Here is a 72,089-nt window from a genome sequence, read left to right as displayed (position 1 = left end):
GTCTATTTGGATACAAGTTGTGGAGCATGTAGCAGACAATGATGATCTTATGCACCCTAACATGGCTGTACTTATTTTTAAAGGCATCTAAAGTGACGCTATTATCAGTCTCATTGTATTTGTGTTCATTTTCTCGCAAGGTGTCAATAGCCAGGGTTACAGAGTGTCCCAGTCTGCCTTCTCCTTCAAATAAATCAGACACAGAAGATTAAATTAAAAGTAAGACAATCATGCCTCCTGCCGGGAATTGCGATTTTAACCTGAGCAGAGTCATAGGGGTAGATCTTGACTTTGTGTGATAGTATAAAATGGATGATAGCGAATTGGCAGCCTATTTTACATCTCCCCCGATTTTTATTTCCATTGAAGTCAATTGGACGATGAGCAAAGTTCATGCTGGCAATGTATACTTGGAAAATTGTCCTTAACTTGTCTGGCACCACAGCTTTGGTGTATTTGTTATGGAGCTTGCTGCTTGTTGTTCATTAATGTTACTGGGACAGATTGTCCTCTGCTTTGTGTCCTATTTCCCAGGTGTAAAGAGGAATAAAACGGGTAACAGACCTGTTATGTAGGGTCTCTGACTCATTTTTACTTCATTCGCATTTCTGGGGTATCACTATCCGTGAATGGACAGCTTCCACCTGAAACAGACTGGAAAATTGAAATTAAATATAATGAACGTAAGAGTGATGTCAAAATGTTTCTTATGTCACTTTTCTGGATCTCCGCCTAGCAGAGGCCCAAGAGTGAAAGTGGGTCTCAGTGTTAAGTTAATCTAAGGGTTAAGTCATGACAGGAGAGTTCAGACACGTGTTGTGCTCCTACTGTAATATGTGGGAAGTCAGGGACACTTCCAGTGTCCCTGACGACTACGTATGCGGGAAGCGCATCCGCCTGCAGCACCTGACAGACCACATTGTGGCACTGGAGCTGCGAGTGGATTTACTCTGGAGTATCCACGATGCTGGGGATGACGTGAATAGCACGTTTAGCGAGTTGGTCTTACCGCAGGTAAAGGGTACACAGACAGATAGGGAATGGGTGAGCAACAGGAAGAGTAGTGCAAGGAAGGTAGTGCAGGTGTCCCCTGCGGTCATCCCCCTGCAAAACAGATACACCGCTTTGGGTACTGTTGAGGGGGATGACTCATCAGGGGAGAGCAGCAGCAGCCAAGTTTATGGCACCGTGGGTGGCTCTGCTGCACAGGAGGGCAAGAAAAAGAGTGGGAGAGCTATAGTGATAGGGGATTCGATTGTAAGGGGAATAGATAGGCATTTCTGTGGCCGCAACCGAGACTCCAGGATGGTATGTTGCCTCCCTGGTGCAAGGGTCAAGGATGTCTCGGAGCAGGTGCAGGACATTCTGAAAAGGGAGGGTGAATAGCCAGTTGTCATGGTACATATAGGTACCAACGATATAGGTAAAAAACGAGATGAGGTCCTACGAGACGAATTTAGGGAGCTAGGAGCTAAATTAAAAAGTAGGACCTCAAAAGTAGTAATCTCAGGATTGCTACCAGTGCCATGTGCTAGTCAGAGTAGGAATCGCAGGATAGTTCAGATGAATACGTGGTTTGAGGACTGGTGCAGAAGGGAGGGATTCAAATTCCTGGGACATTGGAACCGGTTCTGGGGGAAGTGGGACCAGTACAAACCGGACGGTCTGTACCTGGGCAGGACCGGAACCAATGTCCTCGGGGGAGTGTTTGCTAGTGCTGCTGGGGAGGAGTTAAACTAACATGGCAGGGGGATGGGACCCTATGCAGGGAGACAGAGGGAAATAAAATGGAGGCAGAAGCAAAAGATAGAAAGGAGAATAGTAAAAGTGGAGGGCAGAGAAACCCAAGGCTTAAAACAAAAAGGGCCACATTACAGCAAAATTCTAATGGGGCAAAGTGTGTTAAAAAGACAAGCCTGAAGGCTCTGTGCCTCAATGCGAGGAGTATTCGGAATAAGGTGGACGAATTAACTGTGCAGATAGCAGTTAACGGATATGATGTAATTGGCATTACGGAGATATGGCTCCAGGTTGACCAAGGCTGGGAACTCAAAATCCAGGGGTATTCAACATTTAGGAAGGGTATACAGAAAGGAAAAGGAGGCGGGGTGGTGTTGCTAGTTGAAGAGGAAATTAATGCAATGGTAAGGAGGGACATTAACTTGGATGATGTAGAATCGGTATGGGTGGAGTTGCAGAATATCAAAGGGCAGAAAACGCTGGTGGGAGTTGTGTACAGACCACCAAACAGTAGTAGTGAGGTTGGGGACAGCATCAAACAAGAAATAAGGGATGTGTGCATTAAAGGTACAGCAGTTATCATGGGCGACTTTAATCTACATATTGATTGGGCTAACCAAACTGATAGCAATGCGGTTGAGGAGGATTTCCTGGAGTGCATTAGGGATGGTTTTCTAAACAATATGTCGAGGAACCAACTAGAGAACTGGCCATCCTAGACCGGATAATGTGTAATGAGAAGGGACTAATTAGCAATCTTGTTGTGCGAGGCCCCTTGGGGAAGAGTGACCATAATATGGTAGAATTCTTTATTAAGGTGGAGAGTGACACAGTTAATTCAGAAACTAGGGTCCTGAACTTAAGGAAAGGTAACTTCGACGGTATGAGGTGTGAATTGTCTAGTATAGACTGGCAAATGATACTTAAAGGGTTGACGGTGGATAGGCAAGGGCAAACATTTAAAGATCACATGGATGAACTTCAACAATTCTACATCCCTGTCTGGAGCAAAAATAAAACAGGGAAGGTGGCTCAACCGTGGCTAACAAGGGAAATTAAGGATAGTGTTAAATCCAAGGACGAGGCATATAAATTGGCCAGAAAAAGCAGCAAACCTGAGGACTGGGAGAAATTTAGAATTCAGCAAAGGAGGACTAAGGCTTTAATTAAAAGGGGGAAAATACAGTACGAGGGGAAGCTTGCCGGGAACATAAAAACTGACTGCAAAAGCTTCTATAGATATGTGAAGAGAAAAAGATTAGTGAAGACAAATGTAGGTCCCTTGCAGTCGGATTCAGGTGAATTTATAATGGGGAATAAAGAATTGGCAGACTAATTGAACAAATACTTTGGTTCTGTCTTCACAAAGGAAGACACAAATAACCATCCGAATGTACTAGGGGACAGTGGGTCTAATGAGAAGGAGGAACTGAAGAATATCCTTATTCGGCGGGAAATTGTGTTGGGGAAATTGATGGGATTGAAGGCCGATAAATCCCCGGGGCCTGATAGTCTGCATCCCAGAGTATTTAAGGAAGCGGCCCTAGAAATAGTGGATGTATTGGTGATCATTTTCCAACAGTCTATCGACTCTGGATCAGTTCCTATGGACTGGAGGGTAGCTAATGTAAAACCACTTTTTAAAAAAGGAGGGAGAGAGAAAACGGGTAATTATAGACCGGTTAGCCTGACCTCAGTAGTGGGGAAATGTTGGAATCAATCATTAAGGATGAAATAGCAGCGCATTTGGAAAGCAGTGACAGGATCGGTCCAAGTCAGCATGGATTTGTGAAACATGGAAACATAGAAAATAGGTGCAGGAGTAGGCCATTCGGACTTCGAGCCTGCACCACCATTCAATAAGATCATGACCGATCTCTCACCTCAGTACCCCTTTCCTGTTTTCTCTCCATACCCATTGATCCCTTTAGCCATAAGAGCCACATCTAACTCCCTCTTGAATATATCCAACGAACTGGCATCAACAACTCTCTGCGTAGGGTATTCCAAAGGTTAACAACTCTCTGAGTGAAGAAGTTTCTCCTCATTTCAGTCCTAAATGGCTTACCCATTATCCATAGACTATGTACCCTGGTTCTGGACTTCCCCAACATCGGGAACATTCTTCCTGCATCTAACCTGTCCAATCCCGTCAGAATTTTATATGTTTCTATGAGATCCCCACTCATCCTTCTAAACTCCAGTGAATAAAGGCCCAGTCGATCCAGTCTCTCCTCATATGTCAGACCAGCCATCCCTGGAATCAGTCTGGTGAACCTTCGCTGCACTCCTTCAATAGCAAGAACGTCCTTCCTCAGATTAGGAGACCAAAACTGAACACAATATTCCAGGTGAGTCTTCACCAAGACCCTATACAAGTGCAGTAAGAGCTCCCTGCTCCTATACTCAAAACCCCTAGCTATGAAGGCCAACATACCATTTGCCTTCTTCACCGCCTGCTGTACCTGCATGCCAACTTTCAATGACTGATGTACCATGACACCCAGGTCTCGTTGCACCTCCCCTTTTCCTAATCTGCCGCCATTCAGATAATATTCTGCCTTCGTGTTTTTGCCTCCAAAGTGGATAACCTCACATTTATCCACATTATACTGCATCTGCCATGCATTATCCCACTCACCTAACCTGTCCAAGTTACTCTGCAGCCTCTTAGCATCCTCCTCGCAGCTCACAACGCCATCCAGTTTAGTGCCATCTGCGAACTTGGAGATATTACACTCAATTCCTTCATCTAAATCATTAATATATATTGTAAAGAACTGGGGTCCCAGCACTGAGTCCTGCAGTACCCCACTAGTCACTGCCTGCCATTCTGAAAAGGACCCATTTATTCTGACTCTCTGCTTCCTATCTGCCAACCAGTTCTCTATCCACGTCAGTACATTACCCCCAATACAATGTGCTTTAATTTTGCACACCAATCTCTTGTGTGGGACCTTGTCAAAAACCTTTTGAAAGTCCAAATACATCACATCCACTGGTTCTCCTTTGTTCACTCTACTAGTTACATCCTCAAAAAATTCCATATTTGTCAAGCATGATTTCCCTTTCATAAATCCATGTTGACTTGGACCGATCCTGTCACTGCTTTCCAAATGCGCTGCTATTTCATCTTTAAAATTGATTCCAACATTTTCCCCACTACTGATGTCAGGCTAACCGGTCTATAATTATCCGTTATCATGCTTGACGAATCTTCTGGAGTTTTTTGAGGATGTAACTAGCAGAGTGGGAGAACCAGTGGATGTGGTGTATTTGGACTTTCAAAAGGCTTTTGACAAGGTCCCACACAAGAGATTGGTGTGCAAAATCAAAGCACATGGTATTGGGGGTAATGTACTGACGTGGATAGAGAACAGGTTGGCAGAGAGGAAGCAGAGAGGCGGGATAAATGGGTCCTTTTCAGAATGACAGGCAGTGACTAGTGGAGTGCCGCAGGGCTCAGTGCTGGGACCCCAGCTCTTTACAATATACATTAATGTTTTAGATGAAGGAATTGAGTGTAATATCTCCAAGTTTGCAGATGACACTAAAGTGGGTGGCAGTGTGAGCTGTGAGGAGGACGCTAAGAGGCTGCAGGGTGACTTGGACAAGTTAGGGGAGTGGACAAATGCATGGCAGATGCAGCATAATGTGGATAAATGTGAGGTTATCCACTTTGGGGGCAAAACAGGAAGGCAGAATATTATCTGAATGGCGGCAGATTAGGAAAAGGGGAGATGCAACGAGACTTGGGTGTCATGGTTTATCAGTCATTGAAAGTTGGCATGCAGGTACAGCAGGCGATGAAGAAGGCAAATGGGATGTTGGCTTTCATAGCTAGGAGATTTGAGTATTGGAGCAGGGAGGTCTTACTGCAGTTGTACAGGACATTGGTGAGACCTCACCTGGAATATTGTGTTCAGTTTTGGTCTCCTAATCTGAGGAAGGACATTCTTGCTATTGAAGGAGTGCAGCGAAGGTTCACCAGACTGATTCCTGGGATGGCTGGACAGACATATGAGGAGAGACTGGATCAACTGGGCCTTTATACACTGGAGTTTAGAAGGATGAGAGGGGATCTCATAGAAACATATAAAATTCTGACTGGACTGGACAGGTTAGATGCAGGAAGAATGTTCCCGATGTTGGGAAGTCCAGGACCAGGGGACACAGGATAAGGAGTAGGCCATTTAGGACTTAGATGAGGAGAAACTTCTTCATTCAGAGAGTTGTTTACCTGTGGAATTCCCTGCCGCAGAGAGTTGTTGATGCCAGTTCATTAGATATATTCGAGAGGGAGTTTGATATGGCCGATACGGCTAAAAGGATCAAGGGGTATGGAGTGAAAGCGGGAAAGGGGTACTGAGGTGAATGATCAGCCATGATCTTATTGAATGATGGTGCAGGCTCGAAGGGCCGAATGGCCTACTCCTGCACCTATTTTGTATGTTTCTATGTTTCTATGTTTGTGCCTTACCTCCCTTAGTTTGGAAGATCTATGGGGGGACTGCCAGAAACTTTCTCCCACCTCCAGGGGGCAGCAATAAAGATCAGCAGGGTCTGGGGCCAGCTGGCTGCTGCTTTCGGACTTCAGCTGGAAGGATCTAAAGCCAGAAGGAAAAGCAGCCATTTTTTCTCCCTCGATTTTGGGCACATGATCAGTCCCGTGCAGGGAACATCCAGAACATGATAATGACTTAATCCTGGAAATATGGGTAGGTTCAGATATGTTTGGTGAAGAGCATTTACACAACGCAATTCCCCTGTTGCACTCAGGTGGAGGGAGGGGAAGAAAGTTTCCACCTCTACCTCACAGATTGGCCTCCAACACTTTTGGAATCATTTTCCAATTTCGCACTCCGCTGAGAAGTCTCACTTGCCTGGAGCGGAAATTTGGGTTTGTGCAACACATAATTTTCCAATCATCTATAATGATCCAGAGACATGAGTTCAAATCCCACCGTGGCAGCTGGGGAATTTAAATTCAGTTCAATGATAAATCTGGAATAAAAAGCTGGTATCAATAATCGAGACCATGAAACTATCTGATTGTCGTAAAAACCCATCTGATTCACTAATGTCCTTTAGGAATGGAAATCTGCCATGCTTACCCGGTCTGGCCAGGTCTGTGACACCAGACCCACACCAGTCCAGTTGACTCTTAACTGCCCTCTGAAATGGCCTAGCAAGTCACTCAGTTGTACAGAAGTATACAAAGAATAAAATCGGACAGATCACCTGGAATTCCCTCCCTAACAGCATCATCATTATAGTCAGTCCCTCGAAGTGAGGATGACTTGCTTCCACGCCAAAAAGGGATGAGTTCACAGGTGTTTCAATGAAGGACCTAATATTCCAGATCCTGAGCTACATCGTGAAGGGTGGAAGATGCCTGAGCTTGGATTTTTTTAACGTGTGGTGACCGTTGCACGCCAGCCACCACATGGGCTTGACAGAGCTAGGCCTTGGTCCAGTGTCAAGGATTACCCAAGACTAACTGGCGACAAGCTCTGCTGCACAGACCGAGCACGCACACATATCGCAGTGTGGACTGGCCCGTGCTGCCCCTGGGCACTCGCCTCTTCTGGGCCCCAGATTCATGCCTCTCCTGGGCCCCGGTCACTTCCCTTTACAGACTCTTGCCATTCCTTCGCCCCTCCTGCTGTGCCTGCCCACACTGCAATCAGCGACCTGGCTTCGCAGCCGTCGCCCTCCTGCAGCACCACGCGCTGCTCCCTGCAGTGGTCTGCCACGACACACTGCTCCCTCCAATGGCCCCGGCCTGATGTGCGTCGAGGCGCCCGATAGCGTGGTGTTAAATCCAAAACCAAACATAGACCGGGTCACAAGCGGCGACGTAACTGTTTCTCGGAGCGCATGCGCGGCTAAGCGCAGGGGCCAGCAGGCTGCTGATGCATGTATAGGGGACGCACGGACAGCACCACACGGACTGTAGCAGTTCAAGAAGGCAGTACACCACCACTTTCTCAAGGGCAATAAATGCTGGCCTTGCCAGCATCGCCCATATCCCATGAACGAATAAAAAAAAAGGATTCTTATCTGTGAAAAATCTGCTTTGCAGTTTAGAAGTGTGATGAAAATGTTCAGCATCTCTAATATTGATCACCTGAAGTGACGTGGACATATTGGGGAAATTCAGAGATGATAAATGGGTCTACTGTTCATCCCAGACTTCGCACAAGGCCGCATTCAGTTCTTTGAAGGTGCAGGTTTACATAGGGAAGTTGATTTTTGTGTTGGACATAGGATATCTGGAGAAGCCCAAATTGTGAGGCCTGATATTGTGTCTTGGAACATTGATGCTCCCTGGACTTTGGAGAATCGTGTCATGCAACAGAATTGTAGTGCCCTGAAATTCCAATGTTATTTTTCCATCAGGAATTTGATGAATATGTGTGCTCTGGTAAGCAAAGCATCAGTAACTTGTATTGCAGATGGTCCCTATGGTAACTTGCAATGAGCCGAGGCATAAAAGTTGAGAACAGTGGTGACCAATGTTCCCTCTAAGTTGCGTGCATGCATGGGCGTGCAGCAATCTTGAACGTACTGCACAGGCTGCTCACAAGATCCCAACTACCACACGTGCATGGCTGTTAAAATTTAAACGTACTGCACATTGAAAAAAACAGCCGTGCACAACAACAACATATAGAGGAAACATTGGTGTTGAACTTGGCTGCCATTGGCTGTGCCTATCCTGTGATCACGATAGTCTGCATATCAAATTACAGCAAATGGCACAATGTCGTCATAACCTCCCTTGTGAACCGGAGCCTGCAAAAAAAGTTCTCCTTGGAAATTTCTTGGTTGCTGTGATTAGGTCTATAAACAGGGCTCTTTGGCCCCCGAAATTGCATTCCGCCCTGTTTGGGGGTGGTAACAGCTGTGAGGCAGGTGTTCCTGCGCCAGGCGCGGAAGTCCCACCCCATGACCTATATTCAGCTTACCGCCCCCAAGAGCAAGTGGAGCGCAAAATATCATGCTCCACTTGCTCAGTGGGACAGGAGTGGGACGGAAAGACTCTGCAAAAGGCACATTGATATGCGTCGTGCTGTTGCGTATATAGGCCCCTCGCCTTTCATTAAAGGGGATGGCCAAGCTGCTGACTCTGCGGGTGGGAAATGGGGCCATCCCTGGACCACCAGGGAGTGTTGTGCCATGGCAGCAGCTTGGCACACAAGCGGAGTGCCAGGCTGCAAGATCGCAGCACGGACCCCGCGATGCAAAGTGAAGAAGGCTGCGTCGGCCATTTTTTTTTTACTTTCCCCACCTTCCCTTTAATTATTGCCCCGCGACAGCTTCAGGGGGCACCACCAAATTTTCACTCCGGGATGAAAGAGGGTTTCTGCGTTACCGGTAGGAGTGGGATGGTACCAGTTACTGCCGCCACTAAACTTCCACGTAATTTTGCGGGAGTCGGTAGCAGCGCCGCACCCAGGCGAAAAGTCGTTAGCACCCCATTAACGCCCTCCAGGGGCGATAACGGGAGGCACAAACACCCCGACTTTCTCTCCCCATGAATATTGATGCTATAAAATTTCCTTTGCATCCCTTCCTTCATTCTCCTTGTCCAGCTTCAAAAAGCTTCTGGAGAGAGAAGCATTCAATGCTGCAAACATTTTAGAAAATGTAATTTGCAACAAAACTATAGCTGCTTACCTTTAAGGAATGACTTCCTCAAAGTTTAGACCATGACTAGCCTTTAAATGCCCATTATATATAGTTGGGGCAGAGTGCATTGCAGGATACCGTTGTTAGGCTGGTTTTCCTGAATGCAGCCAGCAGCAGGGGCCTCAAACAGGAGTGAGACTCCTTATTTGTAATATGCTAGGAGCTTAACATCTATTTTAAGCATGAGCACTGGACGCCTATTGTTTTGTCTATGGCAGGCGGTGCATCTCCGGTTTGTAATTAAGATGCGCTTCCTGCGTGTCATATTGGCGGCTTAGGTACCCATTTATTGTCCAAAAAACGAACACTATGCTGTCAAATTTCTAGGCCATCACCTTTTGTGCACATATCATTCCAGAATCACAGGGACAGTTAATGTGTGAATTTCTAAAGAGGAAAATGGAAGCAGTGAGTGCAAGAGGAAGAAAGAGCTGCACATAACCTAACAACCTCATGCAATGATTCAAAATCAAGAAAATGAATTAAATTGTAGAACAGGCTTGAGATGATTGGATGATCATCATTAAAGCTGCCAACTTCTGGAGAATGTAATTTGAAAAGAACCTCGTGGCATTGAGATCAGATACAAAGAAAGCACACAGCCTTATAACACACATCCTTTTTTAATATGATCAACACTGAAGCACTAATTTCTCAAGTATAACCCAAATCTGACAATTCACGTTATTATCCTTTTGAGAACATGTCACATAGTACTAATTTAAAACAAAAGTAGACTTCTTAGGATGTGAGATTTTATTGGGATTTAGTACCAATCATTATCAATAATATATTACTTTTATAAAGTATCTCCGAATTAAGAAACCATCCACTAATTTGACTTTCTGGTGATATGTAGGTCACAGTTGACAGTTTGATATTTTACTACTGATCACACTATAAAGAACTGATTGTCAGTTAATTATCTTATCTCGGTGCTGTCAGGCTATTTGAGTAAATATTCTGAAAAGACTGACATAGGTACATAATCCCACTCTACAATATCCTCTTTGTTGTGCTGATGTTATCGAAGCAGCGCACTTTTTCTGAGAAATGCTAACAGGTCTTGATGGGTTTTTGCAAACTTACTTGAAAAACTCAAAGAGCCTTCACTGTCATGGTCAACATTTGAGAGCAACCATTAGAATTGACGAATGCTAAGGGTATGGAATTGCTGTAGTGTGAAACTTCCTTCTCGAGACAGAGGAGATAAAATATTGCTCACTCAGCATCTACTTCATTTGCTTTATTGCTATTTTTGACTGATCCGTTTCAATGACATCAATGGTTGTGAGCAATTTGCACCCTATGCCCCTTTTTTCCAGTAATTTGTAATAAATATGAGGCCTGAAATTGGTGGCCTTACCGCCCACTGCCTTTGGCTGCCGGCGAGTTTTTTGGGTGGACTCCCCTCGGTGACAGATTCCTCCAGCTCTGCAGCCGGCGGGAGGGAAGTACCACTGGGAACTGCCCTCTGGCAGCCAAGTCACGTAAGTGTCCTCCTGCCTGCCGAGCTGGCAGATTCCTCCAGGCGGGAGTCGGTGGCAGCAGGGGGAAGGACCGCTGCGTGGAGGCAGGTCTAACCCCAACAGTAAGTAAGAAGACCTGCAAAAAAAGGTTCGTGAACATCTTTTAACTTTTTTTCCCCAGCGATTTATCTGTGTGGGGTCCCCGGAAGGTTTTTTTAAATTTAAATTTTTATTTTTAAGTCGTCCCCCCCTCACTGGGCCCGACTCAATCCTCGGTGGCACTTTGGCGAGGATTGCATTTGCCGGCAAGATTGGGAGCTCCCGTCCGCTGCTGCCCAGATTGACGGCATAAGCCATTATTCTGCCGCCGGGCAGTACTGCCATCTCTTTCAGAGGGATCTTCCAGGCAAAGTACTGCTAGGTCTCTCACTGGCCATCGGGGATCCTTTGGGTGGCACTTGGGCGGGCTGGCTTTGACTAAGTTCGGGCCCATGGAATTAAACTACACTTCACTGGTGTAATGGTTTTCCTCAAAGTTGTCTATTGCTCTGTCTTACTAAAGGTTATTTCGTTTTAGACAAGAGCCAGATTATCTATGTTGCCTATGAATTTTATCAAAGAATCATTGAATGTTGCAGCACCAAAACATTTGGCTCCTTTCAAAGTGATTTATGGAGTCTGCTTCAGGAATGGTTTATGGAAGAGAATTCCATATTCTAATCACCCTTTGTGTAAAGAAGTTTATTTAACCTCCCCTTTAACTCTTGACTAGTCCGTGCTGGTATATATTCTCCATGCATGTAGTAGTTCTAAGCTCATATGCCTGTCATGTTCCCATATCCCTTTATCACTCTTTCTTCAACCATCTATCTAACTTCCTAAAGTTGATATAGTCTCGGCTTCAACCACTAAGTCTGGCAGGGCATTCCACAGCCTCATATCCCTCTGTACAAAAGTTTCTCCTGTTCTTTTGTCCTAAATCTCTTGTGCTTAACCTTATATCTATATGCCCTATTTCTAGAGTCCTCAATCACTAGAAATAGTTTAGTCAGAATTTTGTGCATGTGGCGGGTCGGGTACAGTTGTTGGTTAGCGTGGTGGGTCGCTTCCATCCCGCTACAGAAATCGACTTTGCGATAATGGGGCTTATTAAGCCCGTCCTGCGTGTTACCCGGCCCTATTAAATGGTGCGGGTCTGATGACATCATCCGTGACACATTTTCAGGCAGTTTATTTAAAGGAGCCATGGCCACATTGTGTTTTAAGGTTCATCTAGGATAGTGCAGGCAGCACACTGGGGATTTTCATTGCTCCAAACAGTTGGAGAGATGGCTGCACAGAAGCAGAAGGCTGCACCCAGGTTCTCTGATGACTCCTTCCATATCCTTGTGGAGGGAGTCAGAGCAGGCAGGGAGGTCCACTTCCCTTCCAATGGGCAGTAGAGACCTTCCCAGGAGAAAAATAGAGCCTGACTGCAAATTGCAGAGGAGGTCAACATTAGAGATGTGTTCAGGAGGACCTGGATGCAGTGTTGCAAATGTTTCAATGCTCTCATTAGATTAAGAAACGTTAGTACAAAACCACACTCAACTTCATCCTGCTGTGCCTCTCATCACATCCCCATAACTCTGCCTTCCCAACCCTACTCCTGCACATACTTCCTCACACCAACATATCTTTCGTGTCCACCCATCCTCTCTCTCTATCTATATTATCACATCCTCATCTTGCTAGCCACCCCTCACACTCAGTCTCATCCTAATGCAATCATACCAACAAACAACATGCAAGGAGGCCACTGGACATTGCCACCCCAATCCATCATAGTCTCCCTCTAAAGATGTAACCCATCCATTCCTTGCACTCATTCCATCACTCTCACTCAACCTTCTCTTCTTTCCCTTCTTGCAGGAGAAAACAGCGCACAAAAAGAGGGAGAGGAAGAGAACTGGAGGTGGGCTGCCATCATTTTCGACCCTCATAACAGCAGAGGAGGCTGCGTTGGAAGTCTCGTGAGTGGCTGAGCAGCAGGAGGTGGGAGACGGAGAGAGATGGACATCTCAGCAACCTGGTGACAGAATTACATATCATACAGCTACATGGCATACATCAGTCACTCATATGGGTCTGATGTTGTCAGCCACTGAATGATTATCATGTGCATAATGATATGTATACCCAATCTTCATCTGGAATATCTATCTCTCCCACTGGCCATCAAGAGTCTAGGGGGAAGAGCAAGACGACTCCTTAGAGGAGCCTCCAGCCTCTGAGGGCACAGCATCACCAGACATGAGTGCACCCAGCACCAGCGCAGAGACCCACACCTCGGTGGGTCCAACGTGAGATAGAGTAGTGTTGTCACCGGGTCTGTCACAAGTGAGCAACAGCAGATGGTGGAGACAGGGACAGCAGTGGAAACTCTTCGCCAGCAGGACGCTTCCAACTCTGCTCAGCTGCATGCAGATGACTGAGCCTCGAGGGCCATCCAGAAAGAGGGAGATCCTGGAGGTGCAAGAAGAAGTGCAGGAGGTTCTGACAGGTTTTGCGAACGCGATGTCTGCAAATGTTCAGAGAATGGAGGAGTCTATCTCCAACATGAGCATCACCGTGTCACAGGTGCTGGTGACTGCAGGTTCTTCCATAGATAGAATGGCCACCTGCATGGAGCAGATAATGCACCACTCACAGGAGCACATGGTCTCTATGGAGAATAGATGGCTGTCTATAGAGAATAGATTACTATCTATGGAGCATTGATGGCAGAGGCTCTTAGACCTCCTGTTTAGAAGGCATGTAAGTGTAGATGTGGGTCCTCATGGCCCCACTGATGTACAGTAAGGTGCTCTCCAGCTCTTTGCAAGCAGGGAAGTACGGAAGGCCCATGAGAGGGATGGCAATGGGAGGGGAGAGGGAAACATGGGCTCCTCTCAAAGCGCTTCCACTTCTTTCCCTTTGCAACCCCCTGTGTCAGAGCCCCAGATGGCTCCTCGGATCATGGTGGCTGAGTTTACCCCTGCACAGTCGCAGGAGGAGCAGACTTGGTGGGGCCATCACAGGCTCCAAGGCCCAGAGGACAACCTCCTAGAGTGTCTAAGGAGGGAAGTGAGCAGGCTGCCTCTACCTCTGCTGAAGTCATAGGGGTAGCACTTCATAGAAGCACATGGAAGAGAAAGTTGCCACACAAGTAGATTCACAAGGGTGTTTTAGTCAATGTTAATGGCAAATTTCCATTATTGTCAACCATTAAAATCTTTATTTTCACCACTTTCATGTCTTGGACACATTTGTGTGCACCTTTGGAAGTGGCTTAGTGAGTTGGAGTGAATGGTGAGACATAACAGAATCTACAGCAATGGTGGTCAGTGTGAAAGGAATGGCTTGGTTATTGTAGGGATCTTTTATGTTATTGCTGTGGGGCGATGCCAATCTAGCGCAGTATGTGGCAGCCATATGGGTGTACTGTCTAAGGGTGAATAAATCTGGACATGATGAGGTCATCCCTGGCCTCCCGGGCAGCAATGTGCTCGGGTGCTGATGCCCTCTGTCCTGTGCTGCTGGTGTTGGGGCTTATCGTGGTCAGATTCTGAGGACCAAGATGGGACAGTATAAACAGCATCTATGCTGATGGAATAGATGGCATGTCAAGTAGAGTTGACAGAAGCAATCTGTCAATGGTGAGAGAGGTTCTTACAATGAGGTGACACTGGAAGGAGACTTTGCTGAAAGTTAAATCTGTGTTGGCAATGTAGTCAGCAATAGCTTCTGCCTGAGGAAAGTGATCAGCTGTCAGGTAAGAGCTTTTATAGTACATTTGATGCTATCAAGTAATCAACTGGATCAATGACCACTCTACTGCCGTCTCAGGCTGTCAGATGTGGTTCCTGAGCTGCGCGAATCCTGTGGCCATGCAGGGAAATTTAAGAGGTGGGAGAAAAAGGCTCTTAAGCGTCTGACAAGCTGATAATGATTTCAATTAGTTTGTCCGCCTCTGCTGGTCACGTCTCTGTCGCACCAGGAAACGCACCCGAGGGAAAGGCACATGGGGTGGGATGATGGCGGGTTTCCGACCGGCTCCAACATTTTTCAAATTTCTGACCCGAGCGCGTGCGCACAGACCCCAGAAAATTCCAGCCTTTGTTTCTATCTATCCTGGCCTATTACTTTATAATTTAAACACTTCTACTAAATAAAATAACAATAACTTTTATTTATATAGCACCTTTAACGTAGTAAAACATCCCAAGGCACTTCACAACAGTGTTACGAGACAAAACAAATACATTTGACACAGAGCCACAAAAGAAGAAATTAAGGCAGATGACCAAAAGCTTGTTTAAAAAGGTAGGTTTTAAGGAGTGTCTTAAAGGAGGAAAGAGAGGTAGAGAGACGGAGAGGTTTAGAGAGGGAGTTCTAGAGCTGAAAACACGTCCACCGATGGTTGAGCAGTTATAATGAGGGATGTTCAAGAGGCCAGAATTTGAGGAGCGCAGACATCTTGTGGGGTTGTGAGGCTGAAAAAGATTACAGAGATAGGGAGGGGCAAGGCCATGGAGTGATTTGTAAACAAGGATGAGAATTTTGAAATCGAGGCATTGTTTAACTGGGAGCCAAGGTAGGTCAGAAAGCACGGAGGTGATGGGTGATCTTGACTTGGTGCGAGTTAGTACATGGGCTGCTGAGTTTTGGATGACCTCAAGTTTACGTAGTGTAGAATGTGGGAGGCTGGCCAGGAGTGAGTTGGAGTAGTCAAGTCTAGAGGTAACAAAGGGATGAATGAGAGTTTCAGCAGCAGAAGAGCTGAGGCAGTGGCGGAGGCGGGCAATGTTATGGAGGTGGAAAAAGGCGGTTTTAGTTATGTGGCTGGAAACTCATTTCAGGGTCAAATATGACAACCAGGTTGTGAACAGTCTTGTTCACTCTCAGATTGATGCTAGGGAGAGGGATGGAGTCAGTGGTTAGGGAACGCAGTTTGTGGCGAGGAATATAAAATCCTCACTTCTACACATTCTCTCACCACCCATTAATGTATCTAATCTGCTTCTTCCTGACCAGTCCAGTGTGTGGCATCGGGAATAATCCTTAAATTTCTATCCACCAGATTTTACATTTTAATCCAGAAGTGAACTTCTCAAACTTCCTCTGCCATTCATATGCCATTCATTCTAACGTGAACCATAACTTCTGGGTGTTTTCTCTCTGTTTCTGGAAGTTTTTGCACCTGTTCCTTTACATTCCTTAGTCTGGTATGTGGGAGGCAGGCTATCATTCAGGACCTCTTTTTAACAGTTGTACTGTATTTGCTTTGTGGGTTCTTTGCTTAAGAATTCATAGCAACACATTGCAATTAAGAACTAGTTGGTTTATTAGCAAAGGTTTAACAATCACACTACACATTACCAGTTCCTCCACCAGGCTCACAACCATCTGCCTCATCGTGGAGCCCCTGAACCCAACTGGCTGGAGTTTTAATGAGTCTTGTGAACATCATGTGACTGGCTAAGCCACTCACAACTCAACAACTCCATAACTATTTTGTCGTTGATCTGTAATTTAAGTGCCCCCTGATTAAAGGGGGGCACTAAAACCGACACATTAAACAAATTAAACTTTGGACAGTAAACTTAAATCAAATTAAAATTTGGTTGCCGTGGGTGATGATGCATTCCAGTACCTCTGGTGCCCACCTCTCGCAGAAGGCCGCGAGCGTACCGGTGGACACTGCATCAAATAAATTCATTTGAAGGAATAGTGCTCCATCTCCAGGGACACCCTGGCTCGGATGTAATCGCGGAAGAGAGGCAGGCAGTCGGGCTGAACGACCTCCTCGACCGCCTGCTGCTTGGATCGGTTGATGGCCACCTTGGCCATGCCCAGAAGCAGTCCTATGAGGACCAACAACTCTATAACTATTTTGTTGCATCTGTAAGACAATAAATCATTAAATCACATGCTCCTGATTAAAGGGGGGCACTTAAACCGACAAACTTAAACAAATTAAGACATTGAACGGTCAAATTAAAATTTGGTTGCCGGGGGTGATGATGCACTCCAGTCCCTCCGGCGCCCACCTCTCGCGGAAGGCTGCAAGCATACCAGTGGACACCGCGTGCTCCATCTCCAGGGACACCCTGGACCGGATGTAATCGCGGAAGAGAGGAGGGCAGTCGGGCTGAACAACCCCCTCGACCACCGGCTGCCTGGACCGGTTGATGGCCACCTTGGCCATGCCCACGAGCAGCCCTACGAGGAGCAACAGCTCTATAAACCTGTGAGCATACTCACAGGTGCATACATTACAGCAGTTACTGGTTAGACTTGAACATTAGCAATGGTCGCTGGGTGTGAGATACAAGAAGGATTGGACAAAATTGAAAACAATGAAAATAATTTTTGCACAGACTTGACATGGTATCATCTGTGGCGGCTATAAGTCTGAATTTTTAGAGGAGGCTATGCCAAGAACTAAGCTGCCTAAAAAAGCACTATTCCTTCAAATGAATTTATTTGATATTTGATACAATGTAAAGTACATGGATTGTCTTTCAAAAAGGCAAGTCAATTTTGAAAGTTATGAAAGCTGGAGTTAACAGTAATTCCAAAAGCCCCATTTGACCAGCTCAGAGATCAGTATTAGATTCCAAGTATATCTTTAGGCATTGTGCTCAAAATATATTGTGTTTCTAAGGACATATTAAAAGGAGTTCTTGTTACCTCATTCTTTCTACTTATCATTGACGTATGCTCTACTGAAGCAACAGGGCTACGTTTGGATTTTTTGTCTTCTGTTTCAATGTAATCACTCAACTTTTCAATAAAGACCAGAAAGATCACAAAGAAAAGTACAAATGAGGGAGGCCATTTGGCACATCTAGCTCATTCTTCTATCAAAGTTTATCTTGCTTCTTTCACAGCACCCAACTACTTCGAGATCGATTCCCGAGTTTTTGCTTCCATTACCCTATACATAACACCATTCCATGTATTAATCACTATTAATGGGGTGATAATGGGCTCAAAATGGCATTGAGAGCATTATGGCCCAAAAAATACAGCCGGGGCCATTTCGCTGGGTGCCAGAAATGTCTGTCTGTATCAGTGTCAATATGCAAATTGGATCCTGAACTTCAATTGATATTTTTGGTTGGAAATGGCTAGAGTATAAGCAGCAGTGCTTCTCTGGGGCCTGCAAAAATAATCTGAGCTGCTGCCACCCAGGGACTCCCCTCTCGACAGTACCAACCCCCACCACTCCACATTTAATTTTGTGCCAGCCTAGGTGACCCGATGTTGGTGGGCCTCAATGTGGTGAGTCGCATCAGGATACCCAGTTTGGTGCCCCATAGTTCGCCAGCCTGATGTTAACGAGGCCGTGGCTCAAAATCACTGCTGCTTTGAGTGCTGGTAAGTGGCCAGTAAACTAAATGCAATCTCTTTTTAATAGGTGCATTCCTACTTTAAATAAGCCACTGGAGGCCTGCCAAAAATATGACCCAGAAAATGGGGCTTCCCATTCCCAACATGATACGGTGGGAAATCCACCTGTCAAATTTAAATTAGGCCTGGGAGATAAAATAGCCTGAACTTAAAAAAAGTGTTTTGAACATTAAGGTTTCTATTTACTGTAATGTTTTAAGTATAGCATATTATTCCTAGTTATTTTTGTTCGATGTAAATTCAATGGGTGGAGTACTACTTTTAGGAACATAAGAACAGGAGTAGGCCATTTAGCCCCTCGAGCCTGTTCTGCCATCCATTGAGATAATGACTGATCTGTGACCTAATTCCATTTATCTGCTGTTGCCCCATATCATTTAATACCTTTGGTCAACAAAAATCTATCAATCTTAGATTTAAAATTAGCTATAGACCTAGCATCAACTGCTGCTTGCAGAAGAGAATTCCAAACTTCAACCACCCTTTAGCGTGTAAAAGAGTTTGTTAAATTCATTCCTGGAAGATCTGGCTCGAACTTTTAGGATATGGGCTGGATTTTGGGCATTTTGGATTTCGAGACGTTAATCGCGGCGGGGCATTAAAGTTACTGCATGAAAATAGTTTGCGACTCCGACTGCAAGTTTCGTTAAAACGTAAGTTGGAGGAATGTTGGGGTTAAGTCATGGGTTACACCATGGACTTTGTGCGCCCGAGCCGAAACTTGCGGCGGTAAAGAAGTTTCATTGCTGTTTAGTGCCCTGCAACATAATGTTGTATATTGTATGGTTTTATTTTGGTGGGGGGTGTTTTTGTGACTTTGTTGCAGTAAAATTTATGACTCATCATTTGCCATTGGTGTCTTGTGCATCATGCGAACATCCACTGGAGATGTGCCTTTATGGGGGCACATAGTGTATCCAGTCTTAGCTCCATCCCTCAATTTCCTCCATTTAGGAGAGCCAGTCCATTACGAGCTGGCGACATGCGAGTGTTGGTTCGGCAGCATCTCCACGTGGCTCTCCAATGGGGGTCTCGCCAGGCTCCTCTTCGTCATCCTCCTCCTCCTGAGGTGGGCATGCAATCCCCATTGGCAATGCCTGGCCCCTCATGATAGCCAAGCTGTGCAATATGCAGCACAGCAAAATTAATTTGGATTCCTGTTGAGGGGAGTATTGAAGACTGCCTCCAGCACGGTGCAGGCATCAGTCTGCCTGCAGGAGATGGTATATCACACTCACAATCACTAAGGAGGTGGTACTCAGTAAGATAATGGGACTAAAGGCAGATAAATCCCCTGGACCTGATGGCTTGCATCCTAGGGCCTTAAGAGAAGTAACGGCAGGGATTGTGGATGCATTGGTTGGAATTTACCAAAATTCCCTGGATTCTGGGGAGGTTCCAGCAGATTGGAAAACTGCAAATGTAACACCCCTATTTAAAAAAGGAGGCAGACAAAAAGCAGGAAACTATAGACCAGTTAACCTAACATCTACGGTTGGGAAAATGTTGGAATCCATTATTAAAGAAGCAGTAGCAGGACATTTGGAAAAGCAAAATTCGGTTAGGCAGAGTCAACATGGATTTATGAAGGGGAAGTCATGTTTGACAAATTTGCTGGAGTTCTTTGAGGATGTAACGAACAGGGTGGATAAAGGGGAACCAGTGGATGTGGTGTATTTGGACTTCCAGAAGGCATTTGACAAGGTGCCACATAAAAGGTTACTGCACAAGATAAAAGTTCACGGGGTTGGGGGTAATATATTGGCATGGATAGAGGATTGACTAACAGAGAGTCGGGTTCATTCTCGGGTTGGCAACCAGTAACTAGTGGGGTGTCACAGGGATTAGTGCTGGGACCCCAACTATTTACAATCTATATTAACGACTTGGAAGAAGGGACTGAGTGTAATGTAGCCAAGTTTGCTGATGATTACAAAGGTGGGAGGAAAAGCAATGTGTGAGGAGGACACAACAAATCTGCAAAAGGACATAGACAGGCTAGGTGAGTGGGTAAAATTTGGCAGTTGGAATATAATGTTGGAAAGTGTGAGGTTATGCACTTTGGCAGAAAAAAAATCAAAGAGCAAGTTATTATTTAAATGGAGAAAGATTGCAAAGTGCCACAATACAGCAGGACCTAGGGGTACTTGTGCATGAAACACAAAAGGATAGTATGCAGGTACAGCAAGTGATCAGGAAGGTCAATGGTATCTTGGCCTTTATTGCAAAGGGGATGGAGTATAAAAAGGTAGTAGGACCTCAAAGGTAGTAATCTCAGGATTGCTACCAGTGCCACGTGCTAGTCAGAGTAGAAATATCAGGATAGTTAAGATGAATACTGGCTTGAGGAATGGTGCAAGAGGGAGGGATTCAAATTCCTGGGACATTGGAACCGGTTCTGGGGGGAGGTGGGACCAATACAAAGGGGACGGTCTGCACCTGGGTAGGACTGGAACCGATGTCCTAGGGGGAGTATTTGCTAGTCCTTTTGGGGAGGGTTTAAACTAATATGGCAGGGGGATGGGAATCTATGCAGGGAGACAGAGGGAAGTAAAATGGGGGCAGAAGCAAAAGCTAGAAAGGAGATAAGGAAAAGTGGAGGGCAGAGAAATCAAAGGCAAAAATCTAAAAGGGCCACAGTACAACATAATTCTAAAAGGACAAAGAGTGTTAAAAAAATCAAGCCTGAAGGCTCTGTATCTCAATGCGAGAAGCATTTGTAATAAGGTGGATGAATTAACTGCACAGATAGCTGTTAACGGATTACGGAGACATGGCTCCAGGGTGACCAAGGCTGGGAACTCAACATCCAGGGTATTCAATATTCAGGAAGGATAGACAGAAAGGGAAAGGAGATGGGGTAGCGTTGCTGGTTATTAACGCAATAGTATGGAGATTAACGCAATAGTATGGAAGGACATTAGCGTGGATGAGGTGGAATCTGCATGGGTACAGCTGCGGAACACCAAAGAGCAGAAAACGCTAGTGGGAGTTGTGTACAGACCACCAAAAAGCAGTAGTGAGGTTGGGGATGGCATCAAATAGGAAACAATAAAGGTACAGCAGTTATCATGGGTTAACCAAACTGGTAACAATACGGTGGAGGAGGATTTCCTGGAGTGTATAAGGGATGGTTTTCTTGACCAATATGTCGAGGAACCAACGAGAGAGCTGGCCATCCTAAACTGGGTGATGTGCAATGAGAGAGGATTAATTAGCAATCTTGTTGTGCGAGGCCCCTTGGGGAAGAGTGACCATAATATGGTAGAATTCTTCATTAAGATGGAGAGTGACACAGTTAATTCAGAGACAAGGGTCCTGAACTTAAAGAAAGGTAACTTCGATGGTATGAGATGTGAATTGGTTAGGATAGACTGGCGAATGATACTGAAAGGGTTGTCAGTGGATAGGCAATGGCAGACATTTAAAGATCACATGGATGAACTTTAACAACTGTACATCCCTGTCTGGCGTAAAAATAAAACGGGGAAGGTGGCTCAACTGTGGCTAACAAGGTAAATTAGGGATAGTGTTAAATCCAAGGAAGAGGCATATAAATTGGCCAGAAAAAGCAGCAAACCTATGAGAATCTGCATCAAGGTAGATACCAACTTTATATGTATTATCCGTACTAATTTCAAATGTATTAACTCTTTCTAAAATGGCCGCTCATGGTTATTGCTGACTCTTTAGATCTCACTGTAGGGGAAAACAATAAGTGACTTGTCTTTGTGAAATAACCTTGAGGGACCATATATGTGAATGTAGCAACAGATGTAGGAATAGTCAGAGAAGCAGAACTATGCGTGCCTTCCTTGTCTGCAAAACAAGGATAAACTGGAGATGACTTAATCTTCTCTCATGATTAGGGACATTGCTTAATTAACTGTGTAAATGACTAATTTAGCTTGTATCTATGCCACGGTAGCTGATGTGATAGGACAATGAAAAGGGGTTGTACCAATCATGAACTGTATAAATGTATTGATTTTGTAATGATTTTTGCTTGCTCTGATGGATTCGACAGACTCATGAAGTCGGTGCCCCTTTATCAGAGCAAGACCTCATCGATGAATAAAGTTAGTCTGAACTATACTTTAAAGAGTTCGAGTCAGTGTATTCGCTGAAACAGATTGAGGGAAAAGAATCCGTATCGATATTTGGTGTCAGAAGTGGGATCTCAATGGACGACCGCCAGTAACTTGCGAACTAAGAGCCGAACTAGCCTCGGACGAGACGGGAGGAAAATGGCCACCGGAGTGAGTATTCTTTAAATACCACCTCGGTTTCCTCCAGTCCAAAAGTCTGAAGAAAGTTTTGCCGCTCGCTAGTTCTCAGGTAGCGTCTGAACGAGATCCAGGTCAATCTGTCGAATACCTTTTAAACTTAGAAAATAAGTGTCCAAGTCAGGTACGGCGTCGACCTTGTATATCACTTGGCCCGTCTAGGCGCTGATTGGACTTAAACAGACTAACCGGGATACGATTACCGCGGGGCGACGCGAGGGGGATTGTGTAAATTTGACTTGTACTTATGCCAGGTACGATGTTGACCTTGTATATCACTTGGCCCGCCTAGGCTCTGGATAAGATAAACTACCTTTACCGCGGGGCGACGCGAGAGGGATTGTATAAAGTTAACTTGTACTTATGCCAGGTACGGTATCGACCTTGTATATCATTTGGCCCGCCGAGGCTCTGGATTAGATAAACTACCTTTTTACCATGGGGCGACGCGAGAATGGGCAATCACTTAGACAGTACTACGGATGCGGGCAGCCCACTACAGAAGTTATGTGAAGAATTCCCCGAGAAGACTGAACAATTTAGACAGCTGTCTGGAGCCTTGAACAAATTATTAGGAGATGATCAATAGCCCCTAGGGGTCACCAAGAGTGTAGAGGTGGCAAAAAGGGCACAAGTACTAATTTGGAAAAAGGGACGAGGAAAAAGGGATAAAAGCTTAATTGCCACATGGAGACAATATTGTCAAAAACTAAAAGATGAATCACTTCTGTCAAGTTGGCAGGAAAATGCCACTAAGTTAGGATTCTCATTAATGGAAGGAGGACATGTTAAACCCCTAGATGTATTAAAGAAAGAGTGCGTGCACGAAAAACATACCAAGAGCTCCACTCAGACCTCTGAAAAGGGTATTGATAGACGAAGTAGTCAGATGGTTGGCCTTGCATTGACTGAGGCGGGCGATGAGATAGAAGAGTGGCCGCTCACGCGACATCCCACTGCTCCGGTGCCCCACGGTCCCATTGAACCTCCATCATATAATCGAATATACCCAGCCATTCCGACGGCTACAGGCAATGTTCCACCAGCCGTAAATCCCCAAGCCTTAGATCACGTTCTGCCCTCAGCTCTACCACCACCCTTGCCGCCACCAGTGCCCGTTGATACACCATCAAACGTAACACCAGTGGGTCCCCAGATGGTCCCTACAGCCTTCCCTCTGCCAGCTACACACCCTGTATTAGTATCAGTCTCGACTACCTCGCCCGGACTTGTCCCTGTCCCCCAACAACCCTTTACGCTGGCAGTTCTCCAACCTAGCGTTTCGACTCCCTCCTCGACCTTTGTTAATTTAGATCCAACCTTGCAGTCAGATCCTACCTGGACCCCTCCGACTTTTGTGGACCCATTCGCTACTCGGACCAGGTCACAAATGAAACAGAAGGATAAGAAGTCCCTCACTCCGGCCGCTAGGGAGACGCCGAAACATGGAGCTAGACGAAATCCATCGCTACAGTCCCGCGCCTTCCAGGGCTCAACCCGTCACCCCGATTCTGAGAGCTCAAGTGACTCCTACTTGGGCTCCCCTTCCCTATCAGACTCGGAATCTGAGTCTGACACTGATTGTGCCAACCAGCAAAAAAGGTCCCTAGGACAGTTCCCGGTAAGAGACATGCCGAACCCTGATCCTGCCGCGGCTGTCGCTAACCCAATGATTCAAGTATACATGCCTTGGAAGCCCAACGAGATTATGGCCATATTGACCGGAATGCCGGACCAGAAAAGGGAACCTGTCAAGTTCGTGGACTTTCTCCGCACCACGATAGCTGTCTATAACGCCGATTCTAGGGATCTATGGTCCCTTGTCCGTCAAACCTTGAGCCCGATTGAGCACGCCCGGTTCCTGACTCATTTAAATGTTGCCGACCATGCAGCCTTACAAGCGCAGCATAACAATGATGGAGCCCGTCAAGGGGCCATTTTTGTTGCGCTGGATACTACCCTTCAGAAGCCTATTAGCATGGCAAATATTTTAGAGACAAAGCCTAAGCGAGATGAGAATGCAGATGAATTCCTGGAAAGATTCGTTGAAATTTATGGAGGCCAGTCAGGAGATAATGCCTTCCGGGCAGGATGAAATTCACCTCAATTCTGTGCTATTCTGCTCCAGTGCTTGCCTCATTCGATTGCTCATGCCATCCGGACCAATAACATGAATTGGGCAGATAATAGTAAGGCCCAGATGGAGAGAGCCGTGAAATATTACTGGCAGGAAAGAAAGGGAGAAGGAGGAAATGCGCCCTTAACCCGGGTTAAGACTGAATATGTAACTAAGAAGGAGGAACCCCCTCGGGCTGCAGGACCGAAACCCTACCCAACTGGGTATCAGATGGAGCCTCAGTATTGTGTGCCAGGTTGGGTGGATAATCAAGGATGCGCCTTATCATGTGACCTTGGCATACGACCCTACTAACCAAAAGCCCTGCAAATTATAGACCGCCCTATTGTCCCCGACCAGGCATGGCAAAGGGAGGCAGACTGAATCAGGGAGCATGCTTTAACTGTGGACAAGAGGGACACTGGAGCAGAGAGTGCCCCTCCCGCCAACCAGGAAGAGGACAACAGGGAGGGAGAGGAGGATGGCGAGGGGGAAGAGGACGGGGATCCTACACTAACTTCTCCCAGACAAACCCCTTCGCCCAACCGCAATCCCAACATCAGTATTGACTACGTAGCTTGATTGTACAGGGACCCTCATCGGACGAGGAGCCGATGATATCATTAAAGATTCAAAATGAATGGCAATCCCTTTTAATAGATACAGGAGCCTACATGTCCTCTGTACAATCGAAGCTTAAACTCCCTACCTCTAGCGAGACTCAGGGACTGTCGGGGTTCCTGGGACAAGTCTCTACAGTCCCTGTGTCAGAACCAGTTAAAGAAGTTTACAAGGAAGAATCTGTGGATCATCGATTTGTCATTACAACCAATCTGGACTGTAACTTGATGGCTAGGGACCTTCTCTGTAAATTCCAGCTCCATCTAGAATGCGGAGACAAAGATATTATTGTAAGACCCGGGACTTTCAAACGGCAATGTTACACCACTCGGACCCCTCAATGGTGGTCCCTAGACTTGCCTCAAGCGCCTTATCATGTGACCTTGGCATACGACCCTACTAACCAGAAACTCCGAGACTTTTATCGGGATCACGAGGGGGAGAAATGGGAGATCCAGCTGCGAGCCACAGTGACCGGTCCGGAGGGCAAAGCAGATTTCGTTGAGATGTGTATGACCCTGTGGAGACAGCCTCCGACCGTGGCACCGCATGTCACTCGTGAAGTATTACCTCCCCAACATGCTAAAGATTTAGGAATCATGGTACGTCAAGCCATAGACGAGGCCGACCCTACTAGTCCAGACTTGCAGATTGTGGGACATGGCCGGACGGTCCAGTTTCACAGGGATCCCAAGAAGATCCTGACAACACTACACCACCACACCAGCGCCAACGTACCTGACTATGTGAACCCCCACGTGTGGGCGGAAAACTCCACCCAAGTGGGTTATACTCCAATCGACCCAATCGAGATCCTAGTACAAGGTGATGTGGATTTGCCCTCCATTCATCAGTACCCACTGAAACGACAGGCAATACCGAGTATTCATAAATTGATCAAGGGCCTCGTGGAACAGGGGATTTTGGTTCAATGTCACTCCCCGTGTAATACATCGATATTGGCAGTCCCTAAGCCAGGCAAACCAAACCAGTTCCGCTTGGTCCAGGACCTTCGAGCCATTAATGCCATCGTCCAGCCCCTCCATGCCTTGGTCCCCAACCCAGCGCAGATATTGTCGTTGATCCTGGCAAACACCAAGGTCTTCGCAATGGTGGACCTTCAACATGCCTTCTTCGCCTTGCCATTGGCCCAGACGAGTCAGTATCTCTTTGCCTTTACCTACCAAGGACAGCAGTACACATGGACCAGGCTACCTCAAGGATTCATTCATTCTCCAACACTATTTTCAAGATATCTGCAGGAGCAACTACAGTCTCTGACTCTGACTAAAGGATCCACCTTGATCCAATATGTGGACGATTTATTGGTAGCTAGCGCAGACGAACCAAGCAATCGCGAGGATTCCAACCAGTTGCTGAATCACTTGTCCTCCCTGGGATACATAGTCTACCCATCAAAGGTCAAGATTGGCCAGTCCCAAGTTAAATTTCTTGGGATTATTCTGTCAGGGACCCATCAAGCCCTGGAAGCTAGCCGAGTTGAACCCATCTGCCAATTTCCGGTCCCGAGTACCGCCAAACAGATGCGACAATGGTTGGGAATGATTAATTACTGTCGATCCTGGATCCTAACGTTGCCCTGATGACCAAGCACCTCACCCCCTACACCACTAAGGAAGGCATATTTGAAATAGAAGCCGCGGACATCCAAGCCTTTAAGGAATTAAAGACGGCTCTACTACAGGCCCCAGCCTTGGGCCGACCTTTATATGACCGGCCATTCCAGCTGTATTGTACAATCCTGAAAGACTGTGCTACCGCTATCCTAACTCAGAAACATGGGGATAAGCATCGGCCTGTTGCCTACTATTCTTCCAAAATAGACCCTGTTGCTTTGGGACACCCTGTGTGTACCCAAATTTTGACTGCTATATATAATAGTCTCCAATCCGCTGACAACCTGACCCTCCAGCAAGATATTGTTGTGTATACCTCTCACTCTGTGGCCGCACTTCTGGGCCAACTACAGACCCAGCATCTTACTATGGCCAGACAAAGTCGATATGAGATTTACCTACTAAATAATCCTAAGTTGACATTTAGGCACTGCACGGCTATTAATCCAGCCTGTTTCCTTACCGAACCACCCCAAGATGAAGAGCAACCAAGTCACAACTGTTTATCCTTAATCCAAGAGAGCACCTCTGTTAGGGCGGATTTAGTTGACGCACCAATGGCGGACCCTGACTGTGTTATGTATGTGGATGGGAGCTTCTCCATTGACCCAGAGGGTGGGCGAATTTCGCGATACGCCATAGTAAACCAGGAAAATCGGGTCCTGGAATCTGCCGCCTTTGAGACTGCCTATTCCTCCCAACAGGCTGAACTGATCGCCCTCACTCGAGCCTGTATTCTAGCAAAGGACCTCAAGGTCAATATCTATACCGACTCTAGGTATGCCTTTGGGGTAGCCCATGACTTTGGGCAACTGTGGAAAAATAGGGGATTCCTGACCTCAAACGGAAACGAGATATCCCATAGGCAACTAGTATCAGACTTGTTGCAGGCCCTCATGCTCCCCAAGCGTATTGCCATCGTTAAATGCACTGCCCACACTACCGGAAAGTCCCCGGTTGTCATAGGGAACCGCTGTGCTGACAGAAGCCAAACAGGCCTCTCGCGGACAACAGATGGTGGTGCCTAGAATGATGAGTCAGACTAAAAACCCTGCAAAGGATAAGTCAGCCTCGGAAAAACCAATGCCAACCATCCAAGATGTCATTAAAGCACAGGAGGACGCTCCTGAAAAAGATAAACTGTTGTGGAAAGATTATGGATGTACTTATGACAATGTTTCTAAACTCTGGACCACTCCCGCGGAACAGACTTGCATGTCTGACGAGTTGGCCCTATGGGTTATTGAATGCTACTCATTGTGGAGCAAGGACAACAAGTGACACGCTTTTGGCCACTTGGTGGCACCCTAGACTCCAGGCGCTGGCCCAGAACATCAGTAGTCACTGCCTTGTTTGCCAACAGCATAATCCGGGGAAAGGAGTCCCCTGTGATTGGGGTAAGACGCCCCTACCAGAAGGTCCCTTTGAGACCTTGCAGTTGGACTACATTGAGTTGCAAAGAGTTCAGTGTGACAAATATGTGTTAGTAATAGTAGATGTGTTTAGCAAATGGATCAAGGCTTACCCTACCCTGGACAATAAGGCTCAAACTGTTGTTAAGGTGTTAATGAGGGAAATCGTTCCTAGATATGGTATCCCAGCTCGACTGAGTTCCGATAATGGCCCTCACTTTATTGGCCAAGTTAACAAGGAATTCTGTTCCCAGATGCGCATTAACCAGCAGCTGCATTGTGCCTACCGACCCCAAGCTGCGGGACTAGTTGAACGTGCTAATCAAACTCTTAAAACCAAGCTTGCGAAACTGGAAGCATCAACCGGACTCAATTGGCTCAAACTCCTTCCCATAGCCCTATTCCAGATCCGAACTACCCCCGCCGGTAAGGCTAGACTGACCCCCGCTGAGGTCATTTATGGTAGGCCCCTTAGGACCCCATGGAATCAGAATGTCCCCTCCAGAATGTCCAATTCCACCATATGACTGAGGAAATGACGACCTATGTTCTTGCCTTGACTCAGGCTCTGCAAATAGCCCACAACCAAGTCCGAGATGCTCACCTCGACCTCCCAGTCTTACCTGAATCGTCTCTCGTGGCACCAGGAAACTATGTCCTGATTAAGAAATGGATTCGGAAGGGATTGGAGCCTCGATGGGAGGGGCCTTTCCAGGTGTTGCTTACCACCCCCACCGCCGCCAAGGTTGAAGGGAGGAGCACCTGGGTTCACCTGCACCACTGTAAACTTATCACCCTATAATGAACCCATTTTACTGGCTTTCCTAACCCTTATTTCTATTCCAGACTTCCTCTTCTCCATAGCTGAATAAGGACCGAGGCATTCCGATTGGCAAAGTGAATCCCGAGGAAGACAGTTTGGATCCCCGCCTGGCATGATAGACGAGCATTTGTACCAACAATAGACGAAAGAGAAAAAAAAAAATCGAACTCTTAAACTCGGCAAAATGTTCGGACTAATTATCCTTGTGGGTCTGACCCTACCCGTCTGCAATATGGAGCTACATGTGAATACGTTCTTGTACATGGCATATAGTCACGCCAAGGAAGCTAACATCTCTAACTGTTGGATATGTGCGCATGTACCCACTCACTCAAAAGGGGGAATTCCCTTAAGACCGGTTCCTCTCAGTGATTCCGAATTGACAGAGTGGTTCTTCTGCCAGAACTGTACAACCAAGGATAGGACCAATAGTCTAGGGGAGGACATCAGCTCCCCAAAGGCTGAATGGCACTCGGCAGGGTATGGGTTAAACACCTTTCTGGAGTGGTACCAGCCCCCGTATAATCAGACCTTGAATCCCCATTCCTGGTCCTTACTAACACTTCGGGGGCAGGAAGGCCCCAGGGATCAGTGTGCTTAATCAAAAATCAGACCGGAGGGCAGGGAATGGGAAATAGTATGTGTAACCAAAACGTAAATATGACCAAAGGAAGCGTGCAGAGCTTTCTGAAATTCGCGAACAAAACCAATCCGGGCCAGAACTTCAACCAGGGATGGGTAACGATAGGGGGTGACCACCATTCCCCGTACAATGGTACCTATTTTATATGTGGCCATAAAGCCTACCCCTGGCTCCCACAGAATTGGGTGGGATCCTGCTACTTGGGATATGTGGTACCATATATCCATCACTTGCCCTCGCTAGCAGACCATCACCATTACTGACCCAAATGAGCGATAACGGAAACCGAGCGATTCTTTGCTATCCTATTCCCTGGGTATGGCACAGCTAGGGCAATCAAGGAAATAAGACTAGTCGCCTCCATTCTGGAAAAAGTGGCCAATGACACCGCTGAGGCCATGAGTGAACTTAACGCTGAAATGGTAGCCATCCGTACAGTGGCCTTGCAAAATAGAATGGCCCAAGACTATTTGTTAGCTGAAAAAGGGGGGACATGTGCCCTGATAGGATCTGAGTGCTGCACCTATATCCCTGACAACTCTGAGGAAATAAATGACTTGGTAGGGCACATCCGAAAGGAAGTTGAGAAATGAAAGAAAACGGATTATTGGAGCCAATGGGGTTTTGGTGGCTGGTACGATTGGGGGATCAACATGGCAATGTACCTAGGCATTGGAATCCTTTGTATCTTTATATGTTTAACCCTTATAAAATGTCTCCTCGCCAAAATGGGAGACTCCCTTAATAACATAGGCACCCCGCGGATGATGCTTCTGACCAAGGGGAATGGAGACTGTACTGGAAATAAGGATTATGATCATGTGGAGCAAGAATGTGAAAGATTAAATGCAATACTCCTGGATTAGCCACCAGAGTTATTATGAAATGATAAAAGGGGGGAATGAGAATCTGTATCAATGTAGCTACCAACTTTATATGTATTATCTGTACTAATTTCAAATGTATTAACTCTTTCTAAAATGGCCGCTCATGGTTATTGCTGACTCTTTAGATCTCACTGTAGGGAAAAACAATGAGTGACTTGTCTTTGTGAAATAACTTTGAGGGACCGTATATGTGAATGTAGCAACAGATGTAGGAATAGTCAGAGAAGCAGAACTATGCGTGCCTTCCTTGTCTGCAAAACAAGGATAAACTGGAGATGACTTAATCTTCTCTCATGATTAGGGACATTGCTTAATTAACTGTGTAAATGACTAATTTAGCTTGTATCTATGCCACGGTAGCTGATGTGATAGGACAAAAAAAAGGGGTTGTACCAATCATGAACTGTATAAATGTATTGATTTTGTAATGATTTTTGCTTGCTCTGATGGATTCGACAGACTTATGAAGTCGGTGCCCCTTTATCAGAGCAAGACCTCATCGATGAATAAAGTTAGTCTGAACTATACTTTAAAGAGTTCGAGTCAGTGTATTCGCTGAAACCGATTGAGGGAAAATAATCCATATCAACACCTGAGGACTGGGAAAAATTTAGAATTCAGCAGAGGAGGACAAAGGGTTTAATTAGGAGGGGGAAAATTGAGTATGAGAGGAAGCTTGCAGGGAACATAAAAACTGATTGCAAAAGCTTCTATAGATATGTGAACAGAAAAAGATTAGTGAAGACAAAAATAGGTCCCTTGCAGTCAGAATCAGGTGAATTTATAATGGGGAACAAAGAAATGGCAGACCAATTGAACAAATACTTTGATTCTGTCTTCACTAAGAAAGACACAAATAACTTTCCGGAAATACTAGGGGACCGAGGGTCTAACGAGAAGGAGGAACTGAAGGAAATCCTTATTAGTCAGGAAATTGTGTTGGGGAATTGATGGCATTGAAGGCCGATAAATCCCCAGGGCCTGATAGTCTGCATCCCAGAGTACTTAAGGAAGTGGCCCTAGAAATAGTGGATGCATTGGTGATCATTTTCCAACATTCTATAGACTCTGGATCAGTTCCTATGGATTGGAGGGTAGCTAATGTAACCTCACTTTTTAAAAAAGGAGGGAAAGAAAAAACAGGGAATTATAGACCGGTTAGCCTGACATCGGTAGTGGGGAAAATGTTGGAATCAATAATTAAATATGTAATAGTAGCGCATTTGGAAAGCAGTGACAGGATCAGTCCAAGTTAGCATGGATTTATGAAAGGGAAATCATGCTTGACAAATCTTCTGGAATTTTTTGAGGATGTAACTGGTAGAGTGGACAAGGGAGAACCAGTGGATGTGGTGTATTTGGACTTTCAAAAATGCTTTTGACAAGGTCCCACACAAGAGATTGATGTGCAAAATTAAAGCACATGGTATTGGGGGTAATGTATTGACGTGGATAGAGAACTGGTTGGCAGACAGGAAGCAGAGAGTAGGAATAAATGGGTCCTTTTCAGAATGGCAGGCAGTGGCTAGTGGGGTGCCTCAAGGCTCAGTGCTGGGACCCCAGCTATTTACAATATACATCAATGATTTAGCTGAAGGAATTGAGTGTAATATCTCCAAATTTTCAGATGACACTAAGCTGGGTGGCAGTGTGAGCTGTGAGGAGGATGCTAAGATGCTGCAGGGTGACTTGGACAGGTTAGGTGAGTGGGCAAATGCATAGCAGATGCAGTATAATGTAGATAAATGTGAGGTTATCCACTTTGGTGGCAAAAACATGAAGACAGAAAATTATCTGAATGGCGGCAGATTAGGAAAAGGGGAAGTGCAACGAGACCTGAGTGTCATGGTACATCAATTATTGAAGGTTGGCATGCAGGTACAGCAGGTGATGAAAAAAACAAATGGCATGTTAGCCTTCATAGCTAGGGGATTTGAGTATCGGAGCAGGGAGGTCTTATTGCAGTTGTACAGGACCTTGGTGAGGCCACACCTCCGTTGTATTGTCTACAGTTTTGGACTCCTAATCTGAGGAAGAACATTTTTGCTATTGAGGGAGTGCAGCGAAGGTTCACCAGACTGATTCCAGGGATGGCAGGACTGACATATGAAGAAAGACTGGATCGTCTAGGCTTATATTCACTGGAATTTAGAAAAATGAGAGGGGCTCTCATCGAAACATATAAAATTCTGATGGGATTGGACAGATTAGATGCAGGAAGAATGTTGCTGATGTTGGGGATGTCCAGAATCAGGGATCTCAGTCTAAGGATAAGGGGTAAGCCATTTTGGACCGAGATGAGGAGAAACTGCTTCACTCAGAGAATTGTGAACCTGTGGAATTCTCTGCCACAGAAAGTTGTTGAGGCCAGTTCGTTAGATATATTCAAAGGGGAGTTAGATGTGGCCCTTACGGCTAAAGGGCTAAAGGGTAATGGAAAGAAAGCAGGAATGGGGTACTGAAGTTGCATGATCAGCCATGATCATATTGAATAGTGGTGCAGGCTCGAAGGGCCGAATGGCCTACTCCTGCACCTATTTTCTATGTTTCTATGTTTCTAAAAGCAGGGAGTCTTACTACAGCTATATAAGGTATTGGTAAGGCCACACCTGGAATACTGCGTGCAGTTTTGGTTTCCATATTTACGAAAGGATATACTTGCTTTGGAGGCAGTTCAGGGAAAGTTCACTCGGTTGATTCCGAGGTTGAGGAGGTTGACTTATGAGGAAAGATTGAGTAGGTTGGGCCTCTACTCATTGGAATTCAGAAGAATGAGAGGTGATCTTATCGAAAAGTATAAGATTATGAGGGGGCTTGACAAGGTGGATGCAGAGAGGATGTTTTCACTGATGGGGGAGATTGAAACTAGAGGGCGCGATCTTAGAATAAGGGGCTGTCCATTTAAAACAGAGAAGAGGAGAAATTTCTTCTCTTAAAGGCTTGTAAATCTGTGGAATTCGCTGCCTCAGAAAGCCATGGAAGCTGGGACATTGAATAAATTTAAGACAGAAATAGACAGTTTCTTAAATGATAAGGGGATAAGGGGTTATGGGGAGTAGGCGGGGAAGTGGAGCTGAGTCCATGATCAGATCAGCCATGATCTTATTGAATGGCGGAGCAGGCTCGAGGGGCTGTATGGCCTACTCCTGTTCCTATTTCTTATGTTCTTATTTTCTTATGTTATTATCTCTGTCAGCACTTCCTTTCAGAAGCGCAGCCTTCACACACAGTGCTTGTCAGAGAGCTGGACGTCTGAGCATTGGTGCCTGTAAACCCATGGGGGTAAGCCCTCCTACCCAGGTGTCTTAGAAACATAGGGATAGAACCTGCACTTTTTTTTGCATGCTTAACGCTCACTTTACGCCCATTTTACCGCTGAAATGACATATAACGCCCATATGTCGCCCATTTTGGCACAAAATGGAAACTGTCGGGCATTTTTAGGAAACTTATTGTCAAGCATTACTTTCCCTTGGTGCTTAACGCCGGGAAATAATATTATCGCCTGCCCACTTTTTTGGGGCCGTATCATCAGAATGGGCGAAATCAACACCCATAATATCGCCCAGCGTTACTTTCCGCACTGATTTAACGCCGAGATTCATAAGAACATAAGAACATAACAACATAAGAATTAGGAACAGGAGTTGGCCATCTAGCCCCTCGAGCCTGCTCCGCCATTCAACAAGATCATGGCTGATCTGGCCGTGGACTCAGCTCCACTTACCCGCCCGCACCCCGTAACCCTTAATTCCTTTATTGGTTAAAAATCTATCTATCTGATTTGAATACATTCAATGAGCTAGCCTCAACTGCTTCCTTGGGCAGAGAATTCCACAGATTCACAACCCTCTGGGAGAAGAAATTCCTTCTCAACTCGGTTTTAAATTGGCTCCCCGTATTTTGAGGCTGTGCCCCCTAGTTCTACTCTCCCCAACCATTGGAAACAACCTCTCTGCCTCTATCTTGTCTATCCCTTTCATTATTTTAAATGTTTCTATAAGATCCCCCCTCATCCTTCTGAACTCCAACGAGTAAAGACCCAGTCTACTCAATCTATCATCATAAGGTAACCCCCTCATCTCCGGAATCAACCTAGTGAATCGTCTCTGTACCCCCTCCAAAGCCAGTATATCCTTCCTTAGGTAAGGTGACCAAAACTGCACGCAGTACTCCAGGTGCGGCCTCACCAATACCCTATACAGTTGCAGAAGGACCTCCCTGCTTTTGTACTCCATCCCTCTCGCAATGAAGGCCAACATTCCATTCGCCTTCCTGATTACCTGCTGCACCTGCAAACTAACTTTTTGGGATTCATGCACAAGGACCCCCAGGTCCCTCTGCACCTCAGCATGTTGTAATTTCTCCCCATTCAAATAATATTCCCTTTTACTGTTTTTTTTCCCAAGGTGGATGACCTCACACTTTCCGACATTGTATTCCATCTGCCAAACCTTAGCCCATTCGCTTAACCTATCTAAATCTCTTTGCAGCCTCTCTGTGTCCTCTACACAACCCGCTTTCCCACTAATCTTTGTGTCATCTGCAAATTTTGTTACACTACACTCTGTCCCCTCTTCTAGGTCATCTATGTATATTGTAAACAGTTGTGGTCCCAGCACCGATCCCTGTGGCACACCACTAACCACCGATTTCCAACCCAAAAAGGACCCATTTATCCCGACTCTCTGCTTTCTGTTCGCCAGCCAATTCTCTATCCATGCTAATACATTTCCTCTGACTCCGCGTACCTTTATCTTCTGCAGTAACCTTTTGTGTGGTACCTTATCGAATGCCTTTTGGAAATCTAAATACACCACATCCATCGGTACACCTCTATCCACCATGCTCATTATATCCTCAAAGAATTCCAGTAAATTAGTGAAACTTGATTTCCCCTTCATGAATCCATGCTGCGTCTGCTTGATTGCACTATTCCTATCTAGATGTCCCGCTATTTCTTCCTTAATGATAGTTTCAAGCATTTTCCCCACTACAGATGTTAAACTAATCGGCCTATAGTTACCTGCCTTTTGTCTGCCCCCTTTTTTAAACAGAGGTGTTACATTAGCTGCTTTCCAATCCGCAGGTACCTCCCCAGAGTCCAGAGAATTTTGGTAGATTATAATGAATGCATCTGCTATAACTTCCGCCATCTCTTTTAATACCCTGGGATGCATTTCATCAGGACCAGGGGACTTGTCTACCTTGAGTCCCATTTGCCTGTCCAGCACTACCTCCCTAGTGATAGTGATTGTCTCAAGGTCCTCTCTTCCCACATTCCTGTGACCAGCAATTTTTGGCATGGTTTTTGTGTCTTCTACTGTGAAGACCGAAGCAAAATAATTGTTTAAGGTCTCAGCCATTTCCACATTTCCCATTATTAAATCCCCCTTCTCATCTTCTAAGGGACCAATATTTACTTTAGTCACTCTTTTCCATTTTATATATCTGTAAAAGCTTTTACTATCTGTTTTTATGTTTTGCGCAAGTTTACCTTCGTAATCTACCTTTCCTTTCTTTATTGCTTTCTTAGTCATTCTTTGCTGATGTTTAAAATTTTCCCAATCTTCTTGTTTCCCACTAACCTTGGCCACCTTATACGCATTGGTTTTTAATTTGATACTCTCCTTTATTTCGTTGGTTATCCACGGCTGGTTATCCCTTCTCTTACCGCCCTTCTTTTTCACTGGAATATATTTTTGTTGAGCACTATGAAAGAGCTCCTTAAAAGTCCTCCACTGTTCCTCAATTGTGCCACCGTTTAGTCTGTGTTTCCAGTCTACTTTAGCCAACTCTGCCCTCATCCCACTGCAGTCCCCTTTGTTTAAGCATAGTACGCTCGTTTGAGACACTACTTCCTCACCCTCAATCTGTATTACAAATTCAACCATACTGTGATCATTCATTCCGAGAGGATCTTTTACTAGGAGATCATTTATTATTCCTGTCTCATTACACAGGACCAGATCTAAGATAGCTGGCTCCCTTGTAGGTTCTGTAACATACTTTTCTAAGAAACAATCCCGTATGCATTCTATGAATTCCTCCTCAGGCTACCCTGTGCGATTTGATTTGACCAATCGATATGTAGGTTAAAATCCCCCATGAATTCTGCCGTTCCTTTTTCACATGCCTCCATTATTCCCTTGATTATTCAATAATACCAGCCATCCACTTTTTTTTGTCATAAGAAGCATATTTACCGAAACTAGGGGCCATGAGATCGCCCATCGTCAATTTCACCACCTCGCACACATATCGGCCACAATATCGCTCGCCCAAAAAAGCCAGAAAAGGTGGAACTAACTGGGACGAATCACAGCGTTATGGACGCCATGTTCTAGATCATATGTCGCATCCTTTAAAAGGCTGCTGTGCTTCAACCTCGGCAGAGTTTGGATGTACTCTGAAGCTCGTTGGAGTTGATGTGAACATCTCTAAAAACATCTTGACCATACTGTGAGCAATTGGAATTGAATAGGTGCCTTCGTCAGGACATTTCTTGTTTGTGACCAATCGGTGGAAAACAGAGAGCTACTGCAATGGAGCCTGTCCTTTCTCACCCTCTCTTGGTGACCAATCAGACTCGAGATCACCGAAGGAACACTGCACTGCATTATGTGCCCAATGAACGAAGTGACAGACAGTTGAGGAGGACCAGAAGTTACACCCCATGCAAGTACAAGGAGAAGCATTCTTACCTCGATTTACCTGACACCACCTGCCTTCGGAGACTGCGCTTACACAAAGAGGTTATCACTGAAGTATGCCAGCTGATAAGGGCAGATCTGCAGTCTACCAGCACCATCAGTACTGCACTGTCCGTCGAGGTCAAAGTCACTGCGGCGCTGTCGTTCTATGCTTCGGGTTCTTTTCAGGTCAGAGCTGGAGACATTTGTGGACTTTCTCAGCATGCCACAAATTGCTGCATGAGACAGGTCACTGAAGCCCTGTACGCATGCAGGAGGGACTTGATCAGCTTCCCTATAACCAGGGAGGCACAGAGTGAGAGGGCTCTAGGATTCTCCAGAATTGCAAATTTCCCCAAGGTGCAGGGAGCAATAGACTGTATGCACATCGCGATGCGGGCATCTTTTCAGGATGCAGAGGTTTTCAGGATCCGCAAGGGAGTCCACTCCCCGAATGTCCAACTGGTTGTCGACCACCAGCAAATTATACTGGCAGTGAATGCTCAATTTTATATGTTTCTTTGAGATCCCCCCTCATTCTTCTAAATTCCGGTGAATATAAGACTAGTCGATCCATGACATTTTCTTTTGATGTAGTCAAAATATGGTGCATAAAGGATCATGGTTTTCAACAGTATCTCGGAGTGTACTCAAAGGTACCGAAACCGAAAAAGTCACTCTCTGTATGCAGTTAAGACTGATCACTTTTACTGTGTATCAATATAGTCTGATCCTTATACTCCACTACAAAGTCTTGTGCTTACTCGAAACATGTTCTTGTGAACCAGAGGAGAAAGAAGGTTGACTGCTTAATGGTGATTCAATAAATTTGCCATTACTGTAATTTGTCAAGCTCACTCACAGTAAGGTTGGCTGATGTGAAACTTCAGACTAGTGTGATAAGGGCTATTCTTGGAGTTAAGTCACATAGTTGGGATCTTTATTCTGCATATGTTTAATGCTGTATCTGATGTGCCATTGTTAGAGGCTGACACTGGGTGCTCAAAATAGGAATATATTCCAGTGCTGCCACTCCTCACTTCGATCAACACAAAAGGGTCACTTTTAACTTGCCCATCCTGGTGGAAAATCAGGACTTTAGCTTTTCCCATTTCTTCCCATTTTATATTTGATATTATTAAAACTATGGCCATAGCCGGGGTTGCCCCCGCACTTCCAGCTGTAGAAGCAGCCCCGAGGAATTTCCTTCCTTTTAAGTTGGCAAAAATGTCTTTCATGCCAAGTATTTGGTAACATTTGAAAATCTGGTGTATACAAGGGCAGTAAGAAAACACTTTGATTCCTCTGTTGTAAAGTGGGACACACTAATTTGGATTTTAAAATCCATGAATATATCAGCCAAAATTTTCCTCTAAAAAACCGGATGGGTTTGGAGTGTTGGGGCAGTTAAATTGTTCAAAATAAGATTCCTGGTCTGGTCCCGCCTCCAACCTGCCCACTTCTGGTTTTGCCGGAAGCGGGATGGGGGCGGGCAGCCCACCCTCTGCCAGGGGGCATTACCTTAATTTAAATAGTGTAATGAGGCTGAAAGCCTCTTTTTTCCCCTCCATTTTGAATTTAACTGCCAGTGGGCAGGTTTTACACAATTCGTGAAACCCAGCAATTAAACCGAGGTGGGGAATGTTGCATCCAGGAGATAAGTGGTTTTATACCTAATCCTGGATCCAGGGTCCCACCCCCTGCGATTGGAGACCGCCCTCACAAGGCCTCCGATCGCCTTCCCAGACCTCCGATCCAAACCATGATGCCTCCTCCCTCCACCCCACCAATAATGTTGGGGCTGGCCACAATCCTCTCACCTCCCTGCCATTGCCGGCCGACCCCTCCCCCACCCCCGGCCAATTTACGATCCCTTCCGATCCCCAGTCGACCACCCTACTGCCGATCCCTGGTCGACCATCACCTGACCATCCTCAATCGACCACCTCCCTGCGCATCTCCGATCCCCAGTCTACCATCCCCTGCCCATCCCCAATCCCCGGTCGACCATAACCTGCCCATCCCAATCCCCGGTCGACCACCCCACTGCCCATCTCCGATCCCTGGCCGATCATCCCCTGCCGATCCCCGGCCGACCACCTCCCTGCCGATCCCTGGCTGACCATCCCCTGCCGATCCACAATGCCCCTGATCCCCAGCAGATCCTCCCCTTCCAATCCCCAATCCCGGGCCGACCCCTCTCCTGCCGATTCCCCTGATCCCGCGCCGACCCCCCCCCCCCCCCACTGCCGACCCCCCCCACTGCCCCCCCCACACCGACCCCCCTGATCCCAGGCCAATCTCCCCCTGCTGATCCCGGGCCAATTCCTCCCCCGTCGATCCCCCTGATCCCGGGCCGACCACCCCGCTGCCGACCCCCCTGATCCCGAGCCGATTCCCCCCCTGCCGATTCCCCTGATCATGGGCCGATCCCCCTAATTCTGAGCCACCACCGCCCCCTGTCGATCCCCGGCCGACCACAACAACATGTATTTATATAGCACCTTTAATGTAGTAAAATGTCCTAAGGCGGTTGAGCAATTATAATCAGTGATGCTCAAGAGGCCAGAATTTGAGGAGCGCAGACATCTCGGGTGGTTGTGGGGCTGGAGTAGATTACAGAGATAGGGAGGGGTGAGGCCATGGATGGATTTGTAAACAAGGATGAGAATTTTGAAATCGATGCGTTGCTTAACCGGGAGCCAATGTAGGTCAGCGAGCACAGGTGCGAGTTAGGACATGGGCCGCCGAATTTTGGATAACCCACTGCTGATCCCTCCCGAATCCCCCACCACCTCCCCCCCACCATCCTCGGCCAACCACCCCCCTGCCGATCCCCGGCCAACACACCCCCTCCCCCCACCCCACCATGATCCCCGACCTCGCAATCCCTCCCCCATTTCAACCCATCGCATCTGTGGCCTACTTGCCCGCAGTCAGCCAGCCTCTCAATCTGGCTGGCTGCGGGTGGGAATCCGAGGTTTCACATTCAAATTAGGCCCTTCCATTAACATTCACAGGGCCTGCTGGAAACCTGATCTCTCGGGATTCCCGCCTGCCTCAGAGGCATCCTGCCCCCAACCTGCCTCCCTTGAGAAAATTCCGGTCAACATCTTTTCGGTGGATCAGATCAAACAAAATCTCTCTTGTATAGTGTGTGTGATGTCATGCTAGACCTATTTAAGTAACAGAGCAGATCCAATCTTGGCTAAAAATAAATAAATAAGTACACTGTATAAATGTCTAGGCTTTTTTGTACATTAAAAATACATTTCAGAATTGACCTCAATCTACATTCATTAACAAATTTATTCAATAGACTTCACATTTACATACACACACAAAACTTTCAATAATGTCAAAGATGTTTATTATAAATGTGCAGATCACAACATAATCATTAATCTTTAATTTGGAACACTGTCACTAATTGCAACTACCATGACATTCTTCGTCAATTCCTTTCTCTTATGCCCAGCTGCTTTCAGTGTGTTTGCTGTGGAATGTTCACAAAAAACAAAAACAGCCAGATGTGGAAGAATGAAGAAAGAGGTACAAAAACTGTCTGTTGATCAGCAAGCTTAAAGAAAGGGTTATGGCCGTAGACAGCAAGGTACTGGAACATATGCTGGCAGAAAAAAGTGATTTTTTTTTAAAAGATTGAATTGTATTAGACTTAGTAAGTGAGCTATCACAAGCCAGTAAAATGGTCAGGCTAATATTGGACTTTGCGAATGAACCATTAGGGAGTGGAGCTGCAGAGCAGTATAACTAGACATGGGATTGCCATGATTTGGAGACAAGTCCAAGGGAAGCCATGGAAATGGAAATACTGGATAGTATAAGGTTGGGAAAAGTAGCAAAAAAGGTAAGAAAGCTTGAAAAGCCTCCCATGAAATTACATTAATGAACAGATTTCAAACACTGTCCAATATTGTAGAAGGAAACAAGAGTCTCAGAGTAAAAGCAATTAGAATACCAGAAAGGGCAGTTTGGACAAAGATACAGTTTGCAGGTCAAAGAGGGACTGTGATTGTAGCAGCTTACTTGCTCAGGCAAGTGGATAGCCAAATAATTGTAAATGGTTAGAAAAGATATTGAAGAGGATAAAATTAGACCATGTGGTGGTATTCCACAAAGGGAAGAACAACATAGGGAGATAAAACATCAGGGCCATAAATGGCACATAAGAATTAGGAACAGGAGTAGGCCATCTAGCCCCTCGAGCCTGCTCCGCCATTCAACAAGATCATGACTGATCTGGCCGTGGACTCAGCTCCACTTACCCGCCCGCTCCCCATAATCCTTAATTCCCTTATTGGTTAAAAATCTATCTATCTGTGACTTGAATACATTCAATGAGCTAGCCTCAACTGCTTCCTTGGGCAGATAATTCCACAGATTCACAACCCTCTGGGAGAAGAAATTCCTTCTCAACTCGGTTTTAAATTGGCTCCCCGTATTTTGAGGCTGTGCCCCCTAGTTCTAGTCTCCCCGACCAGTGGAAACAACCTCTCTGCCTCTATCTTGTCTATCCTTTTCATTATTTTAAATGTTTCTATAAGATCACCCCTCATCCTTCTGAACTCCAATGAGTAAAGACCCAATCTACTCAATCTATCATCATAAGGTAACCCCCTCATCTCCGGAATCAACCTAGTGAATCGTCTCTGTACCCCATCCAAAGCCAATATATCCTTCCTTAGGTAAGGTGACCAAAACTGCACGCAGTACTCCAGGTGCGGCCTCACCAATACCCTATACAGTTGTAGAAGGACCTCCCTGCTTTTGTACTCCATCCCTCTCGCAATGAAGGCCAACATTCCATTCGCCTTCTTGATTACCTGCTGCACCTGCAAACTAACTTTTTGGGATTCATGCACAAGGACCCCCAGGTCCCTCTGCACCTCAGCATGTTGTAATTTCTCCCCATTCAAATAATATTCCCTTTTACTGTTTTTTTTCCCAAGGTGGATGACCTCACACTTTCCGACATTGTATTCCATCTGCCAAACCTTAGCCCATTCGCTTAACCTATCTAAATCTCTTTGCAGCCTCTCTGTGTCCTCTACACAACCCGCTTTCCCACTAATCTTTGTGTCATCTGCAAATTTTGTTACACTTCACTCTGTCCCCTTTTCCAGGTCATCTATGTATATTGTAAACAGTTGTGGTCCCAGCACCGATCCCTGTGGCACACCACTAACCACCGATTTCCAAACCAAAAAGGACCCATTTATCCCGACTCTCTGCTTTCTGTTAGCCAGCCAATTCTCTATCCATGCTAATACATTTCCTCTGACTCTGCGTACCTTTATCTTCTGCAGTAACCTTTTGTGTGGCACCTTATCGAATGCCTTTTGGAAATCTAAATACACCACATCCATCAGTGCACCTCTATCCACCATGCTCGTTATATCCTCAAAGAATTCCAGTAAATTAATTAAACATGATTTCCCCTTCATAAATCCATGCTGCGTCTGCTTGATTGCACTATTCCTATCTAGATGTCCCGCTATTTCTTCCTTAATGATAGTTTCAAGCATTTTCCCCACTACAGATGTTAAACTAACCGGCCTATAGTTACCTGCCTTTTGTCTGCCCCCTTTTTTAAACAGAGGCGTTACATTAACTGCTTTCAAATCTGCTGGTACCTCCCCAGAGTCCAGAGAATTTTGGTCGATTATAACGAATGCATCTGCTATAACTTCCGCCATCTCTTTTAATACCCTGGGATGCATTTCATCAGGACCAGGGGACTTGTCTACCTTGAGTCCCATTAGCCTGTCCAGCACTATCCCCCTAGTGATAGTGATTGTGTCAAGGTCCTCCCTTCCCACATTCCTGTGACCAGCAATTTTTGGCATGGTTTTTGTGTCTTCCACTGTGAAGACCGAAGCAAAATAATTGTTTAAGGTCTCAGCCATTTCCACATTTCCCATTATTAAATCCCCCTCTCATCTTCTAAGGGACCAACATTTACTTTAGTCACTCTTTTCCGTTTTATATATCTGTAAAAGCTTTTACTATCTGTTTTTATGTTTTGCGCAAGTTTACCTTTGTAATCTATCTTTCCTTTCTTTATTGCTTTTTGAGTCATTCTTTGCTGTCGTTTAAAATTTTCCCAATCTTCTATTTTCCCACTAACCTTGGCCACCTTATACGCATTGGTTTTTAATTTGATACTCTCCTTTATTTCCTTGGTTATCCACGGCTGGTTATCCCTTCTCTTACCGCCCTTCTTTTTCACTAGAATATATTTTTGTTGAGCACTATGAAAGAGCTCCTTAAAAGTCCTTCACTGTTCCTCAATTATGCCACCGTTTAGTCTGCGTTTCCAGTCTACTTTAGCCAACTCTGCCCTCATCCCACTGTAGTCCCCTTTGTTTAAGCATAGTACGCTCGTTTGAGACACTACTTCCTCACCCTCAATACATGAGGATTGCCTTATAATTTAAAATTTGGAGATGCAAAGTAGTGTTCTCTGATATACTTCTGTTTTTTAGTAAAGCAGAAGCGTTCACTAAAAAAATTGGGTGTGTAAATGACTGGCAGCAATCTCAGAACAACAATGCCACCTTCATATATAACTCGGGACATTTTCAGAATAAAAAATAATGTTATAGAAAAGACTCCTTAATTAAATAGAAACAAAGAGATTTGTGAGGAACATTGAAGCAGCAATTGAAAATCATTTAAATGAGATAGGTTGTGGGAGATGCAGGAGGTAACCAGATCCCAAACAGAACAGATTGTAGGGTTGAAAGTAGTCCAACAGACGGGCGTTGACATAAAATCTAAGAGAAACATATATGGAGACCAGGAAAAAGAAGGCAAGGGAGACATGAAAGGAAGCAAATTTACAATAAGCTGTTTGTTCATGAATGTAGAAGTTAAGATGCCAGAACTGGATCTTGTTGTGGTAGGGAAATGCTATGTGGTGGGAATATCAGAAACATGGCTAAGCCCATCTATGACATTCAATGATGCTATGGCAACTGACACTGTTGGAAGTTTGGATGAGGTCCACAGGAGTCTTTTTTAATATTTGCAGGAGGTCCCCCACACAGAAAAAAATGAAAATGATTGCTCTAATTGTCTAAACATTCCTGTTAATAGGTTGTATTCCATCCCACGGTGTAAATAAATGTACATTAACAAATTACGTACAACGTCAATTTAAAAGCGCTTAAATTATTACATTTCTTCAATATTTGTTCTTCACATGAAGTATACTATTCAAGTTTCTTCAGTTGCGTCTGTATGTTGTATTTTATATATATAAAGGTAGATGATGTACATTATAGACAAGAGTTTCGACCGGACAATCAACAGCCTTAAAAGCTTTTCCTTGAGGTACACATCCATTTGATGTTGAAGCAATGCTGTAAATACAGTAGGAAAACAGCTTGCTGTTATAATTTGATAAATTAGCAGATGATATAAAATGCATTAGAGCATTACATGTCATTAAATTTCTTTGAGAATTGCATGTTATTGAACATACTCGATAATTGTGTGCTATTAAATGTTTATTTAAGAATTGTGCATTATTGAACATGTTTGGAAACTGAATTGAATCACTTTGAGAATTGAATGGTGTTTGATAATTGCTTGGTATTGCTGGTTTATGTTTGAGTATTAGATGTTACTGAATATATTTGAGAATTGCACATTACTGAATAAGTTTGAAAATTAGGCATTGCACATGTTCGTGAAATGTGCGCTATTATAGGTTTTTGTTTAAGAATTGTGTGTTACATAGAAACATGGAAACATAGAAAATAGGTGCAGGAGTAGGCCATTCGGCCCTTCGAGCCTGTACCACCATTCAATAAGATTATGGCTGATCATTCACCTCAGTATGCCTTTCCTGCTTTCTCTCCATACCCCTTGATCCCATTAGCCGTCAGGGCCATATCTAACTCCCTCTTGAATATATCTAATGAACTGGCATCAACAACTCTCTGCGGTAGAGAATTTCACAGGTTAGAAGTGAAGAGTGAAGAAGTTTCTCCTCATCTCGGTCCTAAATGGCTTACCCCTTATCCTTAGACTGTGACCTCTGGTTCTGGACTTCCCCAACATCGGAAACATTCTTCCTGCATCTAACCTGTCCAGTCCCGTCAGAATTTTATATGTTTCTAAGAGATCCCCTCTCATCCTTCTAAACTCCAGTGAATACAGGCCCAGTTGATCCAGTCTCTCCTCATATGTCAGCCTTGCCATCCCAGGAATCAGTCTGGTGAACCTTCGTTGCACTCCCTCAATGGAAAGAACGTCCTTCCTCAGATTAGGAGACCAAAACTGTACACAATATTCCAGGTGAGGCCTCAGCAAAGCTCTGTAAAACCTCATTAAGACCGCCCTGCTCCGATACTCAAATCCCCTAGCTATGAAGACCAACATGCCATTTGCCTTCTTCACTACCTGCTGTACCGGCATGCCAACTTTCAATGACTGATTTACCATAACACCCAGGTCTCGTTGCACCTCCCCTTTTCCTAATCTGCCGCCATTCAGATAATATTCTGCCTTCATGTTTTTGCCACCAAAGTGGATAACCTCACATTTATCCATATTATACTGCATCTGCCATGCATTTGCCCACTCATCTAACCTGTCCAAGTCACCCTGCAGCCTCTTAGCATCCTCCTCATAGCTCACACTGCCACCCAGTTTAGTGTCATCTGCAAACTTGGAGATATTACACTCAATTCCTTCATCTAAATCATTGATGTATATTGTAAATAGCTGGGGTCTCAGCACTGAGCCCTGCGGCACCCCACTAGTCACTGCCTGCCATTCTGAGAAGGACCCATTTACTCCTACTCTCTTTCTGTCTGCCAACCAGTTCTCTATCCACATCAATACATTACCCCCTATACCATGTGCTTTAATTTTGCACACCAATCTCTTGTGTGGGACCTTGTCAAAAGTCTTTTGTAAGTCCAAATACACCACATCCACTGGTTCTCCCCTGAGCACTCTACCAGTTATATCCTCAAAAATTTCTAGAAGATTTGTCAAGCATGATTTCCCTTTCATAAATCCATGCTGACTTGGACCGATCCTGTCACTGCTTTCCAAATGCGCTGCTATTTCATCTTTAATAATTTATTCCAACATTATAGACCAGCTTACCGGTCTATAATTCCCCGTTTTCTCTCTCCCTCCTTTTTAAAAAAGTGATGTTACATTAGCTACCCTCCAGTCCATAGGAACTGATCCAGAGTCGATAGGCTGTTGGAAAATGATCACCAATGCATCCATTATTTCTTGGGCCACTTCCTTAAGTACTCTGGGATGCAGACTATCAGGCCCTGGGGATTTATCGGCCTTCAATCTCATCAATTTCCCTGAATATATTTGAAAATTGTGTGATGTTACTGTGTGAAAATTGTATGTTATTGTATTTTCTTGAACGTTGCATGTTATTGCACATATTTGAGAATTGGGCATTATTGAATGATTTTGACAACTGTGTGTTACTGAATGTGTTTGCTTCAGAATTCTGCATTATGATCAGCCATGATTATATTGAATGGTGGTACTGGCTCGAAGGGCCGAATGGCCTACTCCTGCACCTATTTTCTATGTTTTCTGTGCATGTGTTTTAAGAATTGTGCAATATTGAATGTCTTTAAATTTGTAGATTGTTAAAGGTGTCTTCAACACCATTGACCATTCCATCCTTCTCCAATGTCTCCTCTCAAGAGTCCATGGGCTAGAACCTCCACTTGTTTTGCCTGCCCATTTTACCGCTGAAATGACATATAATGCCCATATATCTCCCATTTTGGCATAAAATGGAAACTGGTGGGTATTTTTCGGAAACCTATTGCCGAGCGTTACTTTCCCCATGTGGTAACGCCGAAAAAAAATATTACCGCCTGCCCACTTTTTTGGGGCGGAATCAGCAGGATGGGTGAATTCAGTGCCCATAATATAACCCAGCGCTACTTTCCGCAAGGAATTAACACCAAGATTCAATATTAACGCCCGCCGACTGTTTTTTGTCGTAAAGAGCATATTTACCCAAACTAGCAGCCAAGGAGATCGGCCATCGTCAATTTCACCACCTCGCACACATTTCGGCCACAATATTGCTCGCTCAAAAAACCGCCCACAAAAAGTGGAACTAACCGGGACGAATCACAGCGTTATGGACGCCATGTTGTAGATCACATATCGCGTCCTTTAAAAAGCTGCTGTGCTTCAACCTCGGCAGAGTTCGGGTGTACTCTGCAGGTCGTTGGAGTTGATGTGAACATCTCTAATAACATCTTGACCACACTGTGACCGATTGGAATTGAAGAGGTATGTTCGTCGGGACATTCCTTGTTTGTGTGCAATCGGTGGAAAGCAGAGAGCTACTGCAATGGGGCCTGTCCTTTCTCACCCTCTCTTGGTGACCAAATACATGCAGCAGACTCGACACCGCCGAAGGGACACTGCACTGCATTATGTGCCCAATGAACGAAGTGACAGACAGTTGAGGAGGACCAGAAGTTACACCCCATGCAAGTACAAGGAGAAGCATTCTTACCTCGACTTGCCTGACACCACTTGCCTTCGGAGACTGTGCTTCCACAAAGAGGTTATCACTGAGGTATGTCAGCTGATAAGGGCAGATCTGCAGCATGCCAGCACCATCAGAACTGCACTGTCCGTAGAGGTCAAAGTCACCGTGGCACTGTCGTTCTATGCCTCGGGTTATTTTCAGGCCACAGCTGGTGACATTTGTGGACTTTCTCAGCATGCCACACATCGCTGTGTTAGACAGGTCACTGAAGCCCTGTATGCACGCAGGAGGGACTCGATCAGCTTCCCTATGACCAGGGAGGCACAGAGTGAGAAGGCTCTAGGTTTCTCCAGAATTGCAAACTTCCCCAAGGTGCAGGGAGCAATAGACTGTACGCACATCGTATTCACTGGAGTTTAGAAGGATGAGAGGGGATCTCATACAAACATATAAAATTCTGACGGGACTGGACAGGTTAGATGCAGGGGAAGTCCAGAACCAGGGGACATAGTCTTAGGATAAGGGGTAAGTCATTTAGGACTGAGATAAGGAGAAACTTCTTTACTCAGAGAGTTGTTAACCTGTGGAATTCCCTGCCGCAGAGAATTGTTGATGCCAGTTCATTGGATATATTCAAGAGGGAGTTAGATATGGCCCCTGACTGCTAAAGGGATCAAGGGGTATGGAGAGAAAGCAGGAAAGGGGTACTGAGGTGAATGATCAGCCATGATCTTATTGAATGGTGGTGCAGGCTCGAAGGCCGAATGGCCTACTCCTGCACCTATTTTCTATGTTTCTATGTGGGCACCTTTTCAGGATGCTGAGGTTTTCAGAAACTGCAAGGGATTCCACTCCCTGAATGTTCAGCTGGTTGTTGACCACCAGCAAATTATAATGGCTGTGAATGCTCAATTTTCGGGCAGCATCTGTGATGCGCACATCCTGCGTGAGAGCCCTGTTACTGACTTATTTAACAATGAGCCACAAAGTCAATGCTGGATGCTTGGGGACAAAGGATGTGGCCTCACCACCTGGCTGATGACCCCCCTGCGTGACACCCACACCAGGGTCGAGAGGCAATACAACGAGAGCCATAGAACAACTCGCAATATCGTGGAGAAAACCATTGGAGTGCTGAAGCAGCGCTTCAGATGCCTGGACCATTCAAGAAGCAAGCTCCAATATCACCCAGAGCAGGTAGTTCAATTTGTGGTGGTCTGCTCCATGCTACACAACTTGGCTATCAGGAGGGGACAAGAATTGCCTGATGAGCCTGACAGTCCACCTCACCAGAGAGAGGAAGAGGAGGACGAGGAGATGGACGCTGACATTGACCCAGACAATCAGGCTGACACTGAAGCCATGCCCCCGCCTCCCTGTAGACCGCATGAAAGGGCCCACGGTGGCACAATAGCTGCAAGAGCCTTACGTCAGGAGCTCATCAATGATCGCTTTGCTTGAAAGAACGTTGGTGTTATTTACAAGGCTGACACACTGCTGGGTGTGCAGGTGATACATCAATGTTGGGCATCACCTTGGTGACAGTTAAAGTTTAAGTTGATTGAAGTTAAGTGTGATTATACCCTTTGATGTTAAGTAATCACCAACATGTAATGGTGTAGCTATTTGAGCCAATGTGCTACAAGGTTTTGTTAATTAAAAAACATTTAAACCGAAAATTTGTCTGAAATCATCAGTATTTCTGTGCAAACCAACCCGACCATCTCCCCCCCTCCCCCCCAATCGCTTCTCCTCCTCACCTCTACCCATTCCCCTCACTCTCCGGTCGTCTGGCAATGCTTCAAGGTGGGGGGCAGTGACGGCCAAAGCACTGCTGGATGGATACGGGAGAGGACTGTCCCAAGATGGGAGCGTGCTCTGAGCTATAAACAAAATGTTGTTGCTGGCTCTCATGTGTAATTGGCAATGGGGTGCGGCACCTTGGGGTGCAGTGCGGCACTCCGGGACCACTGGGAGCCCTCTGCCACCGGTGTTCCTGGCTACCAGCTCCAGGGCTTCCTCCATCCTTTCTATTTTAAATGGTATTTATTGGACAAAAACTCGGTGCCAACTATGTTCTGGGTGCTTAGTGGGCTTTTTGATGCTGGTGAATCTCCGTCGTTCCTCCCACAACAGCCAAACAAGCACACACCACAGCCACACACCCTTTCAGTGCCTCTGAGCTCCCTCTCTCTCTGTTTCCTCTTCTGCGCATGTCATGGTGACCTTTGACCTCCAGAAACGCGGGACTTGAGCGTTGCCATGCTGTTGCTAAGGACGGCCACACTTTGCGGCAGGTGGTCAGAAAAATTTTACGCAACCGCTCATGTGATATCGCTCGCAGTAACGCCCGTTTCCAAAAATGTAAACTAGATTATTTGTATCTTCCTTAGTGAAGACAGGACCAAAGTATTTGTTCAATTGGTCTGCCATTTCTTTGTTCCCCATCATAAATTCACCTGATTCTGACTGCATGGGACCTACATTTGTCTTCACTAATTTTTTTCTCTTCACATATCTATAGAAGCTTTTGCAGTCAGTTTTTATGTTCCCTGCAAGCTTACGCTCATACTCTATTTTTCCCCTCCTAATTAAACCCTTTGTCCACCTCTGCTAAATTCTAAATTTCTCCAAGTCCTCAGGTTTGCTGCTTTTTCTGGCCAATTTATATGCCTCTTCCTTGGATGTAACACTATCCCTAATTTCCCTTGTTAGCCACAGTTGAGCCACCTTCCCCATTTTATTTTTATGCCAGACAGGGATGTACAATTGTTGAAATTCGTCCATGTGATCTTTAAATGTCTGCCATTGCCTATCCACCGTCAACCCTTTAAGTATCATTCGCCAGTCTATCCTAGCCAATTCACGTCTCATACCATCAAAGTTACCTTCCTTTAAGTTCTGGACCCTAGTCTCTGAATTAACTGTGTCACTCTCCATTTTAATGAAGAATTCTACCATATTATGGTCACTCTTCCCCAAGGGGCCTCGCACAACAAGATTGCTAATTAATCCTCTCTCATTACACAACACCCAGTCTAGGATGGCCAGCTCTCTCGTTGGTTCCTCGACATATTGGTCAAGAAAACCATTCCTAATACACTCCAGGAAATCCTCCTCCACAGTATTGCTACCAGTTTGGTTAGCTCAATCTATCTGTAGATTAAATCCACCCATGATAACTGCTGTACCTTTACTGCACACATCCCTAATTTCCTGTTTGATGCCATCCCCAACCTCACGACTACTGTTTGGTGGTCTGTATATAAATCCCACTAGCGTTTTTTGCTGGATATAGAACTGGCTGGCAGGACGCAGGCAAAGAGTAATTACAGATGGATTTGGATCTGTTTGGAGACCAGTCATCAGTGGTGTCCCGCAGGGATCAGTGTTGGGACCGTTGCTTTTTACTATTTTTATTAATGATCTGGATTCAGGGGTTGGCGGCACTATTTGCAAATTTGCAGATGATACCAAGATCTGTGCGAGTGCTAGAACAGTAGAAGAGGCTCGTCTGATTCAGGCAGATTTTAATGTGTTGGGAGACTGGGCTCATGACTGGAAAATTATATATAAGTTAGATAAGTGCAGTATAGTGCATGTGGTTAGAGCAAATGCTCAACATTCATACACCCTCCAGGGAAAGGCATTCAAGATGGTGGAGATGGAAAGAGATTTAGGCATTCTAGTACATACATCCTTGCAATGCCGGGTGTTGGGGTCTATCCATAGGACAATTGAGTATAAGACAAAGCACACTGTTTTGTGCTTGTACAAGACCTTAGTCAGGCTGTACTTGGAATACAGTGACCTGTTTTGGTCCCCTCACATGGTGGGTGATATTGAGGCTCTGGAAAGGGTGCCAAATAGGGCCACTAGACTAATTCCAAATCTAAAGCATCTTAGTTAGCAAGATAGGTTAAAAGAGTTGGGACTCTTTGCCTTAGAGCAGCGTAGACTTAGGGGGGATATAATTGAGGTTTATAAGATAACGAATAGAATAGACAGTGTTCCAGCTGACCGTTTATTTCAATTAAATAGGTTAGGCAGGACCAGGGGGCACAAATTTAAGTTGTATAAGACTAGATCTAGGTTAGATGTCAGGAAACGATTCTTTTCCCAGAGAATAGTAGACCTCTGGAACAAGCTGCCCTCTCATGTGGTGGATACAGACTCACTGAATTTCTTCAAGCAAAAGCTGGATTTGTTTCTGGCTGCGGTGGAGATTAACTCTTACAGAAGGTAGGTACTGCAGGGAATTTAATGGCCAGAGTGATCTCCTGGATTAGTTTCGATCACCTTGATGGGTCGGAGAGGAATTTCCCAGATTTTTTTCCCCAAATTGTCCTGGGTTGTTTATCTGTTTTCTTGTCTCTCCCAGGAGATCACATGGTTTCGGGTGGGGTGGAGTGTATATGTTGTGATACAAAAGATATCGCAATGGTATGGGACAGGCTCGATGGACCAGATGGTCTTTACCTGTCTGTCATTGTTCGTAAGGTGACTAAATATGAGATGCACCAGAGGCACCGAAGGGAACCAAAGAGGATGTGCTTAGTTTTCGTAACATTCGTCTGAAAGAAGTTTTAGCTCATCCAGGTTTGGCATCAAATAGGCAACTTGGAACTGTGGTAACAACATTTAGGTCAATGGGAGGAGGTACAAGGGTAGAGCTGGATGTCATCTGCATGCATGTGGAAGTTGATCCTGTGCTTCTAAAAATGTTACCAAGGAGCAGCATGTAGATAGTGAATAGGAGAGGAGGAGAAGGCATTATCAACAATGCAGTGCCTATGTTGAGTCAAATAAGCACAGAACCAAGATAGAGTAGCGTCTCAGACATGGGGCTAGAACTTCCACTTTTGAGCTTATCGCCCAAAAATGGGCGTTATTTCTGGCCAGGGCATTAAAAAAGGATTTTCAGATTGCCGGCTTCTCGCCCATTCTCAAGAGTAGGAAGAGTAGGAATAAACGGGTCCTTTTCAGAATGGCAGGCAGTGACTAGTGGGATATCGCAAAGTTCAGTGCTGGGACGCCAGTTATTTACAATATACATTAATGATTTAGATGAAGGAATTGAATGTAATATCTCCAAGTTTACAGATGACACTTAGCTGGGTGGCAGTGTGAGCTGTGAGGAGGATGCCAAGAGGCTGCAGGGTGACTTGGACAGGTTAGGTGAGTGGGCAAATGCATAGCAGATGCAGTATAATGTAGATAAATGTGAGGTTATCCACTTTGGTGGCAAAAACAGGAAGGCAGAATATTATCTGAATGGTGACAGATTAGGAAAAGAGGAGGTGCAACGAGACCTGGGTGTCATGGTACATCAGTCATTGAAAGTTGGCATGCAGGTATAGCAGGCGGTGAAGAAGGCAAATGGCATGTTGGCCTTCATAGCGAGAGGATTTGAGTATAGGAGCAGGGAGGTCGTACTGCAGTTGTATAGGGCCTTGGTGAGGCCTCACTTGGAATATTGTGTTCAGTTTTGGTCTCCTAATCTGAGGAAGGACGTTCTTGCTATTGAGGGAGTGCAGCGAAGGTTCACCAGACTGATTCCGGGATGGCAGGACTGACATATGAAGACTGGATCGACTAGGCTTATATTCACTGGAATTTAGAAGAATGAGAGGGGATCTCATAGAAACATATAAAATTCTGACGGGATTGGACAGGTTAGATGCAGGAAGAATGTTCCCGATGTTGGGGAAGTCCAGAACCAGGGGTCACAGTCTAAGGATAAGGGGTAAGCCATTTAGGACCGAGATGAGGAGAAACTTCTTCACTCAAGAGAGTTGTTAACCTGTGGAATTCTCAACCATAGAAAGTTGATGAGGCCAGTTCATTAGATATATTCAAAAGGGAGTTAGATGTGGCCCTTATGGCTAAAGGGGTCAAGGGGTATGGAGAGAAAGCAGGAATGGGGTACTGAAGCCATGATCATATTGAATGGTGGTGCAGACTAGAAGGGCCGAATGGCCTCCGCCTACACCTATTTTCTATGCTTCTATGTAATATATTTCCACTAATATCAGAGGCTCCGATCTTATACCTTGTACCTTGTCAAAAGCTTTTTGGAAATCTAAGTAGACAATGTCTACTGGGCTTCCCTCATCCACCAATTTTGTAACTTCTTCAAAAAATACAATTAGATTTGTGAGCCATGACCTCTTTTTTATGAAGCCATGTTGGGTGTCCCTAATATGTCCCTCCCTATCCAAGTATTCACATATTGCATCCCTTCTGATTCTTTCAAGCATCTTTCCTATTACTGATGTTAAACTGATGGGCCTATAGATACCCGGGTCTGCCTTGTCATCTTTTTTAAAAATGGGGACTACATTAGCCTCTTTCCAATCTATAGGAATTATTCCAGAGTGCAGTGAGCTAAAGTATTAAAAATATAGGCCAGGAGCTCGCACAGCACATGTCTCATCTCCCGGAGGACCCTCGGGTGGATATCATTCGGCCCTGCTGCTCTATCTATTTTAAGTTCTTAATTCTGTCTCAAACAATATGCTTATCTACGTTCATGTTACTAGTAGTAAAACTAGTATTATTAAATTCTAATGTTTGAGCGTCATCTTCAAGGGTGAATACTGATGCAAAGTACTTATTTAATATTTCTGCCATAGTGAGTCGTTTGTAACCTGTCCTGAACTACCTTCAGTGGCCCAATACAATCTTTGATAGTTCTCTGACTCATCACATAACTAAAAAAGCTCTTCCCATTATTGCCACAGTTGTCTACAATCCTTTTTTCCATTAGTCTTTTTGCTGATCTAATAGCAGCCTTAAGTTTTATTTAGTTGTTCTTTGTATTCAACCCTATTTGAGTGTTAAATTTATTTAATTTATAGAAACTTATTTGTCTTTGTATATACCTTGTCAGCCACCTTGGCTTTTTCTTACTACATTTCTTTCTTTTGATTTTGGATACATGTTTTTTTCCCACATTTTTAATCTTATTCTTAAAAACTTTCCTTTTGTATTCGTGCCTAGAAATTCCATTGCGTGAAAACCGGTGCACAGGAAGAGCACACGACTGTTCACGTGGGCACAGGGACAACATGAAATTAGTGCTGCCAGCTCAGTATCATGGGTCAAACATGCAGATAGCATTACGTATAAGTTACGGATTTATTTGTTACCATTTATTTTGCAGATGACATTAGTAATTTAAGGTACCTAAAAGTTTCAGATTAAATAAGCAGGGGTGAAAATGGACCTCACTTAGCCCATTTCTCGGGCGCAAAACAGGGACAAAAAGGTCTAATTTCTGGGGCTATGTCCCGCAACCCAAGAACACCTGGAATACATCGAACACCAAATTGGATATTCAGGCAAGCCTGGTGGGCCCCTTACATATATTAATGTTGGGCCTAATGCCTATTTACAGACCCTTCTCCAAAATTGGTCAGAAACTGAGCAGAACATTGACGTAACTGGTGGGGGTGGGAGTGATGGAGCTATGATAGTTTTGCACAGCTTCGATGGTGGTATTGGTGAAGTTACAAAAGTCCCAGGAAATTATGGCGTGGTGTAAATAATGAAGTAACTTATTTACGCCATAATTTCCTGAGACTTTTGTGGTGTAAAACAAACCCAACGCCATAGATGCATTATTCCGCTGCTGCAAGTCTCCAGGAAATTCTGGCCATCCTTTGATTTTATCCTAACCTGACATCCACATGTGCAGTCTCCAGCAGGGATAACTGTATTGCATTCACCAATGTCTTTTTATTCCTTTCCCTAGTCCAATGGCACTGAAGTAAACGTTAATGTCAATATCACTGGTGAGAACAGTTAACTCAGCACAGACCAGAGATCAGAGCTGGAATCTTCCTGGTCTGTATGTTTCACATTGTCCAGCAAATATATCTGCCCAGTATGGAAAGCAACTGATTAGGCAGTTAGCTTAAACACGTAGCTTTGTGTCTTAAGCTCACTATACTTACTCTGCTTTTACTCTCCTTCTAATGCAACAGTAGAAAATTGGTAAAGCAAGCAGAAGTAGCAGTAATGGGATTCCTATTCCCAACACCAGGCCGATCAGCAGTCTGTTTTGGTTGCTGTACTTTGGACCAACATTAACTGTAACATTGTCTGATTTAGAATCTGCATAAAAGAGAAGTGAGAATTATACATCAGAAATATTTTATCAACTAATATTTTTATGAATACATTGAGAAAATTATAAAACTTCTAGGATTTTTACAGCTAGAATGTAAAAAAGAATTCATGTAAAAGTTCATACCTCACTTATTTATTTCCAATGTTCACTTAAACTGACCTATGCGCTTTCCAAAGTATATTAAAACCTATTATATAACATGGTGGCATATGTTACTGGACTATAATCCAGAGAACAGGAGTTCAAATCCTACCAGGCAGTTTAAAAATCTGGATATAAAATGCTGGTACAAGTAAAGGTGACTATGAAGCTGTTGGATAGTCGTAAAAACCAAACTGGCTCACTAATGTCCTTTCGGCAAGGAAACCTGCCGGCCTTGCCTATATGTGACTCCAGTCCCACACCAAAGTGGTTGACATTTAACTGCCCTTTGAAGTAGCCTAGCAAGTCACTCAGTTGTATCACAAACCGCACCACTTTCTTAAGGACAATTAAGGATGAGCAATAAATACCGGCCTTGCTCCCTGAGAATAAATCAAAAAATATTAACATAAAGATTTGTATTATAGAACAGGTGGAGATGACATCGAATGATGAGATTAGTAACTGCATTTAAAATAAAACAAGGACATATACTAAATAAACTAATGAAAACAAAGAGGATAAAACGCCGAGGGCTGGATTTCCCAGTCTTGTCTGCCTTTGTTTTTGCCCCGGAGGGGCGGCAATGGCAACGGTGAGCTCTTCAGGGCAGGCGGTCAGCTTCCAGCGCCCCGCCGGGGTTTTCGGGGCAGGGCGCGGAGCATTACCACCCGGAAGAAACAAACCGGTGTTCAGTGCCCCTGGTTGCAACACTGACTTGATTTTTGAGTTCCACCCGACCTGCGTAGCACCCTGTTGGGACCTATGTGAAACGGGCGGTCCGACCTATACCAGCTGCAATGATGCAAGTAATGTCCACCTCAGTGGAGTGTGATTGTTTTTGCTTTTCTTTTTTTTGTGATTTATGTTGTGGTGGTGTGAGCTATGTATTGGGAGTGTTCTTGGTGATTTTTTTCAGGTTTTATTTTTTCTCCCCAGGCCTCTCTGAGAGCACTCCTAAACCAGCTGTTTAGCTTGGGATTTTCACATGCTCATCCAGCCGAGCGGCCTAAGAGACATGTGCAACACCTCCCTTCGCGCTCTGCCCCACACTCAGGGCCTCGCTGCCCAATTTTGCTGACTGAGGCGCAAACAATTCACGGGCGCAAACTTTACCGCCTCGCCGCCATTACCGCCCCGAAATGAGCAAAGCCGAAAATCTAGCCCCAGTGGTCCGGATGGATTTGTGTTATAGAACAGATGGGGATTGTTATATATGTATACTTGTATTTACTCTGTACAGCCACCAGAGGGCTCATCCCTTGGAGTCCCAAGGGATCCCATAATCCCATGGGAGCACAGGTATTTAAGGAAGCTTCACAGGTTGCAGAGGCACTCTGGAAGCATGAAATAAAAGACTAAGGTCACACTTTACTTTGAGCTCACAATGTTCAGTCTGACTCTTTCTCCATACACAACAACTGGCGACGAAATACAGATAGCGAAACCAAAGCTGCAGAGAACAGTGGGCATCCTGGAGAAATTCTTGGAGGGAGATGATTGGGAAACTTTTGTGGAGCAACTCGACCAATACTTTGTGGCCAACGAGCTAGATGGAGAAGAGAGCACGGCCAAAGGAAGGGCGATCCTCCTCACATTCTGTGGGACACCAACGTATAGCCTCATGAAGAATCTGCTCACTCCAGCGAAATCCACGGAGAAATCGCACGACGATTTGTGCACACTGGTCCGAGAGCATTTGAACCCAAAGGAAAGCGTTCTGATGGTGAGGTACCGGTTCTACACCTACAAAAATTCTGAAGGCCAGGAAGTGGCGAGTTATGTCGCCGAGCTAAGACGCCTTGCAGGGCATTGCGAATTTGAAGGACATTTGGAGTACATGCTCAGAGACTTTTTCATACTTGGCATTGGCCACGAAACCACACTTAGCAAACGTTTGACTGTAGAGGCCCCAACCTTGAGTAAGGCCATAGCGATAGCCCAGGCGTTTATTGCCACCAGTGACAATATGAAGTAAATCTCTCAGCACACAAGTGCTGCTACAAGTACTGTGAACAAAGTGATGTTGTTTTCGAATCGTAACATACAGGTCAGGTCACAAATACCTGCAGCTACACGTCCGCAGATGTCTCAGAGTCCACCATCAAGGGTGATGAATGCAAGGCCATTAACACCTTGTTGGCGCTGCGGGGGTGATCATCGTTTCCATTCATGCCGATTCAAAGAGTATGTTTGCAAGGGCTGTAGAACAATGGGACACCTCCAACTAGTGTGCAGGCGAGCTGCAAAGCCTGTTAAACCTGCAAACCACCATGTTGCAGAGGAGAACAGATCCACAGAGGATCACAACGAACCAGAGCCTCAGAGCGAGGAGGCAGAGGTACATGGGGTCCACACATTCACCACAAATTGTCCCCCGATAATGCTGAATGTTGAACTAAATGGACTCCCAGTGTCAATGGAGCTGGACATGGGCGCGAGCCAGTCCATCATCGGCAAAAAGACTTTCGAAAGGTTGTGGTGCAACAAGGTCTCAAGGCCAGTCATAACTCCAGTTCGCACGAAACTAAGAACTTAAACGAAAGAACTGATTCCTGTAATCAGCAGTGCTACCATAAAGGTCTCCTACGATGGAGCGAGTGTACAAGCTACCACTTTGGGTGGTACCGGGTGATGGTCCCACGCTGCTCGGCAGGAGCTGGCTGGGAAAGATACACTGGAACTGGGACGACGTGCGAGCGCTATCGCCCGCTGACGACACTTCATGTGCCCAGGCCTTCGCTGTTTGAACCAGGCATCGGGAAATTCCAAGGAGCAAAAGTGCAGATCCACCTAATTCCGGGGGCGCAACCCATCCATCATAAGGCGAGAGCAGTACCGAACATGATGAAAGTGTAGAGATCGAGCTAGACTGGCTGCAAAGAGAGGGCATTATTTCCCCGATCGAGTTCAATGAGCGGGCCAGACCTATCGTCCCAGCCCTCAAGGGAGATGGCACCGTCAGAATCTGTGGCGATTTCAAAGTAACTATCAATCGTTTCTCCCTGCAGGACCAATACCCACTACCAAAGGCCGACGGCCTCTTTGCAATGCTGGCGGGAGGAAAGACGTTCACGAAGCTGGATCTGATTTCAGCCTACATGACGCAGGGATTGGAGGAATCATTGAAGGCCCTCACCTGCATCAACACGCACAAAGGTCTTTTTGCTTATAACAGATGCCTGTTTGGAATCTGATCAGTGGCGGCGATATTCCAGAGAAACATGGAAAACTTACTAAAGTTGGTCCCGCAAACCGTGGTTTTCCAGGACAACATCTTGGTCACAGGGCAGAACACAGTCGAGCACCTGCAGAACCTGGAGGAGGTTCTTAGTCGACTCAAACGTGTGGGGCTCAGGTTAAAATGCTTGAAGTGCATTTTCCTGGCGCCTGAAGTGGAGTTCCTGGGAAGGAAGATTGCAGCGGATGGCATCAGGCCCACCAACGCGAAGATGGTGGCAATCGAGAATGCACTGAGGCCACAGAACGTGACGGAGCTGCGGTCGTTTCTGGGACTCCTGAACTACTTTGGTACCTTCTTACCGGGTCTCAGCACACTGTTAGAACCACTGCATGTCTTACTATGAAAAGAGGACGAATAGATTTGGGGCAAAAGCCAAGAAAATGCCTTTGTAAAAGTGAGAAAATTGTTATGCTTGAACAAATTGCTTATGTTGTATGATCCATGTCAGCATTTGGTACTAGCATGTGATGCGTCGTCATATGGCGTCTGGTGTGTATTGCAACAAACTAATGATTTCGGGAAATTGCAACTGGTTGCTTATGCATCCAGGAGTCTGTCTAAGGCTGAGAGAGCCTACAAGCGTTAACGTGTGTCTATAGGGTAAAGAAAATGCATCAATAACTGTTTGGGCTAAAATTCAAATTGGAAACTGACCATTAACCACTTATATCCCTGTTCTCCGAGAGTAAAGGGATAAATACCAACGCATCGCTCCACATCCAGAGATGGGCGCTCACATTGTCCGCATACAACTACGCCATCCGCCACAGGCCAGGCACAGAAAACTGCGCCGATGCTCTCAGTAGGCTGCCATTGCCCACGGGGGTGGAAATGGCACAGCCCGCAGATCTATCCATGGTTATGGAAGCATTTGTGAGTGAGCAATCACCCGTCACTGCCAGGCAGGTCAAAACCTGGACAAACCAGGACCCCTTATTGGGCCCAAGTTTCGGCCTCAGTTGCTCCTGATTTTTTGGAGCAACTGGTGTAGAACGGAGTATCTTAGAAATTCAAATTCTTGGCATTTAGTTTGCTCCAGTTCTAGTCAGTTAGAACAGTTTCACTTTGGAACAGAATTTTATTTTCAAAAGGGGGCGTGTCCGGCCACTTACGCCTGTTTTCAAAGTTTCGGCAGTGAAAACTTACTCCAAACTAACTTAGAATGGAGTAAGTGAAGATTTTCGTACGCTGGAAAAAACCTTGTCTACACTTTAGAAAATCAGGCGTAGGTTACAAATCAGGTGTAGGGAATGGGGGGGGGTTTAAAGGGAAGTTTACAAACATTAAACACTTCAGTTTTACAAATAAAGAGCCATCATCAATAATAAATGATAAAAACATCAATAAATCAACCAATAAATCAATCAAAAAAAATTAATAAGAAATAATTTTTTTTAAAAATCAATAAATAAAACATTTTCTACTGACCGACTGCAGCACCGGGAGCCCTCCAACAGCATGCTAGGATGCCCCACCCCCCCCCCCCTCAGTGTGTCTCTGTCAGTGTCTCTATCTTTCTGTCTGTCTGTGTCTCTCACTGTCTGTGTTTCTGACAGCGAGGGGAGGGGGAGGAAGGGGGTAGAGGGAGAGGGGGGGGCAGGGGGAGGGAGGGAAGGGGTAGAAGGGGGAGGGAAGGGGGAGGGGGGAGAGGAGGGGGGAGGAGAAGGGGAAGGAGGAGAGGAGAAGGGGAAAGGGGAAAGGGGGGGAGAGGAGAAGGGGAAAGGGGGAGAGGAGAAGGGGAAAGGGGGGGAGAGGAGAAGGGGAAAGAGCGGGGAGAGGAGAAGGGGAAAGGAGAAGGGGAAAGGGGGTAAAGGAGAAGGGGAAAGGGGGGGAAGAGGAGGGGGGTAAAGGAGAAGGGGGGGAAAGGAGTGGGGGGGAAGGAGAAGGGGGGAAGGAGAAGGGGGTAAAGGAGAAGGGAGGGAAAGGAGTGGGGGGGAAGGAGAAGGGGGGGCGAAGGAGAAGGGGGGGGAGGCTGAACGGCGGGGCCCGGCCGGGCCCAAGACTTCGGGCAGGGCCCGTCCCCAGCACCAGATTTACAGGTAGGTGGCATTGGGTCGGGTCGGGTCTGGGGTCGGGAGCGCGGGTCGGGGTCGGGAGCGCGGGTCGGGGTCGGGAGGGTGGGAAAGGGAGGTCAGGTCGGGTGGGGGGAGGGGGAGCGCGGGTCGGGTCCAGTCCGGGGGGTCGTGTCGGGTCGGGTCGGGTCCGGGGGCGGGGGAAGCGGGAGTCGGGTCGGGGTCGGGTCCGGTCGGGGGGGGGGGCGGGGGGGGGAGTCGAGTCGGGTCGGGAGGAAGCAGGAGCTGGGCATGGGAGGCAGCCTTATCGACGCAGCCCCAGTGAGCCCATTTGGTCAGGGCTAGGGGTTGCGTGCTTCGGGCCCCTCCCACACAGTTTTGGGCGCCTGGAGCTACTGCACATGCGTGCCCACTGTAGCGTGCATGTGCAGAGGTCCCCACACTGTTTTCAGCACAGGGATTTGGCTCCGCCCCCAACTGCACGTGCTACGCCGCGCCCGTCTCAAGAGCACCAGCAGGGAGCCGGAGAATCTGGAAGTTTTTTTTAGGCGCACTTTGTGGTGCGAAAAACGGGTGTCCAGGTCGGGGCTGCGCCGTTCTAGGCGCGGCCGGAAACTTGGGCCCATTATCTCCAGTCAAAAGCTGTGTGCTTCACGGGAGCTGGTCCAGTGTCCCAGTCGAAATGCAGGAAGAGATAAAGCCGTTCCAGCGGCGCAAAGATGAAATGTCTATACAGGCAGTCTGCCTTCTGTGGGTCAGTTAAGTAGTGGTCCCCAAGAAGGGCAGAGACACCTTCATCAATGACCTCCACAGTACCCACCCAGGCATCGTAATGATGAAAGCGATAGCCAGATCCCACATGTGGTAGCCCAGTATCGATGCGGACTTAGAGTCCTGCGTTCACAGATGTAATACATGCTCACAGTTAAGCAATGTATCCAGGGAGGCGCCGCTAAGTTTATGATCTTGGCCCTCCAAACCGTGGTCTAGGGTACACGTCGACTATGCAGGCCCGCTTTTGGGTAAAATGTTCCTTGTGGTTGTAGACACGTACTCCAAGTGGATTGAATGTGCGATAATGTCGGCTAGCACGTCCGTTGCCACCACTGAAAGCCTGCGGGCCATGTTTGCCACTCACGGTCTACCCGATGTCCTGGTGAGCGACAACGGGCCATGTTTTACCAGTGCTGAGTTCAAAGAATTCATGACCCGTAACAGGATCAAATATGTTACATCTGCCCCGTTTAAACCAGCATCCAATGGTCAGGCAGAGAGAGCAGTGCAAACCATCAAGCAAGGCTTGAAGAGGGTAACTGAAGGCTCACTGCAGACTAGCCTATCCCGAGTCCTGCTTAGCTACCACACGAGACCCCACTCACTCACTGGGATCCCACCTGCTGAACTACTCAAAAAGGGGAACAGAGTGTTTCAGGTCAAACTTTAAAATGGACTCATTCACCGGAAACACTTGGACTAAATCAAACCCAGATTCACGGACTACCCTGAGCAACCCACCTTGGACCCTACCTTTTTTGATCCCCCAACATACACACCAGTGGCAACCGGCACCATGGTTGGCCATGAAGCAGAACCCATCATCCACAGCAGCCCAGCAGGGCCCAACACACCAGGCAGCCCAGCAAGGCCAGCTGCACAACAGCCCAACAAATGATTCAACAACACCAGCTTTCACACCGAGACAATCAACCAGGGCAAGAAGGGCCCCAGATCGACTCACATTGTAAATAGTTACACTATTGACTTAGGGGGGAGTGTTGTTATATATGTATACTTGTATTTATTCTGTACCGCCACCAGAGGGCTCATCCCCTGGTGTCCCAAGCGATCCCATAATCCCTTGGGAGCACAGGTATTTAAGGAGGCTTCCCAGGTTGGAGAGGTATTCTGGAGACCTGCAATAAATGACTCAGGTCACACTTTACTTTGAGCTCACAGGGTTCAGTCTGACTCTTTCTCCAGACACAACAGAGATGACATTTTAAAAGAATCTCGGGAAGAAATAGCAGAGGCTTTACTACACATATTTAGTATTTCTTTCGAAAAAGGTATAGTGCCAGAGGACTGGCGGATTGCTAATGTAATACGTATCTTTAAGAAGGGAGATAGAATGTGTCCAGGGAACTATAGGCCAGTCAGCTTAACGTCCGTGGTAGGAAAAATAATGGAATCCCTACTAAAGCAGAAAATAGAAGAACATCAAGAAACAGAGGGGTCGAAAATCGGTGACGTCGTTTTTGATGCGGTGTCGCTGTCTGAATGGAGATTTTAATGCCAGGCGGCAATTGCCGCCTCCAACTGCGAAATTAAGTTCTGCCACCTGAAAAGGGGATTACAGCATTAAATCAGGCATTGCACTATACTCTGGAGGCAGTAAACGGCAGTAAGTGGGGCGGCAAATGAGGCTGCAACATCCAGGTGGCAATCATCATTTGTAAATGCGCCACAGACATACTGCCGCCACTTGAATTCAATTGAGGCGCTGATTGGGCGCGGCACCTCCTCATGCATATATTCGCTTCCTACACACTCACTCACAGGATGCAGATGCAGATGCAACAGCAGCTCGCCAGCGTGCTCACCGCTTCTCTGACACCACTCTCAATGCACTGCTTGATGCCCTGGAGAGACGTCAAGAGCTATTGAGGACGGAGGCTGTAAGGAGGCCACAACCCCAGACTTTTCGAAGGCTCTGGTGGGAAGTCACTGAAATAGTATCAGCAACTGACAGGGTGCCCAGGACAGCGACCCAATGTTGGCAGAAGTGGATGGACATGACTCTGTTGCTGACGATGAGTACATTTTACATTAACCTGTGCATGCCATGCTCTGAGTTCAATGTGCAATCTCTCCTCAATGTTAATTGGGCCTGAAATTCCGGTTGGAGGCTTCTTTCGGATGAACGCCACCGACCCGATAATTTTTACGAATTTACCTGGTGGTTCAGGAAGCGCCTGCGATTCTGGTGGGGAGGTCTTCTGTTCCCACATTTCGTAGCGCGCTCCAGTCATCGACGTTCGGACGCAGAAGGTGCACGTGTGACTGTACAACCAATCAGATACAGTATTCTCATTAATAACAATGAGAATTCCATATCTACAGGTTCTTATTGCTATTAAGGAGAAAAAACAAACCCAAACACACTAAACACAACATAAAAAATAAAAAACACATCTCACATATTTAACATTAATTTAAATTAAAGTTAATAAATGCGTTAGAAAAAATATATATTTTTCTGATTTTTAAAAAGTTTTGTCATTAAGGTTTAAAATAAACTTACCTTGGTGGGCAGGATTTTTAACATAAAAATGTGTTTTCAAATTTTATTTTTATATGTTTTTTATATCTTTTAAAACACCTATGTTGGTAAAAGTCGGTTATGCGCCTGCTTTTACCAGGCGCAAGAGTTTTAAGGACATTCGCTGGGCAAGAGATGGGCAAATAGCACAATCTTGCCCATGCAAATGTCCTTGCTGCCAAGATGTGTTGGATCTGTCAAACCAGAACTTGACAGATCGGAAAAGCTGTTTTTTTGCAATGCTTTCCTGGATCCGTACACACTCCATACGGACCTGGGGAGGCCGGAAATTCAAATCCAATGTGTCTGACCACATGCTATATGTGTGTGAGGCCAGATGCAAGACTCGCATTTGCAGACTCATCCACTCCAAGAGCTTGCATGTGCTGTTAACCTTCTTACTCGATTGTGGAGACCCACCTCTCATCTTATTACCTCCTTAGTCTTCATATGTGTCTGGAAGACACTATCTTCACAGTAACTGTTAGGTCCTCGCCCCCTCATTCAAGCATTGCCACACTAAGTACTCGCAGTTAATGGAAGTTACATCGACCTTTAAGGACTCTCATACATTAGCATGTTCTGAACTATGTAAGGCACTTTGGACAGACAGATAGAAGGGTATTAACTCTGACGTTCTCTTTAATCTTGCAGACCAAGCTCACACAAATCAGAACACACCAGATTCAGAGCAGAGGATGCGGTGGTGGTGAATCAGGCCAAGCCCCCTTTGGGCAGTGATGGTAAGTTGAGTTCCTTTGCAGCTCTAGAAGACCACTTAGCCCTGACACCACAATCTTTCACCACTCTCCATGAGACTGGCATTTGCGAATGTCTTTCCCAGTCCTGGCCCCCTCCTCTGCAGGTAACCACTCTTCGCTGGCTTTGTGCTTTCAGTCGATGACTCAGACAGCCAGAGGCCTGCACATCAGCCTTCCACTGCGGGTGATGGTAAAGAGGACAAGGAGGCGGAGGACACCTCTCTGGACGTGACAGAGGATCCAGCGTCCTCAGAGAACGGGCCAGCAATTTTTGTGTGGTTGGGGAGATGGGGGTTGGTATCTGCCTGCAGCAACGCCACGGGGGCAGATACCAACAGATGTTGGATGCTTCAAAGCGATCATGGGATCCCAGACATGGTGGCATGGGCTATGGCTGATGTGGCAGTGACCACTGAGCAGCAGGCCGACGCTATGGTAAGCCTCCATACTCTCATGTCATTAGTACGTGGTGGCATCAATCAGCTCTGTGGTGTGCTGCAGTCGTAGTCTGCCCTGATGCAGAGCCAATTTGAATCCACGCAAGCACTGACCACTGTCATCGTGTCTGGGACCCCATCAGTTGCACAGGGAACTAACATTGGCGAAGCACGACAGCAATCTGTGCTCAGCCAGATAGCTCCAGATGCTGAGGCTCTGCCCGGGAGAGTAGCAGCGGGTCGGGCCTGTTGGAACGTGATGGTCTCTCTCAGGATGACATCATTCTACCCTTGCCCTTGCTGCTCTCTGCAATCCACTCACCATAGAGTGCTGCCGCTCATGCTGAGGTGATGTAGTCTGCAGCCGGGCCTTCCAGGGCCCAAGCTGGTGTGGAACATCCTGCTAGGCCATCAGCTGCAGCAGCGGCGCCAACACAGCAACCTTCTACCAGCCTTGCTGCAGGCACTGAGACCCCATTGAGGAGGAGCAGTAGGCCTGGGAGAAGGGAAGGGGTGGGAAAGCATTGATAAAGAGCCGCTAAATATGTATGTGTCAATGGCCAGAAATGGTGACCTTGCTCAAATATGAACTCATGTACATAGTTGTACTTGGATGAGCCAATAAAGAATTGTCTGATAGTGGCCAGAGATGGTGAACTTGTTCGAATCTGAACTCATGTCAATAGTTCCACTTGCATGAGCCATTAGAGAATTGTGTAATGCTGTCTTTGTTCCATTACGAACTAATGTGAATAGTTGCATGTGGATGTGGGTGATAATGTTTCAAGGGATCTGGTTTCAATTATTGTTTGCTGTGAATGATAGCATCCTTTAGTGCTTCTTTACAGCACACTATGGTTTTTGTTGAAAATAAAAATTCATTCAATTTGTCACAATCTTGCTTTGCCATTTATATGCACGGAGACTTGGAGGATGGGGCGCGATGTCTTCACCGGATGACCAGATGAATAGTCTGGCGAGGTGAGGTGGGGCCCGCAATGCCACATGCGTACAATCAATGGGCCCCTGAACCATGGGGAAGCCTGCTATCCTGGCGAAGCCATTGGAGAGCTCATCCTGGTTCTCGCTGGTCATGCTGAACTTTATGTAGTCCATGAGTCGGCTGTAGAGAGCGTCGGTCACCTGGCAAATGCAGCAATGTACTGCAAACTGCGAGATGTTGCATATATCACCTACAGGAGACTGGAGGGACCCAGTAGCATCGAAGTTGAGGGCAACTGTCATTTTCACTGCCACTGACAGCAAGGTCCTGGTGCCGATTTCAGCTTCGAGGTCTGTGTGCAAGAGGTGGCAGAGCTCGGTGAGTACCCCCTTGCGGAGCCTTCTTATGCACTGCTCCTCGGAAATATCAAGGAAAGAATAATGTGCATGGTAAACCCTGCATCTGTACGGCCTCCTGCCCTGAGGTCTGGGGCATCTCCTCTGGCATGGACCCACATGCCCTGCCATTCATGCTCCGTTGCCGCCTCACTCAGGCGGTCTCAGCTGGCGGTAGCAACCGAATTTCGACCCCAAAAAATATAATAATAGTCAGCATGGATATTCAAAAGGGAAAGTCTTGCTTGATCAACCTAATTGAATTTTTGAAAAGGTGACAGAGAAAGTAGACAAGGCTAATGCAGTAGATGTAATTTATCTAGATTTTCAAAAGGCCTTTGAAAAGGTACCACATAATAGACTAATGAATAAGGTCACGGAATGCAGAATCAGGGGACGAGTAGCAGGATGGATAGCTAGCTGGCTTCAAGGATCAGCGCTGGGACCACTGTTGTTCACGATTTATATTAACGATTTAGACATTGGAATCAAAAACACAATTTCTAAATTTGCGGACAACACCAAATTGTGGGGGGGAGATAGCCAATACTGAGGAGGACTGCAACAAATGACAAGAAGACATTAATAAACATGCAGAATGGGCATATAATTGGCAAATGAATTCAACACAAATAAATGTGTGGTATTACATTTTGCTAAGAAAAATAGGGAGGCCACATATTACTTGGAAAATAAGAATCTAAATGGGGTGGAGGAGCAAAAGGATCTCGGAGTATAAATACAAAAATCACTAAAAGTATCAACACAGGTTAACAAGTCCATAAACCATAACAAGTCCACCAAGCACTAGGGTATATTTCTAGAGGGATAGAATTGAAAAATAGTGAAGTTATGCTAAACTTGTATCGAACCTTCGTTAGAGTACATTTGGAGAAGTGAATGGAGGGTTATGCTGATCGGGTTAGATGAGGAAAGACAAGAGTAGCCTCGAGTGGCACATAAATGGACAACCCATGGACAGTTGGGCTGAATGGCCTGTTTCTGTGCTGTATATCCTACATAATCCTATGTAATATTTTAATTAGTATCTCTTAATAATTAGAAGAGTGATCTACATGTTATTAGTCTGAAATTTCAGAAATTTAGACACAATTGCAACATGAACATTTAAAGGAGAATATGGAATGAGTGCTTTATAACCGCATTATAAACTATAGTGATGACAACAGACTATATGTAGACATGTGTAATCATATTCAAATGGAGAGGATGAGCTAAGGAAAACAGAGTCAATGTAATATGAATAAATGTAATGCCATGTAAATTGGTACACAATGGACTCGTATTTATCGGCAGAAGTGGACAAGGTATGGGATTTCACCTGGTTTTGTGAAGTAACTTCACCAAGGTGCTCGATACAAATAAATATAAATCTAAACAAAGCAAACTACGTAGGTATAAGGGACGAGTTGGCTAAGGTAGATTCCAAAAGGTATGACAGTAGACAAGCAATGGGTAGCATTTAAAGAATTAATACATAATTTACAACAAACATACATTCATTTAAGGCACAAAAACCCCACAGGGAAAGTGGTCCAACTGTGGCTAACAAGAGAAGCTAAAGATAGTATTAGATCAAAGGAAGAGGCTTATAATGTTGCCAAACAGAGCAGTAAATCTGAGATTGGGAGAATTTTAGAATTCAGCAAAAGTGGATGCAAAAACCCTCACCACTTTTAAGAGATGGTTGAATGGGCACTTAAAGTGCAGCAACCTGCAGGGTTACGGACCTAGAGCTGGTAATTGGGATTAGACTGGATGACCTTTTGTTGGACAGCGCAGATATAATGGTAAGTTCTGCAGGGAATAGAATACAGGCAAGGTGATCTCCTGGACTAGTTTCGATTGCCTGGATGGGTCGGAAAGGAATTTTCCCAGATTTTTTTTCCCAAAATTGGCCTGGGTTTTTATCTGGTATTTGCCTCTCCCAGGAGATCACATGGCTCCGGTTGGGGTGGAGTGTAGAATGTTTCAGTATAAGGGGTGTTGCAGTTGTGTGAGGCGGACTGGTTGGGCTGGGTGCTCTTTGCCTTTCCGTCATTGTTCATAGGTTTATATGTAACCTTTAGGGCTGCTGACCAAGGGCCGTGCAGCTCTTTGTCGGCCGGCGTGGACACGATGGGCCGAAATGGCCTCCTTCTGCGCTGTAAATTTCTATGTTTTTAAACAGGTAATTTTTGGGTTGCCAGGCTGGAGCTAGTAGAGTACCGCAAAGATCAGTGCTTGGGCTCCAGCTATTCAAAATATATCAATGATTTGGATGAGAGGACCAAATGTAATATATCTAAGTTTGCTGATGATACAAAGCTAGGTGGGGATGTAAGTCGTGAGGAGGATGCAAAAAGGCTTCAAGGGGAAAAATAGAAAAGTAAAGTATTGTTGAAATGGTGAGTGTTGTGCATCTGTAAAGCATGCACTCCCAAGTTCCGCCACCAGGGAGTTCATCCCCTGAAGTCCCAAGGGATCCCAGCATCCCTTGAGAACACTGTATATAAGCTGGCCCCTAAGGCCTGTTCCTCACTCTGGAGTGTCTTATTAAAGACTGAGGTCACTGTTACTTTAACCTCCCTGTGTGCAGCCTCATCTGTGTTAGAAACACAATAACTGGTGACGAGAATACGAATCCAACGCAAAGATGCAGCAAACTGTGGGCATCCTGGAGAAGTTCTCGGAGGGTGAAGACTGGGAAGCCTATGTCGAATGGCTAGACCAGTACTTTGTAGCCAATGAGCTGGACGGAGAAGGAAGCGCTGCAAGGAGAGTGGTCCTCCTCACAGTCTGCGGGGCACCGACATACAGCCTCATGAAGAATCTTCTGGCTCCAGTGAAACCCACAGATAAGTCGTATGAGGAGCTGCGTACACTGGTTCGGGAGCATCTTACCCCGAGGGAGAGCATGCTGATGGCGAGGTATCGATTCTACACGTGCAGCAATCTGAAGGTCAGGAAGTGGTGAGCTACGTCGCCGAGCTAAGGCGACTTGCAGGACAATGTGAGTTTGATGGCTACCTGGAGCAAATGCTCAGAGACTTTTTTGTACTGGGCATTGGCCACGAGACCATCCTACGAAAACTTTTGACTGTAGAGACACCGACCCTCAGTAAGGCCATTCTGATAGCACAGGCGTTTATGTCCACCAGTGATAACACCAAACAAATCTCTCAGCACACAAGTGCTAGCAATGTTCATAAATTAACTGGAACTGTGTTTGCGAGCAGAAATGTACAGGGCAGAACCCACGAGTCTGCAACTGCCAGCAGGCCTCAGGTGACCCAGATGACTCAGTCTCCAACAAAGGATGAATGCAAAGTAATTCACACCTTGTTGGCGTTGTGGTGGCTTCCATTCAGCCTATTCATGCTGCTTCAAAGGGTATGTTTGCAAGAGCTGTGGAACAATGGGGCACCTCCAACGAGCTTGTAAATGAGCTGCAAGCTCTGCAAAACCTGCTAACCACCAAGTGGCAGAGGAAGATCGGTCCATGGTGAATCAAAGCAATTTCGAGCCTCAGAGAGAGGAGGCAGATGCTGAAGTACATGGGGTGCACACATTTTCGACGAAATGTTCACCTATAATGCTAAACATAAAATTGAATGGCTTACCCGTAGCCATGGAACTGGACACTGTTGCTAGCCAATCCATCATGAGTAAAAAGATGTTTGAGAGACTGTGGTGCAACAAGGCATTCAGACCAGCCCTAAGCCCCATCCACACGACACTGAGAACGTATACCAAAGAGCTTATCACTGTCCTGGGCAGCGCTATGGTCAAGGTCACCTACGAGGGCACGGTGCACAAACTGTCACTCTGGATTGTCCCAGGCGATGGCCCCACACTGCTTGGAAGGAGCTGGCTGGGCAAAATCCGCTGGAACTGGGATGACATCCGAGCACTATCACATGTCGATGAGGCCTCATGTACCCAGGTTCTTAACAAATTTCCTTCCCTTTTTGAGCCAGGCATTGGAAACTTTTCCGGGGTGAAGGTCCCAGAGGCACGACCCATTCACCACAATGCGCGAGTGATACCTCACATGATGAGGGAGAGACTGGAAATCGAGCTGGACAGGCTGCAACGCGAGGGCATCATCTCCCCAGTGGAATTCAGCGAGTGGGCCAGCCCGATTGTTCCAGTACTCAAAAGTGATGGCACGGTCAGGATTTACGGCGATTATAAAGTAACTATTAATCGTTTCTCGCTACAGGACCAATACCCGCTACCTAAGGCAGACAACCTATTTACGACGCTGGCAGGAGGCAAGACGTTCACCAAGCTCGACCTGACTTTGGCCTACATGACGCAGGAGCTGGAGGAGTCTTCGAAGGGCCTCACCTGCATCAACACGCACAAGGGACTGTTCATCTACAACAGATGCCCGTTTGGAATTCGGTCGGCTGCAGCGATCTTCCAGAGAAACATGGAGAACCTACTCAAGTCAGTACCACACACGGTGGTCTTTCAGGATGACATATTGGTCACGGGTCGGGACACCGCCGAACACCTACAAAACCTGGAGGAGGTCCTCCAGCGACTGGATCGCATAGGACTGCGGCTGAAGAGGTTGAAATGCGTCTTCATGGCAACAGAAGTGGAGTTTTTGGGGCGAAATGCAGCGGACGGCATTCGGCCCACAGACGCCAAGGCCGAGGCTATCAGGAACGCGCCCAGGCCACAGCACGTCACGGAGCTGCAGTCGTTC

Source organism: Pristiophorus japonicus, chromosome 9 (assembly GCF_044704955.1).
Source record: "Pristiophorus japonicus isolate sPriJap1 chromosome 9, sPriJap1.hap1, whole genome shotgun sequence".
In the NCBI taxonomy this organism is placed as follows: domain Eukaryota; kingdom Metazoa; phylum Chordata; class Chondrichthyes; family Pristiophoridae; genus Pristiophorus; species Pristiophorus japonicus.
Note: the sequence above shows the minus strand (reverse complement) of the source record.